At 47.2% G+C, this 60,948-nt stretch overlaps 1 protein-coding gene across 3 annotated transcripts; it reads right to left on the reverse strand.

The window, feature by feature from the left end:
* Window positions 1–24,444: 24,444 nt before the first annotated feature.
* Window positions 24,445–60,123, reverse strand: ABHD6 (abhydrolase domain containing 6, acylglycerol lipase). 3 transcript variants are annotated; one of them, XM_054034918.1, is made up of 10 exons: window positions 59,765–60,123; window positions 51,534–51,607; window positions 48,728–48,871; window positions 40,378–40,534; window positions 38,745–38,858; window positions 36,427–36,559; window positions 32,052–32,209; window positions 30,163–30,217; window positions 28,990–29,090; window positions 24,445–26,483 (listed from the first exon to the last, which is right to left on the reverse strand). In XM_054034918.1, exons 3-10 carry the CDS (start codon window positions 48,844–48,846, stop codon window positions 26,307–26,309), a joined length of 1,014 nt encoding a protein of 337 aa, XP_053890893.1. In that variant the 5' UTR covers window positions 48,847–48,871; window positions 51,534–51,607; window positions 59,765–60,123; the 3' UTR covers window positions 24,445–26,306. The 3 variants fall into 3 exon arrangements, with proteins under 3 accessions (XP_053890893.1, XP_053890895.1, XP_053890894.1); XM_054034920.1 differs by lacking the exon at window positions 59,765–60,123 and adding an exon at window positions 59,107–59,173; XM_054034919.1 differs by lacking the exon at window positions 59,765–60,123 and adding an exon at window positions 58,453–58,475.
* Between the last annotated feature and the right edge of the window lie 825 nt (window positions 60,124–60,948).

Consider the following 60,948-nt stretch of genomic DNA (forward strand, 5'->3'; position numbering starts at 1 on the left):
AGAGGCTAATTAAATACTTTGCTAAAGCCAGGTGCACTTTGGAGAGAGCAGCACATTAGCCAGGGCTTGTTTTTACCCAAATGTGTTCTTTCTGCTGAGCCGTAGTAGTTAGCACACACCCTGTGATGCAGGGAAAGTTGGCCAATGAAGCAGGCTGGGCAGGGAAGGCAGGTTCGCCAGTGAGGAGAGCCTCACGTAGGGAAGGTAGGGGTGGGATGAGACAGGGCCATGTGCACCGTGCCTCCAGGGATGAAGCCCTTATTTCAGGATCAAAGGTGGAGCTGGCTTGATTTCAGTTGCCCTTTACTCCTTCCCCTGGCTTGGCCTGGGGTTAGCTGCCCAGCTGTTTTCAGAAATGAAACCCTGGAAGTGGGAGGAAGGGGGTCTGGCTAGCGGATTTTTGTGTTTAAACCTACTTTCTTGGCTCCCTGCAGCGCTGAGCTCAGGTCAGGTGAATGCCCTCTTCCCCAAGCTCTAGGCCCCTCCTTTCACTAACCTGTTGGCTCAAAGCGAGGCTGGCAAGAAATGGAGGCTCAGCTGAAATAACGAACCCCAGCCAACCTGGGCTGCACCATACAGACAGAGATGCCAGAGGAAGGATGGGCTTGTGGTTAAGACAGCTTTGACTCCTCCTTGTCCCATGTCTAAATCCTGCATTCTCCCCTCGCCCCCAAGATTCTGAAGACTGACCTTTCCCCTCTAGCCACACAGTTAAAACTCCATGCCCCACATCAGCCCACTCTGTGCCCTCAGCAGTCTGTATTTCGATTACTATAACCTCCAATCTCCCTGGCACCCACCTCATCCTCCCCCTCACCTCTCCCCAAAAAATGACCATTGCTTCTTCCAAAGAACAGGGGATGTTGCTTTGGTCACTGCAGAAGGACTTTCTCTTTTACTAACTAGCAATGGGGCAGCCAGGTGGCTTATCCCAGCAGTAAAGTTTGCTCCTGCTATACAAGAAACCATTAAGTCCCATGGAGGAGTGCACAGTCAGAACCTCATCTTCTCTCTGGGGTCTGAGAGGGAGAGAGCTAGTTCAGAGCACCAGTTCTCAGGCCTGCCCCATGGCTCACAATATGGAACATTTCTAGGTGTTCTGATTCAGGTGTCCCCCTGAAATAAATTCTCCACAAGGAGTTACTGCTCAAACGTCCATTAACTCCCCAATAATCTCTTCAGAGACAGCCCCTGGGCTAGATCAAGGATCTGGTTTCCCCACAGTCCTGATGTAAGCAGGGCAGGGCAGACAAACAGACTCTACTGGGCACACAGAAGTGGGTCTCCGCAATAATCCCCATGCTGCTGCAAAGCTCTCTAGTAATCGCTGGTGGTCATTCTTTCAAGATGGGAATATACTGGAGAAACCTTATCTGTGACACAGCCAGACACTCGGGGAACCTTGGGCTGAAGGCAACCCTGACTCTGATCAGGAACAGAAGGCAAGAGATTCCTTTCTCTTGTGAACCCCTTGGGACCGGGCCCTTGTGCCCCCACTCAGCTGTAAAAGACCAAGCACTCCCCGGTACTCTGCACCACATAAGGAGGGAAACAACTGCACACTGCCACTTGTGAGACTGACAGCTACAGAGTCCATTGCACACAGCTAGGTAAGGAAGGCCCAACTAACAAGAAATAAAGAGCACACCATTGGCTGGGTGACCTTTACCTTGAGAGCACACTGCAATTCCAGGCTGAAAACAGGACTGCATGTCAAAGCCAGCACGCTTAGTCACTCACACCTTCCTTATCTCCCTCCGGAGACAGGCCAGGCTGCAAAGAAAGTGTTTACACAAGGAATGTTTTATATAGCCAGCTCATGCTGCCTCCCTAAGCTCTGCTGCCGTAGGAAGTGAAAAGTTCATGCAGGACTTCAAAGCCTCTAAAGGAAACAGCTGGACCCCAGAAGCGGATGCCAGAATCCAGTTACATGCCTTCTCCCTGTGGGACAGAGGCTAAGGTTTTCAAAGGTCTACTTTAAGTCTTTCTTCCACTACCATGCTAAGGTCCCAAGTGTCTTCACGGGCCTGAGCTGGTTTGTCTTGTTTCATACTGTGCAATTTCAGACACTTAAGACCAGCTCAGAACATTCAGATACCGTGTGAAACAATCGCTGTCCTGCTAGACTGCAACTGACCTGGCTGAGGGCAGGGGAATCCTGCAGAAGAGCGGCAGGAACATGTTGGAGTCTGGGCAAAGAAGTTCAGGGAAAATCTTCTGTTGGCCTCAGCACTTGTGTTCCAGGACTCCCAAAGTGCATGAAACCACAAGCTTAATGCTCCGAGGTCATGGGCATCGGCAGCCAAAACGCTGCACTCCAGGGAAAGGCATAAAATTCAGTAAATAGTCTAGTTAGAATATGTGATAGAGTCAGGAGATCTCCTTTTATTCCAGGCTCTGCCACTTACTCACTGTGTGACGTACAGGAAGTCACTCCAGATCTCAGTTTTCTTCTCTGTAATGGAGATGATACTTACCCCTCCACACCGGGTGAGGCTGTTAATTAATATCTGTAAAGCGCTTTGAGATCCTCGGATAGAAGATGCCAGAGAGATCTGACATGAATACAATCAGTGCAGTGTGGCGTTGTGCCGGGCCATGGAATGGTGAGCTGTATTTTCAGTATTGGTGTTTATTTATGTAAAGAACAGTGAATGTATGGGGAAGAGGAGTCATAGATGACTTCAAGGTTGCAAGTTTGAGCATTGAGACAGACGGCAGGGGTGACAGCAGTGGAGAAAGGGGAAGAGGAGGGAAAACAAGGAGCATTTTTTCTCCAGGATGAGCTTGAGATGATGGTGGGCATCCAAGGCAACGTGTCAGCGAGCGTTAGATATGTAGGACTGAATGCAGCCCTAAGCTGGAGAGGTGGGGAAGGTGAATGTGCGAGTGATCAGCAAAGAGTCGATTGCTGTGCGCAGACAGTGCCACCCAAAGGTAAAGCACAGGGGGAGAGGACAGGAGGAGCAGCCTGGTGGAAGAGCAGCCAAAGAGATAAGACCAAGAGAGGCCAGAGCCATGAAAGCCAAGGAACCAGAAGGCCTCAAGGAAAAGGAAGCTAATGTTTCTGCAGGATTTAGAGGACATCCAGCACAGTGTAAGCACTCAGTATTATTGATGGGGAATGTCATCGTTCTGAATAGGAGTCCTTAACATGCAAGCCGATTGGTCTGTCGGTACTGGGTAAAGGAAACACCCCACATCATCTCCACCAGCAGGCAGGCTCTGGTGTAGACACCTGGGAGGAATGGGAGTGCCAGGATGGAAAGATGAACAGGAAGATGGCAGAGTAGATAAATGCACATTCACATCAGGAAATCTGGGTCAGCTCACAAATGAAGTGAGTTTGGTGGTCTCCGTTTGCACCCCGTTCAACATCTGTGCCCAACACAGAGCTAGCAGAGAACGACTGTTCAAGGATAAAGGGCCTGCATCCTCCAATCCCCTACTGGAGAGAGAAGGAATTGGGGGTACAAATATGGCCCCCATTTGAACGATTATATAATCATGGGAACACATGAAGGCTGCCTGCGAAAATGTAAATAGTGTTTGTGCCAAAAATGAAACTTGAAAGTCAGCATGATTGAGAGGCTGTGCTCAGGAGAGGCCAAGACTCCACTCCGAGGCTGTTGCAAATTATGACTGAGTAGCACTGGAGTAGCTGGAGGGTAGGATTCCAAGAATTAGAGCAGGGATGCAGTTGGCTCAGGACTGAGGTGCAGGCAGCACAGCTGTGCGGAGAAGGCTGGACAGCACCCATTTGCACTCTGCCTATCTCCAGCCTGCGCTATTTAAGTCACTGACTTTCAAGAGCACTGAACATTAGAGGCCTGAAAATCTGACAGGAATTCTCTGTACGAGTTGTTCACACTAGTCGGGCAATAGGAAAAGGGTTTCCATTGGCATGCGATGTGTGTTGATGCTCTGCTATCTTCTGTGTACTCCAGAGCTTAATCACTCTAGGTCCAGAATGGAGCTAGACCCCATTTTGACACCCCTCCACCCCAAATCAGGAATTTCAAAGGGGAAGGCAACAGAGGAGTTCCAGATAATCTTTACAGGGAAGGAAAGCCAGACATCACCGACAAAACGGAGTCTGAATTGTCTGCTTTCAGGACATCAGTTGAAGAGGAACCACTGTGTAGGAGGCCACATTCTTGTAAGTATCATCTATCCCTCCATTTCTACAAGAGCACTGCCTGGAGCACCCTCTCTTCCAGCAAACCTGAAATCTTTGTAACTCTCTGTGTACGTGAGGGAGGCAGAGACACAGTGCGCACCGGATATAAACATTGGAGAAATATTTATGGGAGTTTTCCTGGCTACAGAGCTCTGTTTGTATTGTTGGATAATGTTTGCAAGGGAGTGAGTACTAAAGAAAGTCTCTTGAGAGGATATGCTGCTGTTGATATTCTTCAGCACGAGGCTTGATCTGCCCAAGCTCTGAGAATTAGGAGCGTGCACAGGTTTTAACAAGCAAGACCAGTTTATACTTGAGGAATTACAAGGCGCCTCTGATTCCTTAACAAGATGTTCTGTTTTATTAGGCACAAAGACAGGCGGCTAACCAGTTTACTGGCAGCTCCCTTCTTTCATAACATGCTTTTGCACAGCCCTCCTTTGACAGTAAGTTACTGTAGCCTAAAACGTTAGTTGCAACAGTATCATCAATGGGTGCCCAACAGACAGGGCGACTACCACTTAGCCCCTGTGCACACAAGAACCAATCAACCCTATGGTTTCTGCATTACGCTACATTATACAGAGTACCCACCTCACACCTAACCCGGTGAGTCTCAGGGCTACATATAGGGCCATTTAAAGCATGTAAGAAGATTTAGATCTTTATCCAACGTTGACAAGACACTGCTATGAACAAAAGAGAACTGGTTTAGGGGCTCTTCAAATCCCTAACTCTGCCTACTTGTCATTGCCTTTCCCTCACCCCCCTGCCACGCCACAACAATGCCAGCTACCACTGTCCATTTGTCCACCTCTCACAAAACCACCTCTGTGCCTCCTCCCACACTGCCCCTTACACACAGAGGTCAGGTCTACCCTACAGACTTCTGATGGCAAACCTGTGCCAGACAGGAGGGGGTAAGAGGTGTGATCCCTGCCTGGCAGAGCTGTTCAAACAGAAGCCCGTGAACAGGGGCGGCTCCAGGCACCAGCACACCAAGTGCGTGCCTGGGGCGGCAAGCTGTGGGGGGTGGCCTGCCGGTCGCTGTGAGGGTGGCAGTCAGGCAGCCTTCGGGAGATCCGCCGGTCCCACGGTTTCGGGCGCGGGACGCTGAAGGCACGGGACCGGCAGACTTCCCGCAGGCATGCCGCCGAATCTGCGTTACCAGTGGAAAGCCGCCTGACTGCCGTGCTTGGGGTGGCAAAAACCACAGAGCTGCCCCTGCCTGTGAAGATGTGGTTATACCAGCAAAACTGCACTTTGGCCAGTTTATTTTGCCCATGGGGGTTGGGGAAGAGGGATTGGCTGGAATAAGCTATTCAGGCAAAAGCCCAGTTTTGCCAGTATAACCTGCGGCTATAGTTTTGCCAGTATAACACTGGCATACCTATGCCAACCAAGAACTCCAAGTGTAGGCCTCCCTGCCTGAACACAACAGGAAGGACACTGCTCCTCTCATTTTCAAGCAATGTCTGTGAGAGGCCAGCCAGGTCAGGATGGCTAGGCTGAGGGGCAGATGGGGACAGCAAAGATTTTATCTACTTAACTTTTTACTTCATCTATTAAATGCTGCTGTACATCCTTGTGGGTCACTACAAGCTCTTTGCAGTCTGGGGGCATAGTTTTGTACAGGGACTAATATAAAGGGAGATTATCCTGACTGGGTCCTCTTGGTTCTGCTGCAATCAAAACCTACAACTGCAACATCATTGTCTCCTAATGATGGCCCCCAACGCACCACCTCATGAATTTGGCTTTCTGCCAGGCATTTTCTAGTCCATTAGTTTCTTGCTGCAAGTTGGATTTCAGAATAAGACACCAAAGAGTCAGTAGCAAATACCCCAGAACTGGGAGTATTTGCTTTTCAGCACCAGCAGGCCAGAAATCTTAGTTTTTTGCAGAGCAAGTTAATGATTTAACTCTCTTCATAGCTGACTTGCCAGTAAACTTCCAAGTCTAGACATTTTATGAAATAAGAGACTTTGACCTTGGGAGCTATCGGCTCTGAAGGATGGAAAAGGCCCGCTCATTGCATAGACTATGCAGCATATGTTGGACACTTGCTTTACAAATATCCAAGCGGTAACCTCTGTCCTTCCCACCACTGACCAAAGAACGCAGCATGAAGTGTGCTATGAATCGCATGAAAATGGACTGGGCCAATAATCTAGATCTAGTTGATGATGCATTAATTACTCCCTAAGGTGTTCTGAAGGTTCCAAGAGGAAGTGGAGCAAGTCAGGGTTGGACTAAAGAAACTAACTGTAGATTTGGAGTTGGCGGGTGAAATCCTGGCGTAGGGGAGTCAACAGGAGTTATACAGTAGACTTCCATGGGGTCAGGATTTCACCCAGAACATGGCCAAGGCTACAAGTGCCAAACTTCCAGGAGTCAAACAAACATGGGTCTTTCCAAATAATGGTTGGGTAACATTGTTTTACTCCAGCAGCCAATTTATTCATGGGGGCAGGTTCTGTTCTCTGCCCTTATTTGGGTCATTGATGGTACAGCTGAAGGACTCTGCCCCAGGGTTTGCAGTCAGCTGGGTTGGATCTTGCAGTGCTACAAAGGTACAATGATTCCGGTGGCATTAACACTGAAGGCCCCAGTCCTTTAAAAGTGATGAAATGCTGCCACCTGTTAGTGACAGCAGGAACTGACCATTTCTTGGATTCCACCTCAAAACATCTTCTTTGGGGTTCTAGGATGAAGCAGGATGCTGTAACCAAGTTCTGTGCATTCACTCCACATTGCATTAACAGTAAAAGGGGTGTATTCCCTTCTGCAGAGTGCGTGCCACACACTGACCGCAGAGCTTCTGTAGCTCCGGGCTGTAGCCAGAGGACAGAATTATTAATGGCAATTGGTACGACATTACAACCCATAGTAGCAGCATTAGCAGATCTCTGATGGGGCTGGACCCAGGGTTTCCAATGTGGTCTGTGGACCTCTGGGAGTCCAAAGCTATGTCTAACCTTTCCAAAGGAGTCTGCATCTCCATTTGAAATGTTTTAGGGGTCCGCAAATGGCGGGGTGGGGTGGGGTAAAGGTTGAAACCCACTGGGTTTGACAGTCCAGAGCTGGCCCAAGATTAGATAGTTTGCGCCAAGCTCAAGCTTTCAGCCTGAGGAGGAGCTGGAGGCATTGGCAGAAATTAGGGGGCATGGAGGGGTGTTGCCTCCCCAAACTGTATATTTTGGTAGTGGGGGGCACAATTTCAAAATTCAGCCACCCCCAAAACAGCTTGAGTCACTGCTACCTCCCCAGGCAGGCTCCCCCCTTACCCAGAGGCAACACGTAACTGTTGATAGTGGAGGGAGGGACACGTGCCCATCCCACGCGTCGCCTCTGGATCTACAGAGGTTTTCAAACATTCAGGGGAGGCGAGCAGTGACGTCAGGTAGCTCGGGGCAGCACGAGATGGACAGCGCTGGCTGGTCCCCTATCCCCCCAAATATAGAAGTCAAAACTACGCCTAATGCCAGAGGGCAGTTCAGAGAGATGACTAGTTTGGTTCCCAGAATGAAGGGGCAGGGACTCTCCTAACTGGTTACTGCAATTTGGACCTGGGAAGGAAAATCTCTGCTCCAATTCCTGATGAGAACATGGTAACTCGCATCCGCAAGAGTTAGCGCTGTAATCTCGTCCATAGAGGTCAGGCCAACACAACTGCCCACAGCTACAATCCTAAAGGGGAGGGAGCCAAAGCAGGTGGCAAAGCCCTGCCCTGCTGCTGCACAGCTCCTTCTGGCTGCTCACAGGTCATTATGCAAAACAAGTATTAAAAAAAACCAAAAAACTCTGAACTGATTTCATGTGCGGCCCTCACCCTGGCCTAATTTTGTTCCTATTTAGTTTTGTTCTCTTATCTGTTGCACAACTGGCTGGGATTCAAAGACACCCTACCCGGACAGCTCGGCACCTTCCACCCCCGTGCACGCCCTTCCCCCAACTCCAAACAGGCTTTTGAACTTTACTCTGGACACAGGTCACATGCCCATAGACCTCCTTGTTTTATGATACCATCGGGCAAAAAATGTATGTTTATTTCTCAAGAGGCAGCCAGATGTTATAATGACCAGAAAGCATCCCCATCAGATTTTCCATTCATAGCAGCACAACCAAAAGCAGCTGGGAATGGAGCACATCCTATTCCCCATAAAAATGGCTCTATATCTGGCCATTTCCTGTTCTCACACCAATGGCAGGTTTCTGCACACTATAGCTCTGTTGTATATGTGCACCTATGTCTTTTTGTGGCCACCCCTGCCCACCAAAATGGAGAGAGGGGTCCCTACCTGGACTCAGTGCTGGGTGCAGGTGATATGCATTTCATTTATGCTCAACCTAAGAACAAGTTTTCCTGGCAGAAAGTTAGGGCTCAAACTAAATACGATTTGCCTTTCTTTACACTAGCTCACCCATTGGCAGCGCTGTCCAGTGGGAGAAAGCATCACACTGGAGAGAATCAATGGAACCCAGAGGCAGGGCCGGCTCCAGGCACCAGCGTAGGAAGCAGGTGCTTGGGGCGGCCAACTCAAAGGGGTGACACTCCGTCCGGTATCAGGGTGGCACGTCCGTGTCTTTGGCGGCAGTTTGGCGGCGGGTCCCTCATTCCGTCTCTTCCTCTTTAAGCGGCTGCCAAATTGCCACTGAAGAGGAAGAGAGGGAGGACCCGCCGCCGAAGTGCCGCAGAAGAAGCGGCGCAATTGAGCTGCCGCCGAAGTGCCGCCACTTGTCTTTTTTTGGGGGGGGGCCACTTGGGGCAGCAGAAAACCTGGAGGCAGCCCTGCCCAGAGGAAACAAACCTTCCAGCTGGGAAAGGGAATAAGTCCAAGAAACCAGCTCCTCATGGGCCAGCCTGGAACTACAGACTGAACTGTATCTTTACTACTTTACCTGGAGAGTACAGGAGACCAGAGACCAAAGACACAGAAGAAACTCCTAGGTTAGCTGGCCACCTTCCCTCTGCAGTTCTGCACATGCTGGCAAGGCCATCACAGTAGAAGCCAAACTAACCTGTTAAGCTGCTAAATGCTTCCCTTTACTCTTCAGCAGAAATATTCCAGGATTCTTCCCAGACCCAACTCACACTGCTTAGAGTAGGGTTACCATATTCTGTGCCTCCAAATGGAGGACACTCCACGGCCCACGGCCCCGCCCCCAGCCCCGCCCATACCCCCGCCCCAACCCCGCCCCCTCCCCAAAGTCTCCGCCCCCTCCCCTGCTTCCCGCGAACATTTAATTCGCGGGAAGCCTGAAGCAGGTAAGGGGGATGTGGGGGGGAGGAGGCGCGGCCCAGGCTGGCCCCCCGGCGGCTCCAGCCTGGGTCGGCTCGGGTCCTGGGGTGCCGGCCCCGGCCCCCGGCCGACCACCCCCGGCCCGCCCAGCACTGCCGGCCCCCGGCGGCCCGGCGCACCCCCCAGCTCCCCGGCGGCCCAGCTCCCCGCGGGCCCGGCTCCCCGGCTGACCGGGCTCCCCGCGGGCCCGGCTCCCCGCCGGCCCGGCTGACCGGGCTCCCCGCCGGCCCGGCTGACCGCGGGCTCGGCTCCCCGCGGGCCCGGCTGACCGGCTGACCGGCTGACCGGCTCCCCGCCGGCCCGGCTGACCGGCTCCCCGCCGGCCCGGCTGACCGGCTCCCCGCCGGCCCGGCTGACCGGGCTCCCCGCCGGCCCGGCTGACCGGGCTCCCCGCCGGCCCGGCTGACCGGGCTCCCCGCCGGCCCGGCTCCCCGGGCTCCCCGCCGGCCCGGCTCCCCGGGCTCCCCGCCGGCCCGGCTGACCGGCTCCCGGCCCGGCACCGCGCCCCCGGCTCTCCCTCCGGCCCCGCGCCCGGCCCGGCACTGTGACCCTGGTTCCCGGCCCGGCACCATGCCCCCGGACCCGCACCGCCGGCCCGGCCGAGCACCACCGAGCCCTCCCGATTTTCCCGGACATGCCCGGCTTTTGGGGATTTCCCCCCGGACGGGGATTTGAGCCCCCAAAAGCCGGACATGTCCGGGAAAATCCGGACGTATGGTAACCCTAGCTTAGAGCCTCCTAACTCATTCCTTCCTGAATGCCGGCACTAGGTAAGGCCTGCTTAGTGCAGCCAATATGACCCAACCATCCATAGGCCTCTGGAATCAATTACGGTGCAGAAATAGGGAGCTAACAAGCAATCTAAAACCCAGGTGACACTTCATGGTTCCTGGGGTCTCTGCCTTACACAGCAAAAACAACAACCACCACCACCACCACTCATTGCACTAGCTATGAAACCTACAGCTTTATAAGCTCCTTCTGAGGGAAGAACCCTACAACGTACTTGAGATAAAACCTACCTCCAAGAGCACTAGCTCAGAACAGGGAGAAAGCAGTGTGATCGTGCGGGTGTGCTGACATCTAGAGAAGCTTATTAGGAACAGCTACAGACACCAAGGATTCAGGGGTTGCATCTTTCTTCCACAAGGAAGTTTTGCCAGGGGTCTAACAGGGGCTTGTAAACTCTATTGAGGTCAATAAGAGAACAAAGCAAAGGTTTAATGCTGGAGAGCTCAGCTGAGTGAAACAATGGTCAAACCTTCTTGGGAATTACGGTTAGTCAGTGTAGGAGCAGGCATAGCCCTCTGAAAATGGCAAGCTATTATTGAGGCTCATGAATTTCTCATGTGAACACAATCTCTTTAGGGTTAGAGGAACTAGATAAAATATTCTAGACTTGGGAAAGGTGTGCTACCCAACCAGCCAGGAAGACTCCTTGCTAACTTGAGGAGCCTTCTCCCCTGGACTGTTCTGAGAGGATGTCGCTTTTCCCCAGGGGTGGAAAATGGCCTGTAGAATGGTCCTCCATTTACTCCAGCTAATGACCTGTAGAATTTCAAACTAATGACTTGTAGACTGGTTCTCCATTTACTCCAACCCATGGCCCTCAATGGCACCACATTATAACCCCTCTCTGTGACAGAGCAATAGACATACCTCACAGAGCCTGTCAGCAGGAAAGCACCACTCTCTTCAAGAGCTGAGACCGCTGCCTCCCATTCCCAGAACAACAACTTTGGCATCAGCATGGTGAAGAAAGTGCTGCTGTCTCATTTTGACATACAACACATTACCATAAAGCTGTTTCCTTGCCCGTCTTTGCTCCCCACAGCAGTTCTGCCCACTGCCCAGTTTATGTCTGCCAACTGGGTGCTTTCTCCAGCAATAAGGGGGAAAGCTTCATGGTGCCCCCTTCTTAACTAACTGTTTCCTAGAAATCTCCACTTCATTTGGGAGCTAACAGCCTGACACAGCCTTGACACTCTGTACTATTGATTTAGTTATATTCAGCTGAGTTTGATCAGTGGATTAAACAGTGAATCAGATTTCCAGGAAATCAAGGGAAATTCAGAGCACAGGGAGTTAGATGCTTTTCTTGTCAGTACTGCAGGCTGGGGGAAGGGGTAAGAGGGATTCTAGGAAGGCCAGAATTTTGCTTCTGGTGTTGAAAAACTTTCCCAGCTGGCTTCAAAGTATTAAAATAAAATAAATCCAGTGGCATTTCCTTGCCAAATGGGAGGGTATCAGCATGCTCTTACTTTAAGCAAGGCTAGGCAGGAAATGAATATGTTTGACCACAGCAAACTTGGTAGGGAGCGTACCATTACTGGCCACAGTGGAAAGTGTCACCTCATCTTTCAGGCTTATAAAGAGCTGCTAAATTTAGTTGGGAAGGAGGTTGGCATTAGGGGAAACATAACTAGGATGAAAGGAGAAATTGTATGCTGTGGTTTAGTATCATGGAAAAGGGCCTTGACTAATGAAATACAATAGCATCTATGTGCTTCTGTATTTAGAATGCAAAGTCTTCGGGGGATCATGGGTCCATGAGGTTGCAGGGCTCAGTAGTGCAATCCTGACACCGATTATCCCTGTTCTCAACCCATGGTGAGCATGCACTGAAGAGGGCCAAATCCAGTACTGTAGTGGCAATGCATGGGATCAGAATCTGTGTTCTAAGCCCAACCCCTCAATGATTGAGAGGGCTTGGAAGCAGCATGCCCATTTCTTGGAGGCAGTGACCACTCCTGTTCCCAGAGGGGTTTAGTGTGACCAGGCTGGAACATCCAACTGCCTTTGGAGAAATAAAATTCAAGTTTCTTGCCTGAGAATAATATGCAATGTGGAGGCCCTTGGGAATGTGGTCCATATGCAGAGTAAAGTTCAAAAGCCTGTTTAAAGCTGGGTGAAGGACTTGTATGGAAGTGGGAGACACTGAGGCTGTCGGGGTTACAGTGTCAACTACGCAACAGATGAGAGGAACAACATTCAGCCAGAGGTGGTAGCCCCCCGTGCACTGGGGTTAAAGTTTTACCCATGCTGTGTAATATGCAGTGTGCTGGCAGCTGGAAAGGAGCTGTGCTGCAGCAGGGTAGGGGCAGGGACTGGCAACTACTTCCACTCCCTGCCCTTTGAGACTGTAGCTGTGGGCAGCTGTGTTGGTCTGAGCTCCGTGGACAAGGTTACAGAGCTAACGCTTGTGTGTGAAAAATACACATTGCCTTCAGGAACCGGAAGCAGACATTTCCCCTCCCGACTCCTAACTGCAGAGACTGGTCAGGAGGGGACGGGAAAATCACTGTCCCTTCACTGTGAGAACCTAACCAGTATCCTCTCCCTCCTGCTCCCCTCTGGAGACCGAAAGGCCGGTGGGCCCAGAACCTTTTCTTTAACATCATCTGGCTCCATCCTAATACCCAAAAGCAGATTTTCTGAGGTGGGATCCAATATTGTGTCCGCGCCTGCAGAACCAGCAGGTGGCAGCCTTTCACTGATTTGAAGACTTCAGCAATGATGCTACAGAAAGTTGTACAGCATCAGCACAAAAGCCAAGCTTTTTTTCCCTCTCCTCACCACCCACACACAAAGCCCACGGAGTCCAGCACTCGGCCAGTGTCCTTCAATGGTACCAACCCACCCAAATGGAGGCACAGCACAGATCTAGCCACCATAAGCACAATGGCTGTTCCTGTTCAAGTCGACACAGACAAGTTTGAAAAGACTTCAACTCTAACACTAGCGCCAGCGCAGCCATAGGCAGAGAGATTCTAAGGCAAAAGCCTAACGGAACCCTAACCCTTAGGTGCTAGCAGTGTAGCTGCATTATAGGTAAAGGTAGAGAGACTCTACGGCCCAGCTGTCTCTTGTGCTAGTGATCTCATGACTGGGGAGGACTGACAAGCTTTCAGCAGACCTACAGAGAGCCAGGAAAGTACCACACGGGAGTAGAGAGAGTGCTGCCGTTGAAATGAAAGCAACACCAAGCAGGTTTTTAGCCATTTCACATGCTGTTTCTCTTTCTCTTCCCCCCTTCTTTTCTTTTTGGGGGGCAGATGGGGAGGGGATGCTGACACATTACAGATAAATACTCCCCTTGGAACAAAGCACTCACCACCTGGGTAATATGCACCAAGTGCTGCATTGTAAGAGGATTTGCACCTCCTCCTCCAGAAGAGAGAGTCCCTATACCCCAGGGGTGTAGAAGAAGCCTGGTTCTTGCTGCAGTTGGTCAACACAGAGTAAAGAGGAAGTGACCTTGATACAGATACTCTTTGCTGGGAATGAAAATATGGTGGTGTCCTGCCAGTGCTTAAGTTAGTTAAGTTTACATATCACTTTACATTCAGCTAACCCTCATAACAGCCTCATGTGATAGGGACCAGTAAGTATTATGATCCCCACTTTACAGATAGAGGCAGAAAAATTAACTGGCTTGCGCCAGGTAGGGTTGCCAACTTTCTAATTGCACAAAACATAACTCCCTAGCCCCACCTTTTCCCCTAGGCCCTGCCCCTTTCCCGAGGCCCCACCCCCCACTTACTACATTCCCCGTCCCTCGGTGGCTCGCTCTCCCCCACCCTCACTCACTTTCACTGGGCTGGGGCAGGAGCTTGGGGTGTGGGAGGGGGTGAGGGCTCTGGCTGGGGGTGCAGGCTCTGGGGAGGGACCAGGAATGAGGGGTTTGGGGTGCAGTAGGAGGTTCCAGGCTGGGGATGGGGCCAAGGGATTCAGCGCATGGTAGGGTGCTGTGTGTTGAGGCAGGGGTTGGGGTGCAGGAGGGGGTGAGGGCTCTGTGGGGGGCAGTGAGGGGTTCAGGGTGTGGGAGGGGGCTCTGGGCTGGGGATGGGGGTGTGGGAGGGGGTGAGGACTCTGGGCTAGGGGTGCAGGCTCTGGGCTGGGGCCAGGGATGAGGGGTTTAGGGTGACCAGGTGTCCTGTTTTCAACATCTTGGGGCTTACCTCAGGCGGCTCCTGGTCAGCAGTGCTAAGGCAGGCTACCTGTCTCTCCTGACAGTGCTGAGCGCGCCCCGGAAGCAGCCAGCAGGTCCAACGCTAGTAGGCAGGGAGAACAGGAGGCTCCACACACTGCTCTCGCCCACTGCAGGTACAGCCCCGCACAGCTCCCATTTGGCCGGGAACCCACCAATGGGAATACGGAGCCGGTGCTCAGGGTGGGGGCAGCACACAGAGTTCTGTGGCCTCCCCTCCCTGCCTAGGAGCTGGACCTGCTAGCCACTTCCAGAGCACACGGCCCGGTCGGCAGTGATGACCGGAGCCGCCAGGGTCCCTTTTCGACTGTTCCAGTCAAAAAACAACACCTGGTCACCCTAGCCCCAGGCTATGTGGGGAGGCCATGCCAGAAACAGGATTAGAACTCAGGAAACCTTGCTCCTAGCCTGGTTCTCAGACCTTTGGACTTCGTTATCTCCTACAATAAACTGGAGTGAAGGGAGCCCAGCCAGCTTTCCAGAGACAGGAAGGGGGAATGTTTTACCATGTAAGGTATTTATATGGCTCCTAACACACCAGTAATTGAGCACCTGGCACCCTTTAGCCTATTTCCCTCACATCACCCCCATGAGGTAGGGTAAGAGCTATTATCCCCATTGTATGCCCAGAGTCTGTGGCAGAACAGCAAATTGAACCCAGGTCTCCTAAGTCCTAGGCTAGTGCCCTAACCACTGGACCATCCTTCCTTTTCCCATAGGCTCTTCCTTCCCTATTCCAAGCAAACTGGTTTTACAGCAAAGTTTTCTTCTGAAAAAACACACTAGCACGAGAGAGGGCTCAGCTGTGCAGAGTAGTTTCCCCCATGCAGCCCTCCCCCCACCACACACACACACACACTCTCTCCATCTGAGGAGCAGGTCTAGCTACAAGTGAACACACAGGTTGCTAGCCAAAAATCATACAGAAGAGAGATCTCCACCATCCCTGTAAAAATGAGGAGCACTGAGATACCTGCAGCATGTTTTTACCTTGTTGGGTTTTGTATTTGAGCCTGGCGTGGGTAAGAGGCATATCAGCTATCAGTAACGCTTGCACGTATTTTGCAAGTGCATTGGATGGGAGGGAGCCAGCTGTTTGTGAGGTGTGGTGGGCCAGCCCTATCCCCTTTTACATGATTTCATCTGGTAACAAATTAAAGGCTTTTGGGATTTAACAGGCAAGCTCTCAAGGCAGGGACTAGAGGTCAGCACTAGAGGCCTGTGCCTTTGTGGGACAACACCTCCACATTTAGCACATTTTAAATGTAAAGTATTAGATATATTAATTCTGGCAAGGAAATCATTCATGAATGACTCCCTTGGCAGGACGCAAAGGTGGTATTGCTGTTTGCCTGAGCTTTAGGAGATGCATTCTGCCAAGGCTATTAAAGAATGGGCATCTGAGGGACCTTGGTCACCACTGTTATATTCCCTCCTAAACTCTCAGCATCAATCAAAAAAGCACACACCTATTTAAGTCCCTACGTGGATGACTCTTTATTACAGTCAATACATCTATGAGCCTCAATTCATGAGTATCAGCAGCTACCAGTTCTACTGATTTTGGGTCCCACAACTCTCCTTCACTCTAAACTAGATAAAGAGCAGGGGAATTACCAAGTTACGTTCCACCACGTAACTTTAGCGTGCCTGGTAAGACACTAGTTTTGTTACATTATCATGTTGATTAAAGAGTAGGGGTTTTGTTTGTTTTCAGTCCTTACTCTCCCTATTGTTTATTGGGTGCTTCATGGACCTTCCATCTCCTTTTGGGGAACAACAATTACTCCTTGGAGGACCAATGAAGAGCAACTATAGCCAGCTACGTTGTTACTATTCATTGCCGATGTACTCTTTGTTTTTATAATAAACCGAAAGGGAGGAATTTGATTTTCCTCACACTTCTAAGAAAAACTACTCTTAAATGACACCTAAGGAAGCAGAGAGGCACACCACCATGTGCACAATTGTCTGCAGGCTGGGAGTAAGACTCCACTATGCTCACTCACTCTGAGGAGTACCTTTCTCTGTGAGAAGTTCCATGGGATTCCTTGCAGAGTCAGATAGCTTTGCACACAGTGAGGCCATGTGACAATGTGCTCCACCACAGAGGAAAAGAAGACCAAAAGAGAACATGGAAGCCACTGAAGAAGTTAACCCCAGTTCACCTCAGGTCTAATATGACAGGGGAGAGGGCAGAACCTGCTACAGCATGCACACTGCCCAGCTAGTTTCCTCCAGCCTCCCGCATACTGCAGGGCAGAAACAAAGACAGGGCACAGCATTAAGCACATCTCGTAAGGGGAGGTTCCCTGTGCAGGCACAGACACAACAGATCCTGCTTAGAGAAGCCATTTTGAATTTTGTAAGGGATCTGGCAAGTGCTTCTGATTTATGAGCACACACACACACCACCACTCCTGGGCAGCACAGCAACACTAGGGTTACCATTCGTCCGGATTTACCCGGACATGTCCTCCTTTTTGTGTTAAAAATAGCGTCCGGGGGGGAATTTGTAAATCACTAAAAATGTCCGGGATTTCCCCCCATGCAGAGCGAGGCGCGGCTGGGAGGGCTGCAGGAAAGTCAGCCGCTCACATGGGGCTCTGGCAGCCAGAGCCCTTCCCCCTGCAGCTTGCCGGGCTGGACTCCAGAGCAGCTGTAGAGCTCCTCCTCCCTCCCTGCATTCTGAGCCAGCCGGCCTGCCGGGCCGTTTGCATCGGCCTCGGCAGCTCCTCCTCCCCTGCAGCCCAGCGCCCCGCTCCGGCAGCACTGTGCGGGGGCAGGGACCGGGTTGTGTGTTGCGCTGGGGAGCGCAAACACGTGTCCGGCTCCACACAGAGCCCAACACCATGTTCTGAGTGGCAGGGTAAGGGGGGCAGGGGGCAGGAGAAGGGGCAGGGAGATTTTGGAGGGGGCAGTCAAGAGATGGGGGGGTCAGGAGTTCAGGGGGGGGCTTTTTGGGAGGTGTGGATAAGGTTTTGGGCAGTCAGGGTACAGGCAGAGGGTAGGGTCCTGGGGGGCAGTTTGGGGGGGTCTTAGGAGGGGGCAGTTAGGGGACAAGGAACAGGGAGGCTTAGGTGGGGGTGGGGTTCTGGAGGGCAGTTAGGAGCAGGGGTCCCAGGAGGGGGCAGTCAGGGGACAAGGAGCGGGGGGGGTGTTTGGGAGTTCTGGGGGGGCTGTCAGGGGGCAGGGGTGGGGAGAGGGATCGGAGCAGTCAGGGGACAGGGAGCAGAGGGGTTTAGATGGGTCGGTAGTTCGGGGGGGGGGGGCTGTCAGGGGACAAGGAGCAGGGAGGGTAGGGAGTTCTGGGGGGGCTGTCAGGGGGTGGGGAGTGGTTGGATGGGGCATGGGAGTCCCAGGGGTCTGTCTGGGGGTGGGAGTGTGGATAAGGGTTGGGGCAATCAGGGTACAGGTAGGGGTAGGCTCCTAGGGGGCCAGTTAGGATGGGGGAAGGGTCTCAGGAGGGGGCAGTCAGGGGACAATGGGCGCTGAGCTGTTTTCCGAGTTTGATCCTAGTTGTGGGTGCTGAGCCTATAAAGGCCAGAGCAGAATTATATCCTTGGTGAAAGTGTTAAACTCGACACTTACAAATTCTATTGCTCATGTGCACGAAGCTAATTACATGCAAGGGGGCAGCCTCAGTTTTAAACCTGGGTTTGACACTGACTCCCTCAGCAAATCACTTACTTCTCTAACAGTACTGTCTCCTGGTGGGGATAAGACCCACTGGCCCATGGTGTGGCATTGACAATGGTTGTAGTAAAGCACTTTGAAGCTGAGAAGTGCCCTGTGAGCACTAACCAGAGCCAGGCTAAATGTGAGGCATTTCCCAGCCAGCTCTAGTGTTTGTTCTCTGGCCTCTCACCTCCTTCTTGGTTTTCATGCGTCTCCTCACCACCGCTCTCATTTTTGTCATTTGCTCCTTGTTTCATTGCACTCCCCCAACAGGCTCCAATATTTCCCAGTTTTAGTCTCTCTCACTTTTTTTTTGTTTGTGGTCTCCCTTCTTTTTCTGGTGTGAGGCTCTACTACCCTGTTTCCCCGAAAATAAGACATCCTCCGAAAATAAGGCCTACTTACAGTTTTGCCTCTCGTTGTAATATAAGGCATCCCCCCGATAATAAGACCTCCCCGATAATAAGGCATCCACCGATAATAAGGCATTTTTCATTTCTGAAAAATAAGACATCCCCTGAAAATAAGACCTAGCGCATCTTTGGGAGCAAAAATTAATATAAGACACTGTCTTATTTTCGGGGAAACAGGGTAAGATACTTATCCCCACCTGCTTCCCCTTTTATTTTCCTGATGGACAAGGACTGAGTGCAGTTAACCTCTTCTATCTCCTCTGTGAGGTCCTAGGCTTGCTACTATCTGCTACAGCCTCCAGGTGGAGCTCTTTCCCACTAAATGCATGTTATAACTATGAATAAAAGTATAAATGCTGCTCTATAAAGAAACACACATGCCTTATTAACCACTCAAGGTAGCATACAGCATTCAAGTGACAAATCAGTGCTGAGGCTCTGGGATGTGGTTCTCCATAGGGGTAAGGACTGGAGGAAGAAATCTCTCTTGTCCCAGGCCATGGAACTGTGCCCTCAGGGCATCTGCTATTTGGTTTCACACACCTCCAATGAGACAAAATGGCCTATTCTCAGCTAAAGCCTCCCCTATGCAGCAACTGCTCCCCCTCACCTGGAGTGGTGCTGCAGGACACAGGATGCTCTGGACTTCTCCAAGTCCTGTCCACCCACTCCCAGAGCAGAACAGCATGAGTTCCACGTTGGTCAGGCAGGGCCTACCTCACCAGAGCGGGGCTTGCCCCTTATACAAGTGTAACAAGCACTTTTATTTATGCCTTTGGGGTTTCCTTGTTCAAATGGGTTGCAAAGCACAACAGTAACAATCTGCAGTTTGTAAGAAGTTTAGACCCAAAACAAATCTGAGACCAAGATCTAGGGACAATTATACAAATTACAAAGTCTCTCCATTTATGATTTCATGGCACGGTAGGAGAGAATTTAGCTTCTACTATGGCCTCTCCTATTGGGATTTTTATGCCACAGTGGTTTATCATTATTAATCGTGTTTATTACAGTGGAGTCGAAGGACCAACAGAAGGGCCTTATTGTGCTAGGCACTGTACACACACAGAATTGTAGATGGTCCCTGCCCAAAAGACCTTAGCATCTACACAGACCAGTCACTGACAGGGGAAGAGGTAGAACACGCAAGCAGAGTGAATAATGTAATGGCAGCAAATGTCATGTTAGTTTTATAATTTTCTAGGGGACAATGGTTTTAGTTAAGGGGGATCATCTAAATAGAAAGAAAAGGGAAGGGGGTTGAAGATGACAGGTCAGAGGAGCAAATAAGAGGAGCAGGTGTGGAGTGATGCTAAGGGGAAGAGACTGTAAGGGAGAGGCAGCATTGGAGCTAACAAACAGTCACTCAGGGCAGAACAAGGCCAGTCAGAACTGTAGAAAGATTTTCAATGCACCAGTTCAAAGCCCAAGCTCTCAGCTAGGGCTATCATACATCCAGGTTTCCCCGGACATGGCGGCTTTTCACTCTTTAAATAGCCATCCGGGGGGGAATTCTAAAAATCTAAAAATGTCCGAGATTTCCCCCCGGTCGGCTATTTATCGACCGAAAAGCAGCTGACAAGGTGGCCGATTGGGGCCTCAGCAGCCAAAGCCCCTTCCCGGCTCCCCCCATCCCCTGCAGCCTTAGCACGCCGCCCGGCAGCGCTGCGGGGTGGGGCTGTGCGCCTGTGAGGGAACGCGGCAGTGGGGCTGGCAGCGGCGGCCAGAGCCCCTCCCCCGCTTCCCCCCTCCTCCACAACCTCAGCACGCCGCTCGGCAGCACTCGGGCGGGGCGGGGCGCTCCTTGGGGTGCAGAGCCACACACCTGCTCTAAGCCAAGCGGCACAGTAAGGGGGCTGGGGAGTCGGAGAAGGGGGCATCAGGGGACAGGGAGTTGGGGGGGGTGGATGAGTTGGGAGTTTGGAGGGTTGTCAGGGGGGCAGAGGTGTGGAGAGGGGTTGGGACAGTGAGCAGGGGGGGTTAAATGGGTCGGGATTCGGGGGGGCTGTCAGGGGGACAGAGGTGTGGAGAGGGGTTGGGACAGTGAGCAGGGGGGGTTAGATGGGTCAGGGGTTCTGGGGGGGCTGTCAGGGGAGCAGAGGTGTGGAGAGGGGTTGGGACAGGGAGCAAGGGGGGTTAGATGGGTCAGGGTTTCGGGGGGGCTGTCAGGGGGGCAGGGGTTTGGAGAGGGGTTGGGACAGTCAGAGACAGGGAGGGTTAAATGGGTCAGGGGTTCTGGGGGGGCTGTCAGGGGGCAGGAAGTGGGAGGGAGTGGCTAGGGGGCGGGGCTACCCCCCCAATGGAGTGTCCTCTTTTTTGAAAGTTCAGATATGGTAACCCTATCTCAGCCCTGAGGGGATTTTTAAGATGTTGTATCTATTAACTGTTTTTCAGGGATGGAGCTGACAAGGAGAGAATATCAAACACAAAGACCACCATGCTGAGGCCAATTCGGGGGGAAGCAATCCACAAAAGCCCGGTGTGGTGGGGCATATCCCCATCCCAATCAGGAGAAGGCAAGGAGCTCCTCCAGGAGGCTCAGTCCCTACCAGAGACACCTGCAGCTGGAGGAAGCAGGCTTCAAAAGGGAAGCTGCTCTGCATTGGAAGGCACTGAGTCTTCTTGCAGAGCAGCTGAGAGGGAAACAGCTGACAAGCCTCCACTGCTCACAAAGACTTCCCACAAGACCTTTGAAAGGGGCAAGAGTGCTGAAGCGGCCTGAGTGTGACCCCTGAGAAAGGCCCTATCACACAAGGACACATGAAGCTGAATGTGTATGGCACCTGTACATAATCCCCTCCCATTACCCAATTTTCCTTATATGTTGCTGCACCCCCTATAGCTGTCTGTGGCCAAGACAAAGCTTGTTATGCACATGAACATTTCTGAAAAGGGAAGAATGGATAATACTTGGTTTGATAATTGGATCAGAAAAGCAAATGCACAGAAACTTCACCCCAGACCCTTTGCATCACATAAGCACCAACAGGGGCCGTGCAGAAGGAGGGATATCAGTGGATCTGTCCTATGGAGGGTACATGTCCCAGCCCAGCATGCTACTCAGAATCTCTGTCAGGTTATGGTGAGAGAGAGGCCAGGGGGGAGCTGGGGTTACACAGATCCAGTGACCATTCCACATCACACAACTAGCACAGAGACTGCAGCTGCTGTTCTAGAAAATAGACTGGAGTAGCAAATGCTAGAGGTTGGAGGCTATGCTGTATCCCTGGCCTGACGGATGGTTGGGGGTGCATTTCACGTCCACAAAGCCTGCCTCCCCACCTTGAAGCAGGTTCATTTAATTTCATCCTGAGTATACCCTGCAATAAAACTCAGCTACTTATATCTATCCAGAGTAGCACAGGTGGACATACATGTATATAAAATCCATTCTACAAATGCTTTATTCTGTATGCAGCTTTAAAAACACATAAATTCAACCCCAGAAGCAGAGATTAAAAGGGACACTGCACACTACACACTCTGCTTCTCAAGCTATAGTCCATGGAGCCCCAGGGGGTAGCTGAGTGAGTTAAGTATTTTGAGGCCAAAGAAGTGGAGTCCGTAAGTGAGTGCATCCTTGCTGAAGTGGTCACAGCCTGAGAACACAGGAATGTATGAAAGAGAAATGATTAAATCCATCACAGAACAGCAGGGAATAAGTGCCTTGGAGCTGCACTCAAAATTAATCATAGATCAGGAGTGACGTCATCTTTAAATAAACTGCACAAGACTAGACCGACCGATGGATTTTTATAATTTAAAACAGCAACATTCTCAAATTTGTAATCTGAATTCCCTGCATTATGCCAGTCCCCCATGAAGAACCCAAGAGTCTAGCCAGCTTCCCATTAAACATTTTGAGTAAGTGTAAGTTTTCTGGAGTTGCATCCACAGCCACTTCAATCTCTTAATGCTGCAGCCTAAGATTAAGTCAATTTTAGATTTCTCAGCAATGAAAGCCCAACCCCAGGAGTAAACATTTTGTAAAACAAGAACTGCATTCAACCAACCAGGGCTGCCCAGAGGATTCAGGGGGCCCGGGGCAAAGCAATTTCGGGGGCCCCTTCCATAAAAAATAGTTGCAATACTATAGAATACTATATTCTTGTGGAGGCCCTGTGGGGCCCGGGGCAAATTGCCCCACTTGTCCCCCTCCCCCGGGCGGCCCTGCAACCAACACACCCATCAAGGTGCCTGTTAAACAGTAGGACCAACAAATACAAATTTAACTTCAGTTAAGGTCTACACATTGTTACAGATCACTATGGCAGGAGGACACCTAGATGAGGGATGCTGCCTAAGACGCAGATCTTGTGGTACTTCAGCCCACTGCCCTTGAACAATAGTGATGCCTGGGACACCTTCCAGATTTCATCATTTGCCAATCCTAGGTTTTCTTCTGAGCGAAAATGAAATGCTTTCTGCAGATGTTTCTGGGCTGGGTCTGAAGATCATCTTCTTTGATCTTCTCGTTGCAATAGTGAGGTTTACCGAGATTTAGCTGCCTCTGACTGAACTTCTTTGGAATGCCACGGTTACTATTTAATTTTGGGAAGAAAATGGTCTGCTATTACAGAGATGATCTGCTGGGACAGTGGTTCTCAAATTGCAGCCCTTAGAAGGGGTCTGTGGCCTTCCCAGAGAATTAAGGATTAGGGGAATGGAGTGCTGGGAAAGAAGACAGGATCAAGGGGAGGATCTCATTCCAATAAAGCAGCCTGAAGAAAGAAAAGGATGGAGAACCAGACCATTCATGTCAAATTGCTGCAAATGCTTCCAGTTTATCATGTATTTATCCTACTCTAGAAATTTGATGACACCCTTAAATCAATGTATCTAACAGTCATCAAAATCCACTAAGGGGAGATCAGTAATGAGAAAGCTTGAAGGCCCAATCCACAACAGGGATTTAGGCATTGTGATGCTGAGCATTGCAACGCCTAACTTTTAGGCACCTAGACAAAAAACCCACAGGAACACCACTGAGATCCACAAAGCCCAAGTTACTTGCCTGCGCTCCTTAGACAATGAAAGGGAAGGGAGAGGTGCCTTGGACTATGATCCACAAACCCAGCATGCTAGGATGGGAGCTGCCTAAACAAGCAAATGTATCCTAAACCCCACCCTTCTCCTGCAGGGAGGCACCTATCTCTGCTAGCAATCCCTGAACTGGGGGAAGATAGGTGCTCCTGTCTAAATCATATGTGGGACCTAAGCTGGTAGGAGTGCTCAAGGACTGCTTGATTCCACAAAGGGACAACAACCTTCCACTTTAGCTGAGTGGTTAGCACACTCACCTGTGATGTGGGAGACCACTGGTTCAAGTCCCCCTTCTACCAGGGGAGGAAAAGGGATGTGAACAGGGATTTGCTACCTCTCAGGGGAGCGCCCTATTCATGGGCCTATAGAGTCATTCTCTTTCTCTGGCCCAATTTAATTGAATAACTAAATAGTAAGTGGAAGAATTTCAACAGAAGAGGTTGAGAGAGCCCCACATCAAAATACTCCATTGTGTAGTGGTTAGAGCAGTCATCTGCAAAAAGTGGCAGATTTCTGTTCAAATCTGAATGTGTGTCAGTTAGAACCTATGTACCTGATTTGCCATTTGAAATCCAATTTTACCTGAAGCTTTTCAGGCCCAAATCCTGTATTCCCATTGAATGCAATGGCAAAACTCCACCGACGTTAAAGAAAGCAGAATTTGGCCCTCACTGCTAGCTTTATGTCTCTTGGTACTCTGAAGTAATCATCATTGCAATTGGGCTTTAATAACACAGTTCACAGAAATTTCAAAATACCCACCCCCTCGATGGCCAGCACTATCTACCCCCTTCTCTCCCCCCCCCCCAATGAAAAATTCATGCATGGAGCACTCCGTAAATTACTAGATTTTAATAATAATTTAAGTCCTTTGCATATTCTGGAAACCATGTAAACATCTAACAACTTTTTTTTCCAGCTTTTCACAAATAAAATTGTCAGCCACTTTGTCTGTATTTATTCCTAGAGTAGAAACAATGACCAAGCAATTAATGTAATGTAATGTTTCTGATTTTTCTCTTTAAATAAAAGACAGACTAGCAATGGGTTTCATATACAGATCATAGTACATTGGAAAAGGAGCTCAAAGGTGGCTCTTAGAAATGCAGGCTTAAATAGAAATATACAGTCTACAAGAATCTTTACAGTTTAGAAAAAATGTCAAATGTTGATGTCCAAGTAAGAAGTCCAAAGGGAATGAGTGGTGGCAGGTGTATAATGATGTCATCCCACACGCTTTCAAGGAGACAGTGCACTCTTGAGCTTTCTACTAAATACAAGCAATGCTTGAGACCAAGGAGCAGATTCTCATCAGTGCTGCAGCATGAACTGCTGCATAGCTTGAATGCATGCACAGCAGCTGATCTTGAAGATACACAGGGACATGAGCTGCATAGTTCTGGGGGTGAGGCAGTCCAGAATCAATCTCTACATGTCATAAAAGGTGCATCACAGATAACAAAACGTAACTAGTCTGGCTCTTTTGTTTTGATATAATTTCATTTAGATAAAAGTTACGACTATAAATTTAATTACACATACAAATCATCAAAAGGAAACACTACTGTATTTTGTACTTTTCTGCACCACTATATTTTAAAATGCATTCCATTGGAGCTTATAATCCATCTGCTAGCAATTCATATTGTAAAAGGTAAGAAATACACGAGCCTGTATAGCATCTAACCAATATTATTACAATTATCTCATTAAGCTTACATCTGTTACACTTGTTTTCAATTACATTACCAATCACAGAATTCACAGAATTCATTAAGAAACTCATTATGTACATCAAAATATTCAGCAACACAATAGAATATAAAAGATCTAAGAGCTCACCCCTTGTGTTAACCTGAATTTGTTCGTTCACTCATCTATATACAGTATTATTGCTTAATCAGGCCCCAAACCTAAAAGAATAAATGGCTCCAGGAGTTTTTCTCCACTTGTTTTAATAACCATCTTGAAACTGCTCTCCATATTTGAGTGGTTATATACATGGGCTTAACATCAAAAGAAAGTATCCCCCTTTAAGCAAAGCCAGATTGTACAAACACCTCAATATTCTAAACTGTTAAGGCAGTATATATACACAGGAGCTGTTCAGGGAGTAAAAATCCATCCACAGTAAGTGTAAACATCCCAGACAGACACTCATTTTCCTTTTGCGGACTAAGTTTTATGTGTTGCCTTCATTTTCTGCATAAATCATAAGTTAATGAGTTATATCAACAGCACTTCAGCAAATGCCTGGAACATCAGAATTCTTTTATAACAATTTATCATGCAATGCAATAGATTCTAAGTAGCAGAAATACCTTAAATCTCAGTCTATGAAGTTCTCCCTCTTCACTTATTCCTTCCATATTCTAACAACGTCTAACACCTATGTTCCAATAAGTTTTACATTAAATACGATCAGATATCATGGGCTGCATAAACTCCAAGTTTTCAGTACATTCCATGGCTAGAATTTTCTGATTTTCTAGTTTTATATTTAAAAAACTGGAGATTGCTCAATGGATCCCTTAGGTCACTGTGTGTTGTTAGCGCTACAGCTTTATATATCAACGATTCTGGTTTCCTCAGGGACTCTGGCACATTCGCCATGTTTTGTACAAGATCCCTGAGAACTTATCACAGCATCAGTAATTCACAACTCAAAACATGTTCAAGTGCTTGACTCTACATGAAGTTCAAGCTAGTTTCTTATTGTTCTCTGTGTTGTGCACCAATGCGAAAAATTCCAATATGAGCTTTGCCGTTTTCCTGGGCCGCTCCACTACCACAGAGTGTCCACAGTTTTCCAAAATATGTACCTGACAGTCAGAAATAGATTTTGCTAGAACATCTGCTCCAGAAACATCCAGAACCTGAATGACAGAAAAAGTAGTAAGAACCAAAGAAAAAAGTCTCAGAGTTGAATCTAAGGCTACATCTTCACTACGGGGGGGGGGGGGGGGGGGGGGGAAGAGGGGTCGATTTAAGATAGGCAAATTCAGCTACGCGAATAGCATAGCTGAATTCGACGTATCGCAGCCGACTTACCCCGCTGTAGGGACGGCGGCAAAATCGACCTCTGTGGCTTCCTGTCGACGGCGCTTACTCTCACCTCCGCTGGTGGAGTAAGAGCGTCGATTTGGGGATCGATTGTCGCGTCCCCATGGGACGCGATAAATCGATACCTGAGAGGTCGATTTCTACCCGCCGATTCAGGCGGGTAGTGTAGACCCAGACTAAGTTTTTATTGGCTGTTCCATGACCCTGTTTGAACCATCTCTTGGGTATTTTTACATCAAAATGGGATACTAAATTACTATGGAATGCATTTGTTTCCCCACAACAGATTCTTCAGGAATAGCTCATATCCAGGTGTCTCCTCTGCCCTCCTGCACTGTGTACAAGCCAGGCCTGGCATTGGGAATAATTCAGGCACTGACCACAGGCAACAGAATCCTACTGGTGACAATTTAGGCATTCTCTGTGCATGTCTGTGCAGATGCATGAGTGTAAGTGGGTAAATCATATACCTCTATCCCTTGCAGCACAGTTTTATAAACAAAGTGCTAACATGGTTTGCAGACCAAAAAAAAAAAAAAAAAATCCTTGTTCATATTGATGCAGGAAACCATGCTAGAACCCCAAGTGTAATGAGCACTGTGGCTAGCAGAGTTCTGCTCCCAATGTGAACGGAGTCTGAATGTTCCCACCACTTACCCAGTTCCACTGACAATGTTCACCGTAGATGTCTCTCCGGTCCAAATGCAAGTCTCTACTTTTATTTCTATTTCATCTGAATTTCCCTATCACTTAACATGATCTATGAGCATAGGAAAGGCTTTAAACAGACTAGGTTTCTCTCTGGCTCCCCTGCCTGGTTTAGAGGTCTTGTGGCAACTCAGGCTACTCTATAGCATCCTCAGCCACAGTTTGGGCTCCGTTTCCCTCTTAGCTGTTATCAGCAGGGGCTCCAGAAGCACCTTCTCCCACCAGTGCTGGTAGCACCTCTCCTGTCAGAAGTGTCTGTTCCCCTCTCTGTTAGGGTAACTAGGGAAGATGACTAGTAGGATCCATACAGCCCACACTCCATGGCAGGCAAGCAGATGAAGGGGAAACCAGCCCTCATCTGGCAAATTCTATTCAAGGTGGACATGACCCCATTGGCAAAGAGAGGTAGCCTATGGGTGGTGTGGGAGGGGAAGCAGGGACTCCCAGGGAGAAGGAGTTATCACTAGGGTACCTTTCACAAGCACTACACTCTTTAAAAATAAAAAATGAGTTCCAAGCTCATCACTCCTTTTTATTTTAAAATCCATCCTATTTCCAGCTGGTTCCAGACCACTTACTGGTTCTGACAGTGTTACATTTCTCCTTCTATCCCACGATATAGGCCCCAATTTTGAGTTCCTGAATAGGTGTGGTTGGGGGGCAGAGCAGGGCAGAAGTGGCTCTAACCTATCTTTCAGTCCTTGGATTCCAGGGCTGTTTGGGAGCCTGCCTGGCTCCTAGTAGAAGTTAAAGCAACCTCACAGTTGTTCTAGTTCAAGCTCTGCTCATGGCTTCTTATGAGCCGTGGGAAGCAGAAGAGATCCAGAGAGCATAATACACTGGCCTCTCTCCCTCCCTCCCCACCTCCTCCCACCTCTGAAAGCCCTCTATGACGGGGACTGGCGTAGGGCTACTCCGGCAGGGGAGCTCCCTATCCCTGCAGCACTTCCACCACCTTTCGGCCACCACAGCCGCGTAAAGGGGCTCTGGCGCAGGGAAGAATTGACATTATAGCCTCCCTTCTACACAGCTCCGCCCCTGCTTATGTCTCAGCCCGTTTTCCTGTATTCCTTTGCACCCAGGTACACAATCTTCTCCTCTCTCCTTTGCAAATGTGTGCACGCACATGCTCCTCTCCTCACTCTTTAACATTCCCTTGGTCTCCTTCCCAGTCTTGCATCCTTGTGCCTTTCTTTTCCTCTGCCGCCTACCCAAGGAACAGCCTCTCTCTTCCTCGTTGCCAAGACAACTCTTTTTTTTGCTTCAAAATTCTTCCTCCCAGCCCACTTCTTTCAGTGAGCTTTCCACTAGCTGCTCCCTCCCTCACGACAATTAAGCAGACAGAATCTGAGCTCCTGGTAGCCAACTCCCTTCCCACATCTGCTCTCCCTGTCCCCTTTCCTTTCTGTTGTCTGTTCCCTCCTATCATCCTTCATAGACTCCCGTATGACTAGGAGATCCCTGGGGAAGACAGGGACCTTGTGTTCTTACTACGGGTCTGTAAAGCACCATGCAAGTCACTAGTGCTAGCTGCTTATGTAACATTCATACAGCTGGAAATGGAGCACCAATCCTTTATAAAAAAATAAAACAGCACAGTAGCAGCAGTACCTGATCTTGTTTTCCCCAGATGATCTGCGTTGGGGCTTTGATCTTGCTCATGTTTTCATGAAGAGCGTGTCTGGACTTTTCATCTGTAATTTCTAAAAATACTTTTCAGCAGAGAAGAATTAGTCAAACACAAGTGGGATTTGTTCCATTTACTGCTACTCAGCATGGCCCGAATCCTGAGTGAGTGATTTCCTTTATTCCTTCAGCAGGCTCCTGTGGCCACCAGCGAGGGTTTGTCTGAATAAGGAAAACCTGCAAGAGGGGGTGACAGTGGGAGGGGAACACTGCTGTGTTCCCAAGGGGACTGTACCCCAGTTGGCCCACAGGGGAGCAGAACAGGATATAGGGCCTGCCCACAAACCACAGTTCACTCCAGGATCCATGAGTGGGAGGACAGCATGTCTGTGACCTCTAGCATGACAAGATTCTCCAACGGCCCCACTCTGTTAGCAGGCGTTAATTAAAGCTGACCAATGATTAAAGCAGATACAAACAGGAGGGGGGAAATTAACTGTCCCGCCGAGGAGGAGGGCTGCTATATTCTTTTAATGAGAAGGGGAGCGGCACTCCCCTCCCAATTACTTCCCCCTTATTTCAGCCCCTGAAGCGGACCCACCAGGGCAGGTGCAGCTGCTCTATCACACCTCCCTTACATTCAGAAGAGGGAGCTAGGGCCTGGAATAGTCAGGCCCTGCGGGGTAGCCAAGCCTATGGAGAAGGATTTGGCTAGGGGGTGCAGGCAGGGTTTTTCTGGAGTAAACATTTGATTAATAAACCTGAGGGTCTGCTTTCTTTTTCTCCTTTTGGGGGAGGCCCTCTGTGAAGAACGTGTAGTTTGTTTGGAGCTGGGTGGGGACTCTGTCAGCTCACAATACTGCTGGGCAGGGGAAAGACGGGTGCAGAAGAGACACAGACTCCACCCTTAGCTCCTCACAGGGCTGGTTGCAAGAAGGGGGGGGGATGATGCGTGCCCCATGACACTGTCCCTACATACTCCTCCACCAGCAGGGAATCTCCACACTGGTGAACCATCCACCACAGGGAAACCTTGTTGTGGAGGCAACTAGGTCCCCTTCTGCATGAGGGGGGATAGATTTGTACACACACTGAGTACTTAGGATACAGATCAAGAGACTATGTTTGGTTCTAGCAGAGCAGAACCAGCGCACTTACATTTCCGGTAAAATTCGTTATGTGGGATGCGAACATCAACAAGGCCCTGCAGGATCTATAAATAAATAAATGTGTATCAGGGTAAGAGAACAGACACACCACACATGGCCCACACGCTGCCACTCAGGTGACAGCTCATGGAGAAGTTTCCTGGGGACACTGGACAAGACTGTGCCCAGAATCTGATTCTGGGACCTCTTCTGGTCTGTCCTTTTGGGCGTTACACAATGTCACTAAAGCACAAGCTTACTTGGAGACACCTGACAACAGGTTGTTGCCGTAATGCCTGGGAAACAAGGCTTTGTTACATCGCTGCAGAGCAAGAGAGTAAGCATATTATTCACACAAGATCTGACTCCTCAAAAAGGGGCTACAAACTTGTAGGATAAAAAGGAAGCAGAAAAATGTCCTTCATAATGTGCAATTGGAATTTGCTATCAAGCCAGACTATGCACTCTTGCCAGGTTGCCTCAGGAGTTATCATACATTTCTTTATTATTCACATAAAAGTAATACTTCTCATTACCTTACCTTGGCATTACTTTACATTTCCTCTTCTCCTATAATTAATCAAAGACTTCCTAAGGAAAACATATTGCTAAGTTCCTTTTTCCTCACAGTGGAACAATTAACATTTCCACTGAATTCGCTAAAAAAAGAACAAACAAGTCGCTTATGTACTGGATGATAACTTTTCGTCTATCTAGCTTTTCCTGTTATCTATATATACACACTAAAAGCATCCAGACTTCCCACCAAGCTGCCAAAGAATTTAGATCCTTCCAACAGGAAAGCATCAGGCGAGTATGGCTGGAAAAAACAAAAGGAAAGTGGTCTAAACCACTAAAGATACTAGTTAGATGCAGAAATTATTGGGGGAGGTTCTATGGCCTACTTTATACAAGAGGTCAGATTAGGATGATCATAATGGCCCTTTCTGGCCTTAAAGTCTATGGAAAATTAGAGACTGTGGAAAATATTTTCCCATTAACATTCTCGTCCCTAAGAGGGATAAATCTCCAGAGAAGGGCGGCACCACAGGAGCAAGAGACCCCCAGGAGCACTGACCTGACACTGTCTGCAAGGGTTGCTGTAAAGAAGTTACATTTCTGAACAGAAACCTTCTGAAGTTTCTATGAAGTCAAAAAGATAGAAAAGCTATTGGTAGAACTATGCAAATGCCAGACCTTCTACAGCCAACAACCTGTATGTCCATTATAATCCTTCCTGATTTAATCAAACAAAATTAGTCATGAATAACATGCCCCTTTGTAAAGATCCAATTTCAGAGATACTCAAAATGAAGGACTAGTCATAAGGGTGAAACCTTCCAAGTTGATTTGGAGCACAAGAAGGGGAGGAGAGAGGGATTTTGGCAGAAGTCCCACACCTTTTCATTAGCTCTTTTGGCTCCTTTCAAGAAGCATGAAGACAAAAATGCCACGGTTATATTTCGGTGTATACTTTCAGATATATTTCTGCTAGGATCACATCAATGATGAATCAAAGCATGTTTGACCTAGTGAAGACTGCAGAATTGGACCTGAACAAATATAAATACAAATTTCTTGCCCTGATGGACAATTTCAAACTGTGTCTTAGGGGGCCAGCATTCGGTGCAAATTGCTAACAGTTCTTTCTTTCCCATTCCATAAATATATAGTAACATTACCTGGAGAATTACACTGTTCTAAGCTACATCCTAGATTGTGCCATTTCAGTTTCATTGTCTTTGACACAACCGTTCTGTTTAAAATGCTTGGATTTCAGTGACAGGCAAGCTTGCCCTCTCACTCTCTCTGTGAGAGTTATTCTGCTTATGGCCCATCCTGGCCAAGTCTACTACCTTCTGCCATGATTAAAGATGATGACTGACTGGGATTTCTTACCTGCTGAGGTACTTTAAAGCGCACATAAGAACAAAGCTTCAGCATGTCTGCCATTTCCTCGGGCGTTGATGGAATTAAAGGAATCCTGTCAATACGTTCAGACTCTTTCAGCTCCCGCAGACGCTTAAGAAATTTGTTATCAGTTGGATATGGCAGACCTACATACGATGAACAGAAATATCCACATGCTAAAATCCAAAAGTGACAACAAGACAGCCCTTCCTAGAGATGGCAACTTGCCACAGAAGGTAGTTACTTCTGGGCGTACTGTACATTTGACTGTTGTAAACTTTCACGCAGCCATGACAGCCTCCGCTAATAGCTATGGTAATCAAACTAATAGCACTAAACACAGCGCAAAAACACACCTGCTTAGTGTTCCTCCCAGTCCCCCTTTCTTCTGAAGAAAAATAAACCCTCTGATTTTATCACATACTATTCAAAATGAACTGAGACCGATGAAATGTTAATCAAGATACGGTTCTGCCCTGCAACACCTTGGCATCTCTGTCCTGTGGGAGCCTCTCATAAATGGAACCTGCCAATTTTACCGAATTGTGTGAAGTGGATGAGAGAACCTTTGTAATTTCTCAGTTGAACCAGAATTTCAGCTAGTTTGTCAGAGTTCTCACAAAATAACTCTTTTCATTCTCTCTCTTTCTCTCATTCCTTGGTAGATCTTGATTTCTCCTGTTTTCTAATTTCCGGAACCCTTTTTCCGGAAATTTTTTAAAAGCCTATCAAAAGGAACACTGCCATTTTCCATAGGCCACAATTTACCTACTTACAAAACAAAACAAAAAACCAGTGAATCCCATTCCCAGTTCCATCCATGGAATTAAAATTTTATGACTATCTATAACATATATATTATATAATATATAACATGTACAATATAATCTATTCCTGAAAATGATTGAAGTTCAGCCAGGGGAACTCAATTACCGATTTCTATGGCCTACTTGCCTGCTTACTCATTCAACCAAGGGGAGGGTGTATAATTACACATTACACATGTATAGTATTTACCAAATGATATCTCAGCCCTCCCTACTCACCATAGCTTTGACCCGACTGCTCCCGTGGCTGGTTGCCTCCCAAACACTATGCAGAGAATTTCTCATTTTAATAAAATAGGAAGTGCATTTCCTTGATACACTAACAGTGCATTACACAGGAGGAAGCCAGAAGCCGCAGCAGGGAAGGTGGGTACTCAATTGCGGGTGTGGAAGGAGATGCAGAAGGAAAGCTAGGAGCATACAGTGGGTGCAGGATGCAATCTGACAAATACTTTACATATATTATGAATGGATGTTTGCTTGCTGGAATGGTAATACCACCAACAGCTAGTGGGGTGAATAACTCATCACATACAGGAAGATAGAAACAAACCAACAAAAAATCCTGATGAAGATAGAAACAATAAACAAATCTCCATTTTCTATTATCTTTTTCTAATTATTTTTATAGTTAAGCTGCAGCAGGACATTGTAGGTCTCCTCATGATGTGGGACATACAATTTGCAGGTGGCAACAGCAACCTGCCCGCCAAATGAATTCTCAGGCAGGGAACTCCTGAAGCACCAGCACTTTATTACTGGATGCATCATTTGCTAAGCTATCTCTAGGTGCTGGGAAATTAACAATGCACACTGCAGAGAAAATACAGAGCCAATGGAATTAAATATTTATTATTATTATTAAGTGACACTAGGCTTTACACAACATTTTTGCAAAAATTTTCCCCAACCAGTTCTACTTCAAACCTCTTCACTAGGAGGTGACTCTTCAGGAGTCTGATTTGTCTTGTGTACCCTCAAGTTTCACCTCATTTAAAAACTACTTGCTTACAAAACCAGATATAAAAACACAAAAGTGTCACAGTGCGCTATTACTGAAAAATGGCTTATTTTTTCATTTTTACTCTAGAATTCTAAAATACATCAATTGGAATATTAACATTGTACTTACATTTTAGTGTATAGTATATAGAGCAGTATAAACAAGTCATTGTCTGTATGAAATTTCAGTTTGTACTGACTTTGCTGGTGCTTTTCATGTAGTAAAACTAGGCAAATATCTAGATGAGCTGATGTATCCCCGGAAGACCTCTGCGGACCCCCAGGGATACGTGTACCCCAGGCTGAGAACCACTGGCTAATTCATAGATGCCTGACACACACACACAGACAGTTATTCACATCACTTTCTTTCTCCAGAGCAGCACAAGTGATAACTAGGTAACATTCCACTTTGCCCTTTATTTCTTGCCTTGGAATCACTAGTTTATTGGATAAGAAGCAGGAGGAGCTGTTTTGACAACAGGGGCAAACACCAAAGCCTTCCCTGCACGCAGATAACGCCGTGCCAACACTCAGACACATTTGTAGCATTTAATTCCCTAGCTTGTACTGAATAGTCCGGCCAGGTATTAAGACAGGAGAGTAAGTTGATGAAATGTGAAATTCTGCATAACCAGGTACTTCAAAATTCACATTTACTGAGTAACTTCCCTTCTTGTAACAGTCTCTAAACAGCTGGAGAGAGCATGGGGGATTTAGTGGCAGATTTGGGAAGAATCAACTAAGCGATCTTCCCTTTTAGGCTTTCAGAACATGCAGGATCCAATTCTCACTTACAGTAAGGCCTCTTTACAGCTCCCTGGCAGCGTAACGATGTCTTAAAGCAGGGCCAATGTAATTTACACCCACTTCAAGACTCTTACGTTACCAGAGTGCTGTAGAGAGGCCTTACTGTATGTGAGGATCGGACCTGTAGAGATGAGACTATACAGCTAAATCCCCCGCAGGTTTAAAACAGACACTTCTTATGAAGTCAGTTCAGATCACCTCTCTTGACCACCCCCCTCCGCCGCCACCCCCATTTCCATTCATCTCAGCCACTCCTGTCCAAGCCATATGGCTTTGTGCTCTCTCCCTTAGAAACATCACACAGAGCACAAGGGTTGACGCAGACTCTGCCTAGCTACCCAACAGTTAAGATTAGACTGTTGGCAAGAAGCATCATTGGTAGAAGGTGTTTCAATTTACAAGTTTCTAGTCAAATGGGTATTACAAAAAACTGATTTTAAGAAAGGTCTAAGGGTTTTCTTTCCACCATGCTGAAAACAGGAAGATGACACATTTAGCAATCTCTCCGTTGCATACAACACTGAACTTTTACACACACATTACCAAAACATTCAGAGCTTAGCCCCACAGCTAAGCCTCTGCCAGGTTCTGGGACTGGACAACAGGGGATGGATCACTCGATAATTGCTCAGTTCTGTCCACTCCCTCTGAAGCATCTGGCCATAGTCAGAAGACAAGATACTGGTTTAGCTGGACCACTGGTCTGAACTACTGTGGCCATTCTTATGTTCTTAACTCATTCCAATTCCAATGGCAATCCTGGAACTAAACCTCTGTGCCTCCGTATGAAGATGTAAGGGTCCACATTTAGGATTCCAGTTACCTCTCAATGTGCCTATAACAGAAGTAGCTGCTGTGATACCAAACGCCACCACTGCAGGAGAGCCACAACCGTTTGATCTGCAAAAGCCAGTAAGGAAACAGCAACTCTTTTGCCGGGCCTGCAAATACTCCTCCATGTTCCTGGTCCCTCCTCCTATCTACACTTCCATCTCTGCCCTCCCTCCCCTGCAACAGATGGCAAAGCTACTCCCTGCATTGCAATTTCTGAAAACCTCTACCTTGGTGTAGCATAGGGTCCAAGATAGCAGAAAGCAAAGGTGCTGATGATGTGTGTCGTCCTCCTCTGCAGTGGGCATTGTGGATGGGGGGGACTAATTAAGGCAGCTCTCTTTCTGCCCAGATTCGTCCTCCACTATGTGCATGTGTGAACATTCCATTTTAAATGTTCGCAGCTCAAATAAATTCAGAACCAACCTTTTTCAAAATCATAGATTGTCTGTCCCCCCAGCTTCAGCCAATATTGAGCTATGCAAACACAGTTGTTTTTTTTTTAAATGGTGTGTGCAGAAAACAAAGTCACCTTTGGGCTGCGACTAAGCACAGACCGTTTCAGCCTAAACAGGAGTTTGCTGGAGAAAGCTGTGAGAAAGGGGGCTTAAAACACAGACTGGAATTCAGCTCTCACAGCATTTGTTATCTGACACTTCATGTGCTGTGTTCCAGAAGTACATGTACTATTCTGTTAGAGTCTAATTAGTCTTACGGAGTATAAATAAATCTAAACTGGATTCTAAAATCTCAGTTGGTGCCAAATATTTCTTCCCACTATCTAATTCACAAAGTTTACACTGGATTCAGTACTACCTGAGGTGCTCTAGGTTCCTTTGGTACAGAGTAGATACCTAGCTACTTCCATACTCAGTTTTTATTGCGCCACTCACCTGCAGGGCATACAAGAGACAGGCTGCAAATCTCCGCTGGGTATTGAGCAGCATAAACTCCTGCAACATTTCCACCCATTGAGGTGCCAATCAGGTGAAAAGGTTTTCTGTTCAGCTTGATACATTCAACAAACTGAAATGGAAAGGGCAATGAGGCCACAGGGAGCAATTGCACAGTTACAATCAGAGTCATTAGAAAAAATAAACTCCAAAGCTACAGCATATAGTAATCATGAGGTCCTGGCAGCATTGCAGTAAATCCTAAAAGCAAAGCTAGAGCAGTGTGGTGGATCCACAGAATCTTGAGATTCCCCGTGCGTCCTCTTTAAATAAAAGGAAACTTATTTCCCATGGAAGACGTTGGCTTAACAGTGCTGAGGGTGGACATCACCATCCACAGAGCAGGGTAAGCTTCCCCACCTTGTCCCTGCAAAGTGCCTTGTCCCTGAGCAAGAGAACAAGCTTGAGAGCTACAAGAGTAGTTTGGGGTCCATGACCTGTTAGTTTTTAGCCACTGCTGAGATTGTCAAATTAGCAACAAGCGTGGAAGCAGCATCTGTGACAGGATACCTGCCCACTGGAACGGCACTGAGAACACCACTCTCCTTTCCTGTTGTTATTTTTATTGTTTCACAGGTCTGGCTGGTGCTTGACAGAAACAAAAACACAGGTCCCTGGCCCAGAGGCGCTTACAAACTAGAAGGATAGCAAACAAGCGTTGATGATAACTTTCAGTCACTACTGACCCAGGCAACATTGGAACGGCTAAGGCTTAAAGGCTCTACAGGCCGTTACCAAGCCTCTGAACCATCCAGCCTCATCTATATCCCTCTTTAAAGGAAAGGAAAATAAAGAAACAAAAATAAATTGCAGCCTGATCCACGTTATAGAGAACAACAGTCCCTGTTTCACCTCCTCCCACCTTCCTGCTTGGTCTTGTTCCTCTTCTCTCCTACATTCCAGCCCCATCCATCTTGATAATGCCAATAAGGGACAAGGGGGAAAAATGCAGACTTATAAAATACAAAAGTGTGGTCCACACCTGCTGTTTATTTCTGCAGCATCTTACCAACCGCCTCTCCATTTTAAGAGCTCTGCTGCAGAGATCAGCTTAAGAGAGATTTAACGCTCTCCACCGAGGCCTGATACTCATTCACATGTAGGTTCCTGTACACCATTCTGGCAGTGCAGAGGTGTTCGCATAAATAAGAATCTGGCCCAGAATATATTATATACTTAAATCAAATGTGAAGTAAAAAGCAACAGAGTCACAAGGAAGGCGTCTGCTGATGATGCCAAAGGAAATGGACAGAGGCACTTGGCAGCTTTTACAGAGATGGGGATTCAATACCAGTCTATAAGGTGCCAGAGGACTCTTTGTCGCTTTTAATGTGATAGAGCGGTGCGTGAGTGACTTGGGGGGGAGGGAGGCGGGCTTGTAGGTGGTGATCCTGGATCCCTGCCCATTTTCACTGCTGGCTCTTGAAAAGATTTGTGGGTGGAGAGGAACTGAAATCAGAGTATACGACTGGGGAAAATGCCACTGCTGTGCCTCCACGTCCCGTACCCCCCACCCCACTACAGGCATTTTTCTTCAGCCCTGCCATACCCCTTAATTACAACCCTGCATGGCTCAGCCATTATGCTGAAAGGAAAATTTACACATTTTATAATCTGAGCAGCAAAGTACAAAAAAAACTCTCCCATCATACGAAGCTCCTGTGAGCTGCAGGGTTTTAAGAACTCATCTGATTCTGGGACACCGGGTTCTAGCAGTAATTTGCACACTGAATTTTCTAACGTATTCGAATGTGCCTAAAGCAGTAAGACTGTCCAGGCTAATCAGTCACGCGGTAGGGGGTTAGTCCTTGAAAGAACAGAGGGACACGTTCCCTCTGCAAAGTTCCTTCTGCAGGATGGCTGCAACTTAGCACATGAAAGAGAGCCAAGGAGCAAAGGCAATACTGGCCCATTTAGTGATCCAAAGGAATGCACAGCTGAGCTGCAGGAGGGGAGGGGAAAGGAGAAGTAAACTGCACTTGCTACAGGCCAGGAGTAGATGATTTCCCCTGCAAGAAGAGGTGAGCAGGGAAATGACTTCTCAGGGGTTTTCCTGAGGTGGCACACTCACATGCTGCCATCTACACAGGCCTGAGCCAAGGGCACAATCTAGCCCTCCATCTTTCACCTTCAATCCTCTAAAGAGAAGAAATCCTGGTTTCCAATCACTTCAAAGACAAATCAAACCCATATACCCTGATTGCCCAGGAAGGGGGACACGGAGAAGAACCGGCATAGAACACATCTGAGGCCATCACCTGGTGTATTCTTTTAACTTGCCCATTGATGGAGTAGTCATCTAATGATGATCGGGTAGTTCCCTCATGACCAGGCATGTCAACACAGACCAAGTGCAGGTTCTTCGGAAGGAACTGCGGAAACAAAGCGCTGGGCAGTTAGCCTAGAGAAAGATGCTATGAAGGAAACTGGTAATTACAGGGGGGGAGAAATTGATTTCCTATTAGAATCTCTCTGGGAACTGTTGTGCTGATTAGTACAGTGAGGCCAATGGCTGCACCATATTACATTCGTTCACTGCAAGTTGGTATTGTCTTTTATAAGCTTAAAGAAGTTTTATTGTTTAAAAAATAGAATCCAAGAAAAAGAGAGGGGGAGGGAAAAGGGGGGAAACAGAGACTCTGTGATGAATGTTTGGTATGTGTACACCCAGTCTGAGAAGTGATTCAATACCTCGGGCTAGATTTCCTGCACACAAAGCTTCTCTCTCTCAGCACAGCCTGGCCACTGCTTTTCCTTGGCTGCTTTCCCTCCGAGATGTTGCTGGGAGAGAGCAACTTTACTTCCTGCTGCTGGCTCCATAGGAGCTCTGCAGGTGGGAGTTACTGTGGGGAAGTGTGAAATAAGAACTTCCCATAATCATCCCATGTACACGTTCACTCTGACCAGTATCACCTCTTTTGGGGTGGTGCAAGGCCTCTAAGAACACTTCCAGTGTTAAGGAGATGAAGCCTGTTTTCTGAGACCACAACCTTCTCTCCCCAAGCAGATTTTGGGTCTGGACTCTGCCTAGGTGCTAGCACAGACTAGAGTGCGAATCTAGCCCCGTAGATTAAATACTGGAAATGACCTATTCACCAGGATTATTATACACCAGACTCCAGCTGTTAAGAAAAGGCTCCATCCTATTAAGTACAATTTAAGGGCCTGTGATATACAGGGGTCAGACTGGATGACCTGATGGTCCCTTCTGACCTTAAACTCTATGGGCATGTCTACACTACAAACTTAAGTCAAACTGTGTTAGGTCGACTTACAGCCACTGCAGTAATTACGGAGGTGGCCGATGACCACACTACCCTCCTTGTGTTGATGGTGCACGTCCTCACCAAGAGCACTTCCACCAACTGAAGAGAAGCAGCCCACCACCGGCCTAGAGCTCCATGCAGGAACCGTGAAATTGACAAGAATGACATCCAACAGCCAATGTAAGTAACGCAGCGTCGACACAGACACTGCATTACTCTATCTATACCGACATAAGCCTTTCATGGAGGTGGAGTTATTATGTTGATGTAATAGGGCACTTACACTGGGGGGAGCCAAGGCTGTAGCATGTACACTGACATTAGGCAGCTTACGTCGACCTAACTCTGTAGTATAGAACAAGCCCGTGACATTATTAAGTCTGGAAGCATAAATCCTCTAAACTTTGAATGACAAAAGAGGTGGAATGCATCAGATGATCAATATGTACAGTAGCTGAGGATATTTCTAGTTTTCTAAAATAATTGTCATAGCTGTGATCAGTATAGCTAAGCTTCCTAATGTGCTAGCAAGAGACCCCTCTTTCACAACACCAACAGCACTGCAAGTAAAAGTGTTCTCTCGCTCAGGCGGTATCCATCTGTTGTTAGAAAAATGGAAACATACCTTGACCACAGACAACCACATATCTTTGTGGGCTGAAAATCCATGTAACATCAGTATGGATGGTCTGAATCCAGGTCTCCCTCGATAAGAAAAACAGAACCGGTAATCATCATAGTTAGCATATCTAACCTGCATGCCCAGTGCTCGACGCCAGTACCTAAAGACAAAGAAATAAGTGAAACATGACATTGGAGCATGATCTAATAGTCCGAGCACAAGACAGGCACACAGGACTCCTGGGTTCAATTCCAGACCCTGACTTGCTACGAGACTGCAGACAAGTGACTTAATGCCCAGATCCTCAATGATATTTAGGCACCTTACGTCTACCAATTTCAATGGAAGGTCGGAACCTAAATACCTTTGTGGATCTGGGCCTCAGGGTCCAATTCTAAGCAGTACTGAACATCTCTTGCAAATACTCAGCACCACCAATCCCCAGTGAAGTCAATGGATGTTGAGGACGCCTCAGAGGATGTGCTGAAGATTAGCCTCTTTTGGCTCAGTTTACTCATCTTTAATATGGACACAAACAATTCTTTCTTACTCAGAGGGGAATCGTGAGGCTTAGTTTATGTTTGAAAAGCACAAGGAGACCCTTGGGTAAAATGACACATGTAAAGGCAAAGTATGATGGACATGAAATGTCAGGAGTTGTTACGCTGGCTCATTTAAGTTCAATGAAAAATGTCACAGAGAGCTCAGCCCCCACAAGGGACTGATACACCACTTACATGGAAAGTGGGGCTCCAATGGTGTGCTGGGCTTTTGGGGGCCCTGTGCACTGGGGCGGACCCAATCTTTGGGGCAACAGGCACTCGGATACCCCACAGATGGGTGCTGAGAACTTGAACAGAGCAGAACAGCTAGCAAACCTTTATCAAAGTTTAATAGTTTGCCTGCTGCCACAGGGTGGCTGACCCTTTAATTGAAGCTGATCCAGCGCCCCTCTGCTAGAACAGATGCTCCTGGTTTGGCCAGCTATGAGGGCAGAGCAGACTCAGAGAGGGAGGAGGTCCCTGAAGGAAACTGTAGAAGGTTCCTCAGGGAAGGCAGAAGAGGGGTTTTCTGGATGAACTCCCCAAACCGGAGCGAATGGAAGGCAAGAAAGCGGCAGAGGGAGTTGCCTGCTGATTTGCAATCTGGAGAGCCAGAGCTGAGGGCCAAAGCGGGCTAAAGACAGGCGAGCAGCGGAGGGGCATACTGCTGAGGTCTCCACACTGGTGCACTGGAACCAGACGGTGACAGAGAACTGAGGGCTGGGGAACAGGTGCAGGGCCTACTTTCTGGCCTATTTAAGATGGGAGCTTAATAGAACTGGGGCAGTGCTGGATGCTCCCTGATGAGGATGAACTCCCAGCAGAAAGGCTGGGGGGTTGCAGCTGGAAGCGGCTGTCCTGGCAGGACAGGAGAGGACTGAAGAAGAGCCCAGGAGCGGTGAAAGGCTCCCGAGTGTGGTATGTGCTATGTCTACTGACCAGATCACATGGGATTTTAAGGACTGCATGGCGGCGGGGCGTGAGAAATGGGCTACGTTTCAGGACTTTTGTTTCAGATTATTTGCACTAGAGTTTTGTAATAAACTGGCCCTAAGGAGGCGTATTACTGAGACAAGAGAGCCTATGGTGAAGTCATTAGAAACTTGAGGGGGGAAGTAGGACAGTAAACCTGGTGTTAGGGTGCCCATCTGAAAGGGAGCACTCTGTGTCAAAGGGGAATTGTTGACAGCTGCTTTAGTATATTTGAAAAACCATTTAAAGCAAAAAGTGACCGGGACAATATTGTGCACAGTTATACAGCATCCGGCATTGCTTCCAGCCGAAATAAAGCCCCATTGGAATGATGCACTGGTTTCAAACCAAAGTTTTGCTGATGGTCTCTATGGCCTTTCGTCATTTAGGCCTGAGGTACGCAAACAGCCATTTTGCTTCTCACAAGGCAAGAGAGGTCAACCAGGCTGTCGCTGCTCTCAGTTGTCCATCTGAAATTAGCTGGGGAGTGGGGCTGCATGTATGCAACACCCTCCCTGCTGATGTCTCGTAAATCCCTCCTCTTCAAGGCTCAGCACAAGGGCTTTCTAGTCATCTCACGCTAACTTTGATCAGTTTGGGGCTCTATTTTTACAAGATTTTCCTTTTTGCTGTTGCTCTGTCTGGGACCAATCCTGAGTGTCATAGGTAAATGTTAAAACAAATGGAGGTTCATTCAGGCAAACAAAGCAAGAATTTGCAACACCAAGCAGATTCTAAGCTCCATGACACTGAAGTGAAAACAAGACTGACTTCAGTGAAGTCAACACAGTTACTCAGACTGACATTAGACTCTGGCCCCTGTCTGCACATTAAACAAATAATTGCAAAGTATCTGGTGACCAGAATATTGATAAATACCAGCTTGTGTAATATCAGTTTATATAAGAAGCGACTATGATGTCACTAAGGCTGGATTGTGTTGTCATTGTGAGGGTGCAGAGAGCCAGCAAAAAGCTTATGCAGCACCTCAATCCTTATTTACTGTAAGTCCTATTTTGAGGGCTTATGTGGGACTTATGTGGTGCCTAGACCTTGTGCAGGTCCTACGTACAGAGGTGAATTTCACCCTGAATGAGTAAGTGTCTTAAAGTTTGCCTCAGGTGCCCCGTGTAAACCATCACTGGGCAAGATATTAACATTTTTAGCAACTGATCCTGATGGATCAATTCAGCAAAAGACAAAATAATCTGTCCAAAGCTGAACTGATCCCTCACAAGGTGTTAACGCTATTAGCAGCGGCAGGAATGGCAGCTAAACAGATTAGCACACGAAGCAAAGGAGGAAGCGATCCACGGCCAGATGGAGCAGCCTCAGAGCTCAAACCCTGCATGGAGACACACGCCAAAAGCAGGTGAGCGGGAAAAAGACATTCTGTAGCACCCCAACTACAAACTAAGGCCATGGCCTCTATCATTAAGAGTGTAGCTCTTTGTAGACCTAGTGCAACCCGTAAGAACAATAATGGGGAGGGGAGAGAGGGAATGGGGGGACAAAGAGAACAGGTTTTGAATTGTGACACGCTGTCACTGGCTACCCCTGTCGGGTCTGTGATCTCAGCCTGCTCTCAAGAGCTCAGTCTACCCTGAGAAGTGGAAATGGTCCATGGATTGAAAGAGGACTGAGTAGCCTCTCATTCCCAAAGAAAATATGATTCGAGAACAAAAAAAAACAATTTCTAATAAAACAGAATAAACAAATTAAACAATACAAATTCTGAAGAAACGAGATTCACAGGAAGTGGGGGGGGGAGGGGAGAGTTCTGCAGAACTGCTGGATATTCTGTAACAAAAATGTACACAAGACTCCTACGCAATTCCTAGTTCTATCCAGGCATTACAGATCCAGCTACTACAGATGTAGACTCAAAACTAAGCTTAGAAAAGAAACAGGCATTTATCTCTTTAGAAAAATCCTCTCATCCTCTCCCCCCCTTGCTGATGCAGCCATGCCATTCCTCAGCATAAACTCCATGGACTTCTCCCTCAGTCCCTAACCATTTTTTAAAACATATTGCACATTCTTACCTGCCTACTCAGCCTGGCTCCTCAGAGCTCTCTGGCATCAGCCCTTTTCTTAACATCTTCTCTACTCTGAAACTCTTGCCTATGTCTCCACTGACTAAATATTTACAAGAACATAGGAACTGCCATTCTGGATCAGCCCAAGAATTTGTATTGTTTATTCTGTTATTCTCCAGCACCCAAATGCTTCAAAGGAAAGTGCAAGAAAGCCCAGCATAGGCAGATTTGGGGTAATCCATCTCCCCATGAAGGCCTCATCCTAATCCCAACTAGTTGAGAGATTGTCTTAAACCCTGATGACTGGTTTTGTATCCTTTCCAAAACTCTACTTTTAGTGCTATAACAACTGCGGATATTTTGTTATCCATATCGTCGTCCAATCCCTCTTTGAATCTTGCTAAATTCTTGACCTCAGTGACACCCTGTGGCAACGAGTTCCACAATCTAATCATGAGAGTGAAAAAGCATTTTTGTTTCTTTCACTCACCAAAATACCAATTTCTGCAGCACCAGGCTTCACGCTGTCTGTTAATAGGCTTGTGCTACTTCTTCTTGTTGATTAATTGTATTATTGTAGCACCTAGGAGCCCTAGCGTAGAGGGGCGGTCACCCTGCTCCGGTGTGGAAGGGGTTAAAAACAGCCCTGGGAAAGGGCTGCCTGGGGGAGCCAATCAGGAGCGGGCTTGAGGCAGCCAATCAGGGCCGGGCTGGGAGTATAAGAAGACCTAAGGAAAGAGCTTGGTCAGAGTCTCTCTCTAGCTTTGGAGGGAGAAGGATGTAGCTGCCTGGGAATAGGGTACTTGAAGCAGAGCGGTGCTGGGGAGCTCCAGCCTGGCAACCCCCCCAGGCTGAGGCCTTGATAAAGGCCTATGCAGGTACTGGGGCTGGGAGGTGCAGCCCGGAAATAGGCAGAGGCAGCTGGTCCAACCTCCTTGCCAATGATGAGTGGCCTTTACAGACTGCAGTCTGCCCCAGTGAGAGGAGGGTAGATGATGACTGGCAGTAGCCACTGAGGCAAGGTGGGTGTAGAGGGTTGGGGGTTCCCCTGGGAGGGGAGACCCAGCATGTGGGCGTACTGCAGTGAGCAGAACCCCAAGGTAAGGGGGTCTGGGAGGAACACAGGGGCCTGAGGCAGGTGAAACACCGGCCACCAGGAGGTGCTCTATGTTCTGGATGAGCTAATTTCCTAAACGACCAGCAGGAGGCGCTGTGTCGGTGAGTCAACGCTCTGCTACACCTAGTCTTGACCAGGACCCTGATGTGTTAAGTGCTGTACAAACCCAGAACAGAAAGATGGTGCCTGCCCCCAAAGAGTGTACAATCTAAGTCAGGGGTGAGCAAACTACAGCCTGTGGGCTGGATCCAGCCCTTCAGGACTTTGCATCCGGCCCATGAGAGTGCCCCCCTGTGCCACTTCCCTGTGGCCCCCTGGGTGGGGGAGGGGGGGCAGAGGGCTCCGTGTGTTGCCCTTGCCTTCAGGCACTGCCCCACACAGCTCCCATTGACCGGGAACAGGGAACTGCAGCCAATGGGAGCGGTACCTAGAGGCACTGCAAGGGCAACGCACACGGAGCCCTCTGCCCCCCCGCCCCCAGGGGCCGCAGCACTTCCTGGAGCGGCGCGGCGTGGGGCTAGGCCAGGCGTGGTGCGCCGCTGCCACACCGGAGCTGCTTTAGGTAAGCGGCGCTGGGCTGGAGCCCAAATACCTCCTGCACCCTGCCCCCCCAACTCCCTGCCCTAAGCCCCTGCCTGCACCTTGCACCCCTCCTGAACCTCAACTCTCTGCCCTGAGCCCCTTCCTGCACCCTAACCCCCTGCCGAGCTCCCTGCTGCACCCCTGTGCACCCCAACCCCCTGCCGCACCCCACACTCCTCCTGCACCCCAACCTCCTGCCCTGAGCCCCCTGTATATTCTGCACCCCTCCTGCACCCCAACCCCCTGCCCTGAGCCCCCTCCTGGAGCCTGCACCCCTCCTGCACCCCAATCTCCTTCTGAGCCCCCATATGCACCCCTCCTCTGCCCCAGTCCCTTGCCCTGAGCCCCTTCCTGCACACCGCACCCCCTCCCAAGCCCCTCACTCCCTCCCGCACCCCAACTCCCTGCCTCGGCCCTACATACAATTTCCTCACCCAGATGTGGCCCTCAGCCCAAAAAGTTTGCCCACCCCTGATCTAAGTAAACAAGTCTGTACAATCTTTGTTACGGCAATGGCTGCTAATAACTCGACTGGTTATGGGCCATTATGGAGACACATTCCAAGGACACACAGAATAGAGATTTTAAAAAACAGGAAAAGCATCTACAAGGAAGTGAAACTTGGTTAATCCTCTTTTGCCAGGCGGATTTATAAAAGCCAGAGGACGCAGAAGTCCCAGCACTGGACTGACATCTCCATAGCAGAGAACCGGTGATATTTTTTAAACCATCATTTGCAGAAGCATCATTCTGCCTCACAGTTCCTGATGTGATGTTTAAAGAAAAGGAATTCTTCCTTACACATATTTAGTTACCAATATTCCTGGGTTTGATTACATCCAGCCAGTTTTAACCTTCAGTTGCCTGAATACATAGATTATGAGATTACTTAGAATAAATCTGTGTTAGACCTACACGTCTGTCCATTTAAAAAAAAAAAAAAGGAGAGAGATAGACGAGGCAGCAGTATCAGAGTGAGTGGAAACGGGATTACAAATTGCACTATGGTCAGAAATTTCTACGGAAGATCAGTTTGACTTTAAGATACCCCAGCAGTAGAGTGGAATTGATGAGTGACCAAATTAAAACAACTCATACTGTTAACTGTACATCAGGTACAGCAATACTGGAACACAGCTGGAATGCCAGATGAGGCATTTTTAAAAGAATATTTTCTGTCTAAACCCCCAGCTGAAATAAACAGAGGGATTGAAATCATCATCATTTCTTCATCTCGTTTCCGTGTAGACTAAAGAGCTAGTGTGGTTCTCCTCTGTTATTGGAAAGGATGGGGTACAATAGACTAATGAGGAATATTATACAACTTCTCTTCAACACTCCAGTGCAAAGAAAAAGAGAGAGCTGAGAACCTCCTTTCTGTAACGAACAGTTTTCACATTTCAGATTATATTCTTAATCATGAGGAAAGATGTGGCGTCAGAGAAGCTTTGTGTAACCTGATACAAATCAGAACACTCAGATTAACATTCATATTTAAGACAGTGACAGACCACATGAAGGTACCTTGTGTTTGTTCAGCACAGCCTAGCCATTTTGAAATAAGACTGGCCAGGCTATTGTAAGTACAGTCACAATACAGCTGTCAGGGGGAACGAACTTAGATCCATTAATGCTTCTCTCAGTGAGAGCCCATTATCATCATCTCCTTTGCAAAGGAATAACTCACAGAAATGTAGCTTGTCATGAGATGTCAAGAGGAGTTGCACAGACTCTGACAACTGCATTACCAATGCAGATTACTGCTGCACAGAGGTTTTCTACTTCTCCTGAGCATAACATTTCTATTTGTCCTGACTCCTGAGCATGAAATTACCAGGTTTCCACTCTGTCTTGCTGGACGATTCCCCTGTCCCAGTTCACAGAGGAATCATGAAGCCTCTGTCAATTGCTCTCTTGCTTTCAATTCTCTCCCACACTTTGTCTTGTTTCTTTGCTCTGCTTGAACCCACATTCTGGTCCCATTGTGACAATTACTCCTGCCCACAAGATCCAAATAGCCTTCCTGATCGATGAAGGTGTCCAACGAGCCACTTGTCCCGAGTCTGTTCTCCTGTACTGCGAAAAGTGCAAATGACACCAGTTCCCAGGGGCAGCCCTCCCTCTCAAATGAACGCAACCTGGATAATCAAGCTCTGCCTAGCAACCTGCAACAAAGACATAACCCAAAAAGTCTCAGATGGGAGAGTGTGATAAGGAATGGTAGTATTCCTTCAGTCTGTGTTTTAAAGTTATGTGTTTTAAGAGTAGTACAAATCTATTATAACAAAACTCCATCCACATGTTAAAGTCTTAATCTAATTTTATATTACGGGCCCTAAGAATACTTCCCCCAGGTGCCAGTGTGCCTTGGTATCAAGTATAGCTGACTGAGATTTTGGGAAGTTTTCATAACACTCCTTGTCACTAAACAATCTTGTCTTCTAAAATGTATTAAAGCTGGACTCCGCTGTTAGTCATTTCTCTGGGCTAAAAGAGAACACATCATTGAACTCTGGGACTAAGGAGACCAGGGTTCAGTACCTGGCTTGGACAGGGACCTCATATGCAGGGGTACTGGAACTAGCGGGGCTAGGGGTGCAGCAGCACCTCCAGACTTGAAGTGGTTTCCATCATACACAGGGTTTACAGTTTTGTTCAATGGCTCTCAGCACCCTCTCTAAAAAAAAATTGTTCCAACATCACTGCTCATATGTGACCCTGGGCAAGTTGCTCAATCTCTCTGTACCTCAGGTCCCTATCTGCAAACTCAGGATAAATAATACTTCCTCTCTCCCAGCCTTTATCTGCATTGTCTAGTTAGATTGTAAGCTCTTCGGGGAAAGTGCCGTTCCTTACTATGTGTATGTACAGCACTCGTCACAATGGGGCCCTCCACCCGAGTCTGAGGCCCCATGCTCTACTGAATGAATACAAGTTAAGAATGTGAATAATAAACAATAAGATCAACGGGGACCGCATCTTTAAGATAAGTGGGACTTACTGAGCACTCAGTTTGTCTGGCAACCACACATTTTAAATCTAAGTTATAGTGTGAACCAAAAATAATCATTCCATGCTAATATTCTTATACTTTAACTTACCAATAATAGATTTTGATCAGTGCAGAAGGCCACAGGAGAAAGGATGCTACAAATGCCAGAATGGGGATAGCCAGAGTGCCTCCTGCTATAACAAACATGTTTAACACATCAAGGTCCATGTTGTTCTTTAAGGCTCTACCTCACCTGCATATGTCAAATAAGAATAGTGAATGAAGGAAAGGCTGCCAAGATAAGAGGAAGGCATTAAACATACAACAGATATTGTAATATACAACAGATATTGGTCAGGAATACAGAAAATTGTTTTCAGTTTTAAAACCCTATTTCTTCCAAACCTAAAAACTGCAATCTCATCTTCTCTGATTCAAGTTAAAGACAGCTGGTCATAATTTAGTTGCTACGGCACTTTGCAAAACAAATTCTCGCCCCGTCCCTACCATCATGCTATCCCCAATCTGAAGACTGGGGTAAGAAAGCTCTGACTAAGCATTCATTTAACCCAATTAGCCTTCCTATCCTCCATACCCAGTCTGAGATTCACAGCCTACAATATCGGACCTAAAATTCAACCTCATGTGTCCTGGGTCAGACTTATTTCTGCTTTAGACAGGCAGCTGTTAATCAAGGAGCAGAGCCTCTTAAAGGTCTCAAGGAAGTCTGGGAAGGACACCTGGCATAGCATTCTTCGTGTACAGGCCCTCGGAAGCCTCAAATTGGTCCCCTTCTTTGAGAAAATACCAGAGCATTCAAATCCTCATACTAGACTGAAAATATATTGTTCCCAAGAGCTATGTTAAAAGGGTCCCTGCCAGAACCTCAGAGTGCTCCAAATGCAAGATCTCAAAGAACTTCCATGTTCTGGAATTGCTAATACAAATTGCTTTTCAAATGCAATCGTCTGTATAGTATAATGTGGCATTCCTTTATTTCTATACTCTCATCACTAAACAGCATGCATGCACTTTACTACTGAAGGATTAAACCCTGTCACACAGACATCCTGGGCATATCCCTTAATTCCTGATGCTGAACATCTGCCGTACCATCCATTTCTCAACGCTAGCCTCCTCACAAGAATGAATGATAAATCCAAGCATATTTAAATCCAAGGTTCACTAACCACCCATCTCCCAGTGCTACTGCTCAACTTCTCACAATAGGGCCCATGGATAAACCTACTTCTGTTTGCTCCAGATGGGTCTGATTATTTTGAGGTGTTACAGTAGTTGCTACAGCTGGTATAGTACATTGCCGAACAGGAACCAAACACTGTACTTATAATCTATTCTGAACTGGAGCTGTACTACTGGGACATCTTTTATATTAAAATTCAGAAACATATTTAAAAATATAATGGCTAAGCTTAGCTGGGGGAAAGCGTGCTGAAGAAAATGTTCTATTTGAGCACAGCGAAGGAACAGGGACAGTCTAATTTCCAAGGGCATTAACCCAGAAGTGCCCAGGCACTTTCCCTACTCAGGGCCATATTGTGAATGTGTAAAAGCTTGAAGAAAGTATGTAGAGGCTCCCCTCCCTTTACCCTTGTGCAGGAGAACAGCACACTCCCAACCTGTATCCTCTCCAGACAGGAGGATGTAGGATCTCTAGTAATTCAGTGGTGCTAGAATACCTAGAGGTCATGGCCTAGCATAAGGAGTTTGTGGGAGAAGGCAGGGAGCACACACTGCACGCTTTCAGGGGATACAGCAACAGCTATACTCCACCATTGCTCCTGGAGGCAATGTGCCGGCTTTGGGTACTGTGCCTTAGAGCAGTGTTTTTCAAAGTATGGGTCGTGACCCAATACTGGGTCGCGGAATGTCAGGCACTGGGCGCCTTGCTGGTTCAAATTATAACAAAGGAGCTCTAAAGGGCCACGCAGCAGGGACCTGGAAAGGAGAGAGCTAGGGGATGAGCAGGAACTGGGGAGGGGAGCAAGTTGGGACTTGCAGGGCTGCTGCAGGCATCTTCCCCTGGCCCGGGAGCTCGCTGCTGCCGGCCGGGAGAGGGACCCTTCCCCAGGAGCTCTGTGCAGAGAGAGAGAGAGAGAGAGAGAGACCCTTCCCTTCCGTGCTGCCTACCGGCAGAGGGAAAGAGGGGCCCCTTCCCCCAGACCTCTCGGTTCTGCCTGCTGGCAGGGGGAGAGAGAGACCCCTCCCCCGGGGCGGGGAGAAGGCTGGGGGGAGTCCTCTGGCCCCAGCCCTAGGGCAATCTGCCTGCACGCCAAACTCCTCATCCCTGGCCCCACCCCAGAGCCCACACCCCCAGCCAGCGTCCTCACCCCCCCGCATCCCAATCCTCTGCTCTGCCCAGCCCAGAGCCCCCTCCTGCATCCTGAACCCCTCATCCCCAGCACCATCCTAGAGCCCTCACCCTCAGGCAGAGCCCTCACTCCCACACCCCACCCTCTGCCCTACCGTGGGCTACCTCCCACATTCCTTACCATAAGCTTACTAAGGCTAGTGTTAGTTATGTAAAGTGGGTTAAGCTGGAATGTATTGCAATATTATGATTTTATTAAAACTCTAGTCAAAAGATATAATTATGTTGGGTCACGGGCAACAACAATTTTCTTCAACCACTGCCTCAGAGTTTCTGCTTGGCCAATGCACTTCCCCATTTTGCCACCTCATGCACTATTTAGCTGTTGCTTGGCTGTAGATCTCACAAGTAGCACATTTAACTGTGAGGCTGGCTTTGTTAACTTAGACAGTAGGTGGGTGTGCAGCAGATGGAGAACATTGACTATAACTTCTTTCAAAAAGACATTAATTTATTGAAAAACACCCCACTCTCTGATTAGAATTTAAGCATAACAATCAGAGTCTTTAAAAGCAGGGCTTACTGTTCAGAAAAGCCTCTTCCTCCTGGCTTCAGCTGCCACGGGCCACCGGTACCGATGATGTTCTGAAACAATTACTAAAAAAGAAAAAAGTAAATTATATTCCAGTGCTTTTTTCTTTCATATTTAATAGAGAGATGCTGTTCATTTCTGCTGTTTGAACCATCAGCAGTACTTCAAAGTACAAGGTCACTGCCCCCTGTTCAACCTTTCCCATTTTATATCACTTCATGTAATAAAATAATATCAAGACACTAGTTCCAAGCATGTACAAAGTGCAAGTCAACACACAGGACAAACACTGAAAAAGAGTGAGAAGATTAAAGCATTCTGAGCCAACTGAAAGAATCCACTTAACAGTAGGATGTACCTCATCAAGCCCAAGCATTAGGAAACTTAACAATAATAGCTTGGCTGAACTGAAGGAAACAAGGAAGATGGAAACTTAGGATCACAACTATCATTAAAAAAATTAGTACAATTAAATCACATGAACTAAAACTCAGTCAGGTTCCCACTATTCCTATTTATTTGAATCCCTCTTCCCCAAAGATTTTATATTGCCCCAAAACCTTTTGATAAATGGGGCTGTAATGTATTAGAGAGATGGACGTTTCTTTGTACTCCTACAATAACAGATTGAGCTTTCTTGATGAGTTACTCAGTCAACAGCTCTAGATAAAGTATCATTCAAGTTACAGAACACATTTAACATTTAATGCACAAACAGCATTTGATTAATGTCTATTGTAGGGTCTGAAAGACTGGTTCAGAGTTCCAGTTATTTGATGTGATTCCCTTTAAAAAGGGGTGTGCTGGCTGGGGCAGCAACCAGGAAGTGTATTATTTGTTCCAATTGGCTGTTCTGCATTAGAGTTCAACAAGCAAAGATGTTTACCAGCTTCCTGTCTGCAGTCTGTTCCTGGGGTAAGCCAGGGCAACTGTTACAACTCATATGATTAAATATTCCCAATGAGCATTACACTACTCAAGGAAACATATCCCTCATAAACCAAATGCGTCTGACAAATCTGAATAGAAGTATTGTATGCCTTTCTCGCAAGCTCTAATACAACACATGTATGTATACATGCAGGTACAGAACGACATGTGCATGTTTTCTCTTTCCATTCCGGATACAAGACTGATGTGATTTGACATTTCAAATCTAAATCAGGGGCAAAAAATACAAAATACTGATGTTTCCATTACTATAGCATTGGGTTTTATTCTTCATTCACTGCCACCAAAGTAACTCTACTGCCTTCAACTGACTTACTCCCAATTTATACCACTATAAATAAACATTTAAGGTAGTTTTATTTAAAATGAATAAATTGCTGGTTTTTGTGCATTTTGAATTTTCAGCCAAGTAGAGCTAGACACAAATCACAAGTAAAAGATTAATCATCCAGTCAATAAGAACTGCATCATTCATTCATCATTTTCAAACATCATTAAAAATAAGAATTAAGAATCTGAATCAATGTAAGTTAAACTATACAATTGCTTAAATAAATGTGTAATAAATTAAATAGCGTAAGCTCCTGGTTAGCAAAAAGAAGTACCAAATTTAGTGTAAAAGCTATATTTAGTTGCAAACCAACATATTTTAATGGTTACCTACCAATGAGAATCAAACTTGCTTTAGGAAAATAAAAAGTACACGATTTAAATTGATGGCTTAAAAAAAGGTTTTCTGCTTGCTGATTAAAATTATGATTAAAATCAGTGATTTACATTGCTTTGATTTAAATCAATCCACCCTATTTACTCCTGAGGGCATTCTGCACCAAAACATTATAAATTCTGCACACAATATTTTAAAATTCTGCAAGTTTCATTTGTCAATAAATAAATGCAGAGGCTCCAGCATGGCAGTGGGGAGCACAGGCCTCTCGCTGCACAAAGGTGGGAAATCACCCTGCAGGCCCCTCATCCCTGGGACATGGACTCAGCGGTGAGGCTGTACACGACCCTTACGCAGCACAAGGCCTGGGTCTGCCCCAGAAACACCCTGGGGCCCTGCCCCTTTGCGCCACGTGCACCAGGTGTGGGCACGCAGGCTCAACCAGGCAGGATCCAAGTGTGGAGTGGCTCAGTGTCAGGGGATCCAGGTGTGGTGTGAAAGGATTCTGTGTGGGACAATCTGGATGCAGGCAGTTCGGTGGGGGGGAGGAGGGGGAGAGGGCTTGGTGGGGGGGGATCTGGATGCACATAGGCTTGTTGGGGGAGGTTCCAGGTGCAGGGGCAATGGGACTCTGCAAAGGCTTCCAGGTGAAGGTGGTTGGGGATCAGCGGAGGGATCTGGGTGTGGAGGTCGTAGTGGGGGGAGGGATGTCTCGGTGCTGTGGGAGTGGGGCTTGGTGGGTGGGTAGTGGTCTGGGTGCAGGGATAGGGGTCCGGAGGCAGGGGGTCTGCGTGCAGGGGGACTCCAGATGCAGGGGTTGAGGTTCAGTGGGATGGGGTTTGGGTATGGAGGGCTAGGGGAGTTCTGGATGTACATGGTGAGGCTTGGCAGGGGTGTCTGGATATGGGAGGTCCGGATGCATGAGCATTGGGTGTATGGGGCAGCTCCCCATACAGTGACCCCTCCCCCCACAGTTGAGGAGCAATGGGGGCAGGAAGGAGGGTAGGATGCTGAGCTTCCTGCAGCTGGGGGAGGTTTCTGGGGGTGGGTGTGACACAGCCCCAGACACTCCTTGCAGGGGAAGAGGAAGTTGTTTCCTCTCCTGCCTCCAGCCCAGCTAGGACCAGCAGCTGATCCCAACTCAGGGTAGGAGCTACTGGCTGGGGTGTCCCTAGCCCTGTGGTAATTTACCTCTCTGCCAGCTGCTCCGGGTGCATGAAATGATGTACCTGCTCTCCTAGGGAGTGGTGCATGACTGCTCTTGCAGCTTTCCTTTGTTTCCCTGTCAGGAAGTAATTTTTCTGCGGGAAAGCAAAGAAATCTGCGGGGGACATGAAGGGTGGTGCAGAATTCCCCCAGCAGTACATATTGCATTCCCTAGATTCTGGGGAGGGTGGTTCTCTCCCCAGCCATCTGGGGTTGTGACAATAGGCAAGAACTATCACAGCCCACCACTCCTTCACCTTGCCTCACACCCTGTATGCTGGGAGGGGCAAGGAAGGCAGCATAAAATCATTCAAGCAAAACCATATAGAGAAATTAATTCTACAAATCAACCCCCAAAGCGCAGGGAACAGTGGCACTGATTCAGACTAGCAATCTACTTAAAATGTCTTTTACCCTCCAGAAAGTGTCTTGTTGACTGTGTTGTGGGGTTTTTTTTGTTTTGTTTTTTTTTTTAAATAGAATTAAAAAGGCAACAAAAATTTTATAGCAGGAGCAAACTTGGCTTCCTGCACCACATGTCATGCCAGCAGGGACCAGGAAGAGTGTGGAAGCAGCAAACTTAGCCCTTAGAGAAAGGATGTACTTTGTTTTGTTCTTCAGCAGCCACCTCAGGTGGCTAGGTTGTGTTTTTTAGCCCACAGTAACACCTAAGCGCTTAACAAAGACAAAATAACACTACTACTATTAAAAAGGCAACACAACTAAAAAAAAAAGGGGGGGATGCTAATTTAACCAGCATAGAACAACACAACAAGCAACATTTTGATTCTGTCAAAATTCAATTAAAACAAAAGCCAAAACCCATGACTTGCACTCATTAACAGCTGCACGTCACTGGATCACAATCTGTTCTCAAAAGCTAAATTATCCCAACGAGAGCTTTGTAACCAAGTGTTGTTTGCATAGCAACATATGGGAGGAAAAAAAAAAACACCACTCTGGGCTTCTACAGTGCCTTCCTCGCAAGGTCCTCAAAGCACTTCCTAAACATTAATTAGGCAAGCCTTAGAATACAATACCAATGCAAGATGGGTAACCATGACATTCATATGCAAAATGGAAACACCGACATTTACAATGAGCTAGCAGCAGAGCTAGGACTAGAACCTATGAGTGCTGCTGCCCAGGTTTGAGCTAACCACTGGACCACATGCCTCTAAGATTAAAGCATTCTGTAGAAAGGGATTCAAAATAAAACCCTGTCATCCCAAATGTCTTACTGCTGCCAGAAACAGCACATGTGTGAGTGACAGAAGTAACGTAGGTGGTGAAACAGGACTTAAAATCGTTCAAGAGAAGTTCCAGATAGTCCCACAGAATTTACCCAATAGCCCCTTCATCCAAAATAATCTAATGAATAATTATCAAAAGCAGAAGGAAGAGCAAGGAAATTTATAACCAAGCATTCGTCAGGTCAAAAATCATTATTCCCCACTTGAACTCAATTAATTGAACAACCTGTTCAAATGTAAAAATGTAAGTTTCAAAAGTACAAAAGCTGCTACTTACTGAAACATAAGAGTATGGCAGAAGAACTGCATTTCAGCAGCACTGTTAGCCAAAAGACTGACTGGTTAGTCTGAATGAGTTTGTCTATAGTCTGTCTTGTTCCTTGCTGGTACGCAAATTGGTATAAGAGAATTCTTGGGGTATAATTCAAATGTTTATTTTGATTTTAACAAATTAATCCCAAATAGGCTTCAAAAACAGCACACTGAGTGGCACAATTGAAACAGGGATGCCTCCTCACCAAAACTAAATTCATCTGAACTAGTTTAATATTGTTTATGAGATCCGGGGAGGGGGAGGGGGGGGGTTTCAAATCCAAATCAGTAAAGTACCAGAGCAGCATGCACAGAGCACTGATACTTTTCATTAGTATCACCAGTTTTTTGTACAATGTGTCTTGGGGAATGTTACATAACCTACACAGCAAACTCCTTTTGATGAAATGGTGTTTAGCATACGGAGGATAATACACACCGCTGGGAGTATTGACATACCAAACAATTTTTGAATTCAGAAGCTAAAAACGTAGGTGAGAATTTAGAGCTCAGTTCAGCAAGGGAAGAAAAAAAGTCCATCTTGTATGCTGCGCGAATCTGTGCAAGGTCATAGGGGACTTTCTTTCTGTAGAAATCACATATATATCTTCATTAAACAGGCCCGCTGAACTTTAATGTAGCCATTATCAGTAAAGAACTGTGTCTGTAAAAATCAAAATCATTTTGGATATAGTCTATATTTAGCTTAATGTTACTTGGGTCCAAAGCACTCAATTTCTGATTTACATGACAATAGATTTTTAAATTCAAAATACTGAAAGTTAAAAAAAATTAAATGCATCTTATTTTTATTTGAAATATTAATAGAGAAGAAACAACATAATACAAATGTAAGACCCCACTGAGGAATTTTCAGGCTATGATAAACCACAATAGCAGAGAGTCTGTCACCAGAACCCCAACCTGAACTAGCTAATAACACAAGAAAAAAATCGAAGTTTCTCTTTGAAACCATCTTCTGCTTAGAATGCCATATATATAAGAAATAATTTGATGTACCATTTTGATACTACTATAATTTATGCCAACTGTTCTGACTTTTCACACACATGCTATGCTCCGCAGTCTTTCAGAAGCCATATAATTGTATAATGTAAATTAAAATCTATTAATATTTGAAATGCGATGGAGGGAACTGCTTGTCCAGGAGCCACTTAGCTATCCTGCTTAATCCAGTCCTGAGAGGGATGGAATTAAGAAATGCAACTGTTAGACTTTATTTACAGACTGCTTCAAGACCAATACATAGTTTTTTTCTGAGTTTGACAGTCTCTGTATCTTTGACCTGTTTTTACTTTGTGAAACACAAGAGATACAAACTGAAATAATAATTTGGGTGCAGTTTCCATCCCTGTTTTTTACTATCAGTTATCAAACCTCAGCAACAACTGATTACTGGTACTTGTCAACAGCATGGTTAAAACACCATTGAAAAGCTTAACTGGTACTGGCTGTGATTCCAACAATAGCAGCTGGCTTAAAGACACAGAGAAAAGTCCCCTTCTTTCTTCCAAATCCAAAAATAATCTCCATCCCTTATGTATCTGCATATACATCAGCATCTATAAACGCACATTTTAAGTGGTCTACGCAAGTTGTGTAATTTCCCTATTCATTTCATTTGTATATCTGAAGTTATCATTGCTCATATATGAGAAGATATGAATGTGAAAGGTTGGGGGAAGAGATTGTATGCTTTCCCCAAATAAATCAAAAGAATGGCTCCAACCTAACCAGATTCTGAATTTCTTTCCAAGTATACAGACATTGATCAAAGTAGCATTTATACTACACCATCTGATACGCATAGAATTTCATTTGGGAAGAAGGCAGGTTCCTCCAAATAATAGACATGGATACCACTTTGCTTTTCCAATGTTAAAAATCAAGAGAGACATTTTTATGTGGCTATTTATCTACGTTCGAATTAAAAATAGTTACAGTGAGAACTTAAAAACTTTTTTTTTTAAATACCGGAACTGTATAGGTGCTCATGAAGATCCACTGATTTGTTAAAATATGAAAGACATACATATATACAACACACATACTCCCTCTTGATTAAATTGTCCTATTACTTCTAAATGAAGCTAAAATGGTTCAGACATAGAACAGTAAGCAATACATAACTAACAAATCCTTCCTGATATATCAGATTTCTCATCTGCATCTACAATGACCAGACAGCAAGTGTGAAAAATCAGGAGGGGGGGAATAGGTTGCCTATAGAAGATAAAGCCCCTAATATCAGGATGGTCCCAATAATATTGGGACATCTGGTCAGCTTAGCTGCATCAGAAATTTCCACTAGCCTTTCTCCAATCTGGCATTGTCCTTCATTAAAGTCTTAGATCATAAAGCAGCAAAATCCTCCTCCTCTTTAGGCTTAAAAGTCACAGATTAGTAACAACTCTTCCTTTTAAAAAAGGAAACACTAAAACACACTATTTTAAATCCTGGCCCAAATTTTGAGATCTCCGAGATGAAAATTCTGCATTACACATATCCTTCTCTGTTATAGAAGACGCTCAGTGTTGTTTCCACTGGTGCTCAGGAGGTCATGTGTAGGTACTTTGGTTTATACTGAGTACATCAACAGACTGCCCTGTATTAAAATAGATTAGGAATTTTCCACTGAAAACAATCCCCCAAAATGCTTTTGATTCTCCCAGATAGGAATGTGCCTTATGCCCTATAAACTCAAGAGAAATCCCACTCACTGTGCTCAATGCTCTCGGAAATAAATATTTAAACTCAGTTTAAAACTCCTGCAAGCTTAAACATTCTGTGCCTGTCATTCTGATGGCTAGAGAGCATTCAACAAACTTCACCAGTAAACCATTTTACTTACAAAGCCTACAGTTTTATGCCTGGTTCATATCTGAAGTGGCACAGGGATCTGTGCAAAAAATCTTGTTTTAAAAAATTCAAATAAGCCAATTCCTGAGACCCACATTAGAGAAGGACCAAGAAAATCCCTGCAGCCCACAAGAGACGTTGGGGCACTAAAGAATTCACAGGCCCTTCTTCTTGCTAGAACCACAATTTAGGCAATAAAACAAACACCTAACATTGTTCAACCCTCCGGCAATACCAGTGATGTCTCATCACAGGTGTAAATTCACAGATAGACAAACCTGGTGTTAGTTCTTACATAATTGTGGTAAATTCCTGAGAACAGTCATGCTGACTCAGGAAATGATAGCTGGGGGAAATGTTCTAGAAAAGAATCCCATCTAGTTCCACCTTTCCTGCAACATCGCCCCCGTCCCTGTAATGATGTTTTATAATGATTTAGCACAACAAAGCGCTTTACACCCCACACGCGGGTGAGGTCACATCAAAGCACCCAGCCGAAAGGCAGCTACTTCTGGGGAGGAGCGTGGCTGTTGCTAGGCGAAGTGCCCTGCTGGGACCTTTACCGCCTCTGCAGAGTAACCAGGTCCAGGTCATGCATGTGCTGAGTCCGATTGTATTGCGGGGCCCGGACCGGAGGCAGGGACGATGCCTCTAATGTGCCCGGGGGAGGGAGGGGAAGGTGAATTTGCTCTCGGGTGGCCAAATGCTGCCCAAGCCCCCGCCAGGCTTCAGAAGAGCCACATACCCTGACGCTCCAGGATTTGCCCCCCGACTGCACCGGCAGCTCCTCTCCCCGCCCTGATCGCTGACACTGAGCCTCAAGCCCCAGCACCGGCACCAGCCAGGCTGCCCCCAGCTGTTGCCGCCGCCTGCATCCCATCCCCTCCCGGCCGCTGCAGCAGCATCCTCCCCGGCACCTCCATCCACGGCCTCCTAGCTCAGCCCGTCCTCACCCGCCCGGGCTCTCCGGCTCCGCCGCGGCGTCCCCCCGGGGCCGGCCCTGCAGCAGCTGCCCCGCTCCGCTCGCGACGCCTCCTTCGGCTGTGGCTGCCCCGGGCTGCAGCCCCACAACTGCAGCGCGGGCTGCTTGTGTCTCTCTCTCTCCCTGCACCTTAAAGGCAGGGCGCACGGGAGCCTCCCCCTCCGACAGAAAATGCTCTGGCTCAGTCTGAGCAGCAGCCTGCCCAGCCCCCCGGGCCCATGGCCTGTGTCTTTAGAAAGCTCCATCGCTTTATCCACGGTTGGAGCGTCCCTCCCTTAGCCAGGGGCTGGTGCACGGGACATAACGCACAGCTACCGGCTCTTGGCATGCACCCCAGGGGGGCAGTGATTAAGGGCCCATCATGCTGCACTGGGTCTGCATTTGGATTGTTTTGTTCCAGAGCCGAACAGACATCATCATCATCAGAAGCGGCATGACATCATACTGCCCCCCCCCCCACTAACAGGCTGATGGGAGGCGGCCATCCAAAGCTCTTTGCCTAGGGTGCTTCAATCGCCGCCCCAGCTGGGCTTGCTCGCCAACCAATAAAACAGCCGTGTGTGTCACTGAGTTAAGCTACACTATTTTTATTAAAGGGACACTGGCAGATCAAAAGCCCTATTATAAAAAAGGTTTCCTTTTCTGTGCTAGTAAGAAAAGTTAAGGGTTATACAACGCAATGAATCGCGAAACGTCCAATTTATTTTTCACAGTGAATACTTGGGGGGGGGGGGTGGATTTTGGGTTTTGTTTTATTTTGCTCATTTTGAATAGTGAAGACTATCTCGTTCCCAATCAGATTCACCTTTTTCTAAATACAATAATGTAGTAAACTGTTTAACTTAAAAAAAAACATTAAAATATCTCTATTAATATTAGATTTTGTGAAAATCTAGATACTAAATCTAAACTCTTGAAAATATCCATTAAGAGTCTGTCAGCATTTCCACAAAGGAAAGCGAAATGGGCACTTGCCATTTTCTTTCTTTTTTATACATCTAAAGGCTAGTAAAGTTTGGGTTAACTTTAAAATAACCCTGTTTGGTTTTTAACATTAGAACGTCGGGTCCTGTCTAGGCTGGAAAACTCTGCTGTGATCACATCACAAAAATCAGGCCCTTGATCTGGGTTTACTCAGAGTGCATAAAATTCAGC

The sequence above is a fragment of the Malaclemys terrapin genome, chromosome 7, assembly GCF_027887155.1.
Source record: "Malaclemys terrapin pileata isolate rMalTer1 chromosome 7, rMalTer1.hap1, whole genome shotgun sequence".
In the NCBI taxonomy this organism is placed as follows: Eukaryota; Metazoa; Chordata; order Testudines; family Emydidae; genus Malaclemys; species Malaclemys terrapin.

What these genes read in the sequence shown, in the direction of transcription:
- ABHD6 (XM_054034918.1), bottom strand. Translation starts at nt 48,846, where the DNA reads ATGGACCTTGATGTGTTAAACATGTTTGTTATAGCAGGAGGCACTCTG. An exon ending in AAGTTAAAAGAATACACCAG is followed by an intron (nt 36,560 to 38,744) that starts GTGATGGCCTCA and finishes TTTCCATTTCAG; the next exon opens with TTTGTTGAATGTATCAAGCT. An exon ending in GCTTTAAAGTACCTCAGCAG is followed by an intron (nt 30,218 to 32,051) that starts GTAAGAAATCCC and finishes ATTTATTTATAG; the next exon opens with ATCCTGCAGGGCCTTGTTGA.